At 36.1% G+C, this 72,089-nt stretch overlaps 1 long non-coding RNA gene across 1 annotated transcript; it reads right to left on the bottom strand.

The window, feature by feature from the left end:
• Nucleotides 1–52,139: 52,139 nt before the first annotated feature.
• On the bottom strand, nucleotides 52,140–59,552 carry LOC134510790 (uncharacterized). The gene is made up of 3 exons (XR_010069728.1): nucleotides 59,448–59,552; nucleotides 59,095–59,162; nucleotides 52,140–52,190 (listed from the first exon to the last, which is right to left on the bottom strand). It is a non-coding gene; the product is annotated as an uncharacterized LOC134510790 (long non-coding RNA).
• Nucleotides 59,553–72,089: the final 12,537 nt, after the last annotated feature.

Genomic DNA, 72,089 nt, shown 5'->3' with positions numbered 1-72,089 from the left:
TTTCAAGCTAATGCTATGAGAGCAGGCACTGCTATCTCAGAGACTCTACAGCAGGAATGACCCATTATCACCAGCTACTCATTCACACAGGTTTTTGGCCCATCTATTTGAATCTCTATTTTGTCTAGCAATGCTTCAAGCAGGTCTAGTTTGATATGTCATGGTAAAAAAAATGAGTCTTATCTCAAGAATGGGCAATTTGGTGGCTTTTCAGTTACAGAGAAAAATGTCAAGGAATTTCAAGTAACCTATAGCTGACAGTGTCCTAATTTAAAATCTTTCCTGTGATTAAAAACTGACTATATTGATATTTTGAACACTGTCCTCAAGGCTTTTTTTTTTTTTTTTTAAGAGTTACCGGAAGATAAGATGGAAGAAATTGAACCAATGATGATAAGAGGTAAAAAGCCATTAACACATGAACAAAATGTATGGAAAAAAATGTAATAAAGAACAAAATGTATTTGCAAATAAAGTGAATGCATTTTCATGTTTCAGAAATGTTTTGATTCACGATTTATTACTTACAAAAAATTTTAAACTCTTGTGTTGCTCTTAGAAAAAGACCTTGAGCTATTTTTAGGTCTTGGCAAACCTCTTGCTAAGAGATCAGAGCCATATCATAATGGCAATGAGAACAAACTAAATTTGCCCAGAACCAGGCAAATTAAGTTATCTGTGTAAATAGTGTTAGAGATATTTTCTCTCACTTGATTATTTTTCCTGGGAGGTAAGTTTATCTATAATGTAATTGTTAGAAACAGTTGCTTATTTATAATTAACATAGAAAAATCCTGACCTTATTTTGAGTATTTTTATATGATATGAAATCAGAAGGGATTTAATTAGACTACTATATTTATTTTTGTTTGATGAGTCAGTGATTTCTGTAAATTTAACACATGTAAACTATATTAATTTAATCATGCAGTAGGAATACAAAAATGCGTTGTTACTGATTAAATGATTACTGCAACGTCTTGCAGACTCAGCATCAGGAAAAATTATGGGAGCAATTACAGGAAAAGCACTTGATTGCAGTAAATAGGAGGAAAAAAAAGAAAAGAACTCATAAGGCAGGAGCTGGAAAAAGTTGTAAAGCAACTCTACAGGTAATTTTACAATGTTTTAGGAGAAAAAAACCACATACCTTTAAGGAACAGAATTGACTGCATTAAAAACTAACTTTTCAAAATATTGGTTGATTTTAATAATGTAACTTTCATAGACTACTCATTGTAGTACTCCTGGCATCAGTGAGTCTGAAAAGCCATCCTATTCTCTATGTATCTTTTTCAGTTGACTGTTTTGCTCAATATTTACTTTTCTACAGTTGGAAAAAATGCAACCACTGCCATTTTCATAACTTTACAGTGCATGTAATCTCACAACAAACTCTTTTTTTAGGATCTATATTGGGTTATCTCTTCTTCTGAATAATGAGTGACTCTTAGATGAACAACATAGGAAAGCACTGAAATGAGCATTCTGCATCTATTAGAATTCTTTTTTTAAAGCAATGAAAAGAGATTTTACAAGGGAATAACAAGGGAAGAGTTACTTAGTGAATAATAAAATGACTATAAGAAACATTTACTCTGAACTTAAGAAAATATAAATAGAAGTAAACTATATACAAGATGTAAGACAATGCTTCAGGAAAGGATGTGAAAAATATTTGGTAGCTATCATCTGATTTTTAAATAAGAAGAACAATTGTTATTTTGTATTAGGTTGTTGGATCTCAGTTGCAAAATCTTAATGTAAAGAAAACAATTAGAAACAAAGAGGTCAAACAATCTCTTCTTTAAGTTGCATTTTGAAAAAAAACAATGCTAAAACCCCACACTTCACATGCATTTATATTAAATTACGAATTCAGCAAATCATTTAAGCACGTAATTAGTTGTAGGCAAATGGTTAAATACTATTGACTTCAAGTTAAGCTCATGTTTAATTGCTTTGCTGAATCAGACCCTCCAAGAAGATATTAAATAAGTGCTGGATTTTTTTAGAAAATGGGATGAAATCATCATAGCCTTGTGATTCTCTTGGTTTTAGTTACATAATAGTCTTATTATGTATTTCAGTACTTGTGTCATAGTCTTTGATGTGTTCACCTGCTCAACTATCCTTTCACTTTACAGTTAGGAAATGAAGTACAGAGGAGCTATCAATATGCCTACATTGACACCTCAGGCAGATTTGAGCTAGGTGCGGTCTGGCTGATGTAGTTGGAAGGTCAGTGCAGCACACTCTACTGCTGCTGAAGAACACAGGATCCCAGGCAGGCTTGTGTAAACTTGTCCAGAAAACACATTTCGCTTTAGGGATGTAATAATTCAGAAGATAAAATTTATATACATAGGTATCTATAACTATATTGTACTTGCACATATGTACATGCATACAATGTAGATACATATATACATGTGTATATATTTATATATTCAAATATTTATATGTATATGTACTTATATACATACATATACACAGGCAACACTGAAAAGGACTAAAAAAGTCTACAACGTAATTTTTCTGAGGCCAAAGAACAGCCCAACCAATTGATTTATTAAAGACTGGAGTGCTTAAAGCACATGATAATATCACATACATATTGAAGGACCAATACAGTAACACCCTGGGGTTTTTCTTTCTATAATAGCCCTTCTTTCTATAATAAGATGAAATGTAGACAGATTTTTTTAAGTCATCATTTATTTATGAGATAGTTTAAGTCTAATGCAAAACTACTTAAGAAACCCAAATGTCTCATCTAAATTTCCAAATGAGTAGCAAGTATTATTAGAGCATTAGTCTTCCAAATGTAGACGTAACTGGGAAAAGAAAAGGAAACTGAAATCTCAGACGATCTACGTCTATCCTTTCTTTCGCTCTGAACAAGGAAACTGTCTGGTTTAAACATGCAATTTCTTTCTTTGTTTCTATATGCCTCTATTGTGAGCCATAGGAAGCCTCTGCAGAAATGAGCTCCACAGCATTAACTAATTAATCTTAACAGTTGCCATGTAAGGCAAATTGGTTTTATTATTGCCCATTTTCCAGATGAGAAATAGACAGATTTGTTCAAAGTAATGCAGTGAGGCAATGGCAAAGAAGAGGGAAGTACTCATGCTTTCTGTTCAAAGTTCAGGCAGTCTCTGCAGTAACCTGATCCATTTTAGACATCAGTGCAATTTCAGTGTCCATAGTGCCATGTGGTCTCACTCTGGGCTGAGCTATCACATCAGCAAAAGCAATGTTGCAGACAAAGGGTATGAAAACTCAGGCAGTCTACGCTCCCATCCACAAACATTTCTGTCTTCTCAAAATGTGCTTCAAGGACAAACCCTAAAGGCACCGTGCCCAATCTGATTTCAAATGACACTAGATACCAAAATTTCCCACCGTTATCCCTCTTATCTTTTCCCTTGTTCTTTATAGAACAGCCTTTATAGAGCAGTCTTAGATCTGTAGTCACTACTAGATTCACTTTGTAATTAAGTTGGCTTTTGACATCATAAAAATTTGGTGATGTTGCCTGCAGTGCCAGTATGTCTCACAGATTGCCAGGACCATCTTTATGGCATACTCCATCCTTCCAAACACACAGCTAAGCCTGAGGCACAGTCTGGGGCTAATGAATAGGAGGCACACCTCTTTCAATAGAAGGAAGAGAAATTCTAGGAGGAAGAATTGGCTCAAGAGTAAGCTTCCAGGTAGATTTTTAGAGCTAAAGCAAAAGGTCACCATTCATTCACACTGGCTCACCCAGGAGGCAGAGGAGCAGACTGCTGGCATGGAGACAGATAGTCCTGAAGAACACTCAAGGCACTATTATGAGGGGTAGTTCCCTACAGGTGAAGAATGATCAGTTTATTAAAAAAAAGGGACTTCTGAAATTCACCTTGTCCAACTGCCTGTTCAAAGCAGAGCTAACTACGAACTTAGATTATGACACCTAGAACCTTCATCCAGGTGAAGGGCTTGATTGGGGCGGGAGCTATGCCCACAGCCTGTCTCTTTTTACCCACAATCTGTGGAGGGGGACACTTCTACCAGGTTGGTGGAAGGAATGACTGAGTTTCTGGAGAGGTAGCCAGTATGTCAGGACCTACGGAAGGGCAAACTTCAGTCTTGGAAATTGTTGTAGCCAGAAGTAAGCCTGATCATGAAGGCACAGTGAGTATCTGGGTGAAGAGGTTTTTCTTGTTGAGAGAGAGAAAGAAATAATTGCTACTGCCGTATCTTTTTCTAGAATGGAGTCCTTATGAGGAAACAGCAAATGGAACTGAAGGAAAAGCTGTTGGTGGATACCTGGGATACAGTAGTTGGTATGGTTAAGCTATAATTCACCATATCATGTGTGAGTGGTAAACGTGGTATGCGGAGTCAGGATGTGCAGCACTAGCCAACCTTGTCTCCTTTGCAATGGGATGCAAAATAGGTTTGGGATACGTCAAAGAAACAGAAAGACGTGTTTCTGCTTTTAGTACTATGCTTTATTGTCTGCAAATAGTATCCCTACTGTCTTCTGTGGCAGAGAGAATGTGCAGACTGACAGGTATGATGGAATGAGAATGTATACAGAATTATGAAAAGGCTTTCAATGTATTGACTTGTGCCTGTCTTTGAGCAGGCATATGTAGACCTCTGGATAAATTACTGAGGGGCAGAATGACTCCAGCTAAAGCCAAAAGATGTAGAAGTCTTTTCCAGGAATCTCCTCCAAAATTCATGACCTTTTGAAGAGTTTAGACAACAGCCTTGCAATGACATCAGCCAGCTCCATCGGCACCCACAGATGCATCTCATCTGTTTGCACAGATTTGTGTATGCCTAATAGGCTAATCCCATCTTTGGATAATGGAGTTGGTATTTCACCCCCTTTTCTCTCTTGAAAAGGGAAAAAGATAAAGTAGACATTCAAGCATTATTAGAAAACAATGCAGCACACACTCAGATATAATGTTAATTATAGATTTTCCACTTCTTTGCCCAGTTAGGCCCAAATGCCACTGAAACAAATCTGACAACTTCTATCAGAAGATTGTGCTATTTGAAGGCTTTTGAAATTAGATACATAGCAGCTAGTAAGACTTCAACGTACATATTCTGTGAAACTCAAGGGCAATGAAGAGGTTTGTCAGTGAATGTACAGAACTCAAAAAAGATAGAGCCCTTGGTAAAAAGAGTTGACGAAGCTAGGATACTCACGTATATTGATAAAAACTACTCTGATAAACAATCATCACACTCTCAAATAAATAAGAAATACTCCTGGCTGGAATTAATGAATAAAGAAAAACAACAAAACTTAGATGGTAAATTTTTGCTTGAAAGAGTGACTACATTAAAGAAAGAATGAGGTTTGGATAAATTTGTATGTGCACAGTCAATAAACCACAGTTACAGAATCTCTTTTAAGCAAAATACATTTTACATACCTTATTTTTCTTGTTAATAACATTATATATTTTCATAACTTCAGTTCTCCACTGTCCAATTTGTACCTTAAACTTGATAGGTTCTCTTTCTTAGTTCAGCTCCTAATTTATAATCATCAGGTTTTGTTCATATTCTATGTTTGCAAGGCAAATCATGTTATCTTTGTGTAATGCTTGTACTTTAGAAATAAGAAAAAATTGATTACTACTAAATATACTGTCATTTCTCTACACAAGAATGTTTCAGCATTCACCTTAAAGATGCAACTTTGAATTTTTATTTTACAAAGACGGTATGGCTTAGTATAGGAACATGACATTAATTACAATGAGAAAATTATATAAAAGGAACAAACCATAGTATAAAAACTAAAGGTAAGATTACACACCAAACTACTGTAAAAATAACATAAACAGCAATATTAAATAATTATTATAAATGTTAATCAATCAATTCACTTTTATACCAAGTTTAGGGTAGGCTATTCAGGAATTTTATGTATTTTGGTTTCTTTTTTTCATTTTAATATAAGCAATCAGAAGTAGCCAAGTGAAGTCACATGTTAACCTTCCAAATGTTTACTATAAAAATGAAAAAATCTGGTTTTAGGAGTGTCTGTCATCTTTATAAGACAGAAATAAAGTAGTAAACAAACTGTGGGAAAATATCCAAATTATTTTAGGACATTTGGAGTTTATCAGGTACAGTTGTGATTCTGAAAATAAATGGGTCTAAATAAAATAAGAGTTATCTTACTTATAAAGCTACAGCTTTATAAATACATGCACATTTTACACACGCATACAGACACAATTTCAGAAACTGGATCGAAATTGTGGTTAAGGTAACCATTATTTGCTGCTCATAATCATGTAATAAATAAAAATGCTCAGAAAAAAACCTATGTATTTTACATAATATGTTTTGTATTTTATTTTCTGTGTAATGGTCTAGCATTTAGTTCACTAAAGCAATCAGCAATAGGATTCTGACAAAAGTACTACTGTGTTTAAATAAAAAATAAAATAAAAAAACAACAAAGCCAACATAACTCTGAAGAATCCTTTGGTAAGCACATACCCAAAATGAAGAACTTTTATACAAACATTACGAGCCTTTACTTATTTGTTTCTAGTAGGCAGAACTGTGGCAGAGCAGATGCGAAGATGTGCCCACATCACATAACTAGAAGTGATGAATTTGATATAGTCCTGTTTGCCCTTCCTTTCATTGCTTTTTCTTCTGAACCATCACAGATAATCTTTTATTCTGTCCTTAATTTTCTGATGACACTCTATAACTAGGTTTATGAATCTTTGATTCATGTAATCCTTCATCTTTCTAATGTGGCTGGGGGAACCACCATTTTTTACTGGAATCATAAGCTAACAAATCATGCCCAGAAGTCATATGGATGTTTAATTATTGTGTGATTAACACTGAAAATTAGTTGGCTCTAATAAAATCTTTTGGGCAAATACAATTCCTGAATCCTTTTAAAATATAACAAATCAATACTGTTTAGCATTTCATCAACGCTGAAACATCCCGGCAAGTGTCGTCCACCTTGGTATTGGTGTGTTGCATGTTCCACCATCTAATTGAATGGAAAGCTCAAAAGCTGTTAAACTGAACAAGGAAGCAAACATCTGGAAAATATAAGGAAGAGATAATAAAGTGTCCATTATTTGATTGGCAATGCACACTTTAATTTTTTCAGCACACTGACAAATGTCTCCATAGTAAAATAGTATTTTAGTTCACTAAAATACTATTCCTAAATTATGTATTTTAACCTTAGTAGGAAATATTTTTAATCACGTATTTTAATATGCCTTTTAGTTTATACTTCTCACATAAGTACCAACTTTTTTTTTTTTTTGGTGTGTGTATGGTTGGACGCAGTGATCTCAAAGGTCCCTTCCAACCGTGAAGATCCTATGATTCTATGATTCTATGTGTATTAGATGACTAAGCTTCATATCCATTGGAGACCTAGTCAGTAAACTGAACTGAAATGTTCTGAACATGTAGCTATTTGGACATCTAGCTATTCAGCTGACATAAGTGTCTACTTAAGAATGAGAAAAATCATTCTAATTTCCATTAAACATTTTGTCTCTTCATGGGAGCACAAGCACATTCCCCATATGTTGATAACTACAGGCAGACTCCCAAATATAGAGGTGAATTTAGAGATGAATCACACCAGTATGAATTCAAAAGATTCCATAAGTATTTAAATTATTTATGTCTTTCAGGCACCAAGGTCTTTTTCCTTCAGTTATTTATCCTGCATGCTTATCTCCTTTAGAACTCTTCCACATTCACGTTTATTCTTCAGTATCTATTTTAAATAACAAACTGCGAACTGTCAAAGTCTAAATCTTTGCCTGAAAATTGTTTCTATTTTTATAGTTGTGATGAAAAGTGCGGCAAAGAGCTTCTGCAGGTCCCTTAAGCAATCCTTGTGTACTACCAAGGATATAATTTGCCTCAACTTTGGCAATGCTTTCAACACTGCCTCCCACAATATCTGAGTTAAGTCATTATGGTCTGGATAGATGTACAGTTAGATAGATAAAAACTGGTTGAATTTTTGGGCTAATGGGGTAGTGGTTATTGGGTCATCCTTTAACTGGAGGACAGTAACCACAGTAACCACAGGAGTCTGTACTGGGACCTCTCCTCTTTAATTTCTTAATCAACAACCCAGAGAAGGCAATGGAGTGCACTCTCATCAAGTTTCTAGATGACACCAAACTGGAGGGACAAGACAACAAGAGTTGAGAGCAGGGCTGTTATTCAGTGGGATCTGAACATGCTGAAGGAATGGACAGACATGAACCTTACGATATTCTAGAAGGACAAAGGCCAAGTCCTACACCTAGGAAGGAAGAATCAACCCCTTGCACTGAGGCTGGGGATGGCTTGCTTGAGGAGCAGCTCTGCTGGAAATGACCTGCAGCTTTTGTCAAGTTGAACACAAGCCAGAACTGTGCCCAGCTAGCAAAAAAAGGCCAACAGCATTCTGGGCTGTATTAGCAGGAGCACAGGTAGAAGACTCGGAAATTATTATCCCTCTTTAGTCAGCACTCATCACATCTGTGTCTAGTTCTGCGTTCCCCAGCAGAAAAAAAAACCAAACTGGAATGAGTTCATTGGCGGGCCACTGTCAGGGACCTGGAGCTCTTGCCCTGTGAGCAGAGGCTGACAGACCCGGGCGTGTTATGGCTGGAGAAGGGATGGCTTTGGAGGTGCTTCTCAGCAGCCTGCCAGTAACTACAGGGAGGTTATTAAGATGGAGTCAGGCTCTTTGCAATAGTGCATGGTGAGAGGATGAAAGGCAACAGACATTGCTTGGAACAAGGCAGCTTTAGAATGGAGAATCTTCATGAGGAGAGTCACACACCGGAAGAGGTGGTATTAGGCTGAGTAAAGCCCTGCACAAGTTATTCTGACCTCATATCTGAGCCCGTTTTGAGAAGTAGGTTGGACCAGAGACCTCTGACATCCCTTCCAAATTGATTTTCCTATAATCCTATCATTCAACGATTCTATATCATTCAATTTTCTTAAAGACACAGTCTTCTTGTGGTTGTCATATACTAGCATAAAGAGTTCTCATTTGTCAGCACATATTGAAGTTCTTTTCTGTGCTTAAGATAACAAAACAACCATAGCACCATGTGGTTTCCATTAGAAAGTGCTGACTTTTTAATAGAGAGAAACAAAGATGACTTGTACAGTACAGCTTCCTGTCACATTTACAAGGATTCCCTGTACAGGAGACTGTTCTCAGGTACTGGCTGTTTGTAAGTGTAAAACACAGTTACTTGAGTGTCTGTTTAAATTAAGTGCATATGCTGAGATATCAGCTCCCTGACGTCCAGAATGTATGGATACCTACTGTCATTCCCAACTCTGACAGACATTCCACATGTAATGTAATTAAATTTAGATGTATCGCCTTAAATAAAGATGGTTCATGGGCTGCAACCAAGTAAAAAATGTTACAGTATTATTTAATCCACTCTCTGTGATATGAGGACCCCAAAATACCTCACATTACCTGGACTCTCTTGGTATACAGAAACTACTGTTCTGGCAATAGGTGATAGATATAATAAATATAATTTTTTATTATACTAGAACCAACATCTATATCATAAATTTTCCTGATAACTGCTTTTCTAGAATCACAAAGAGATACAAGAATGCTGACTTCATCTTATGAAAGCTTCTCTCCATAAAAACGTTCTCTTCTCATGCACAAGTTTTCAGAGAAGACATACACTTGAAGAAAAAACAAGAAACTCAACAAAAACTACCCAGCTGATTTCGTCCTTCCCCAGCTCCCTTACATGTTTAGCCAGAAAATATTATTTTACTATCAGATGAAGTTATAGCTGTTTCTAGTATCAGAAAACCCAAATTGCAATGAGGAGTCTAGAAGAACTACCAAATCCGGTTTCAAATGTAATCATATACTACAGGCAAAAAGTCCTCTGGTACAAATGGATGCATATGGCATTGGGTGGAAAGATTCATATCCTCAACAGAAGGAAGTAAATCTGATAGCCTGTATGACATGGCATAGCATTTATAAAAAAAGACTTGTCCAGCAAGCGTCAGTTACTTTTCAGGATATGTTTATTTCAGGTGGATTATGGCTTTACAAGAAATGATATCATAGAAGCATAGAATCACAGAATGGTTTTGGTTGGAAGGAACCTTAAATATCACCTAGTTCCAACTCCCCTGCCCTGGGCAGGGACACCTCCCAGTAGACCAGGCTGCTCAAAGCCCCATCCAGCCTGGTCTTGGACACTTCCAGGGATGGGGCATCCACAGATTCTCTGGGCAACCTGTTCTAGTGTCTCACCAAAAGCATTGGAGAATGTGGGCATCGATCCCTCTGCCTCTCACATGCTGAGAAAGGGCTCTATTACTTGAGCTAATTTCCCACCCATGGCCTCTGTCTAATGAAACATTTTAATTGAAATGAGTGTACCCCACAATTAGACAGCATATAACGCACAGCTATTATGATGCAGGCTACTGAGAAACCTCTTCTGATTCATGTAAGATGCCCAAAATTCCAGAGTGTAAGTGCTGCAGATTAAACATTTTCAAAGTAATATTATGAAAAGCAAGATATCCAGTGTAGCAGGCCTTCCTTTTTCTTCTTTATTTTTTTCTCAAAAAAAAAAATCAGTCTTTTCATATAACTGGTAGAAGGAATTGGTAGAAAGGAACTGATAGAAATTTTGTGAGAAAATTTTAAGAACGACTGCTACGTGTATATGTTGTCATACATGCTGTACGTAGCCTACACAAGAGCAACTTGCTTATCCTACCTCACTCAGCTAAAGCTTAAAATACAAAGATGTGAAGGAACCAGTTAACTAATGAACAGTAGTGATACATTTACTTACTTTTCGACATATTTTTGCTTACCTAGCTAAATAATAATAGGAAACTCAATATGGAATCATTCGAGTTGCATTGAAGAGACAGAAACAGCCTGAGAAGACATACTTGCAAGGATATTTTTATGACAAAAGGAAGATCTGCCGACCGAACAGCAGACACCTACTCAACAGCACAACCTCAGACACTATTAACTCCTGTTTGACTTAAGTTTGCACAGATTTTTGACAGTTGTCTCCCTAGCACCATCTGGTGTCTGCCAACTTGTAACTTGTGAGAATACACCAAACACAAAATGAATTCAGCTCATGGCCTCATGGGACAGAAAAATTTACAGCAGGCATCTCCACAAAGGCTCAGAAGAATATTAGGCTGGCTGGAAGGAGCATACATTATGTTTATGATTTTCACCAACCTATGTTGGTGAAGCACTGAGCAAACACAAATTTGCCCATGTTTCATGTATTCCCTCTGTTGGAATATGAAGAATGATAGAAACATGGATGTTCATGTTAGCTGGATTTTACATATGAACTATTTCCTTCCTCAGTCCAAATTTTACTTAGAAAATATGCTAACTACATTTCAGCTAAATGGTACTTTAACCACCTTCAGCTTACATGGCATATGAGGAAAAAAAAAATCATATAATATACACTTTTCCAATAAAAACATATTGAAAAGATATTCGGTATAGCCTTAAGAACTGGAATACTAATTTTTTTTACAATGCATAGCTGTCGACAGCAATATCAGGGCACAGCTGTGCAGAAAATGATTCAACCTCCATATGCTGCCACTGTGTATACTATACCGTAATTCATAAATATGAAGAGTGAAAGTATCATTATTCAATGTCCCTGAAGAAAATGAGAGCCTATGTTTTTTTAGTATTCATCCGTTTTGCAGAATGGTTTAATTTAATTTTAATGTATGCATTATTTTGTCTTAGGGAAAAAAACAACCTTGAAATGGTAAAATAATCAAATACTGAATCGATATGCAATAAACTGTTCTGATATCACTTTCAATTTGTTTTAGTACAATTAAAATAATATATTTTCTAAATACTTTTAGAGACGTGCACCTGTTATATCTTACTATTATTACAGAATATATCACTATTTGATAGTTTCATCAAAAAATCCTAGATGGTAGTCTATCTGAATTATGTTAAATAAAATATGGCCACTGTCTTAATTAGTCTGCAAGATTAAAATCAAATGGATCTGGGATAAAAACTGAAGTCTAAACATGGCGTATATATCATGTGTACAACAGGGCACATAGAAGTCAAAAGGTCATTATTTTTTCTGAAAATTACATATTCTCATGCAAAATCTGATAGTCTTTATTGATGGACAATGTCATAAAGCCATCACTGTGTTTATAGACATTTAATTGAAGACAGCATAAAACGATAAACTAAGAAACATGCATGGTTGACTCCTCCAATTCAAACCATAAATCATACTGATGTTCAGACAAGTCGCCCAGACACAAATTCTGATGATAGATGAACCATTTAACTTTGATTTTTGAAAGCAATGAGCTCGCTAGCAATACCTCACACTGACTAATACCACATATGGTCATATAAGAACTCATCAAAAATCCATTTTTCCCTTGTGTGGATGCTAAAATTATCTTCTAAATGATCATTATTAAAAGTGTGCAGTGTGTAACATCCTTCTAATGTGCATAGCTGGATTCAAAGTCTGCTTGCTTCAGTAAGCAATGATTTTATTGCTGTTTCTAATCTTAAATAAAGTCTCTTAAAATATAAATAAAAGAAATGAGACAATATGTAATATTAATTTATAAAAAAACATTATAGAAAAGCTAAGAAAACAAAGGAAGGGAAAGAAACTTTTTTTAAAGTTCCTTAGCATAACGCATTTTCTCTAGAAGATAAAATACACTGTGCAGCACACAGTTATGACAAAACCTGAAATGAAAGTATTCCCTTCATATATTACAGTCAGCATCCCACAGTGTATCTTTTGGGACTATCGATTATTACACACTGGTGTTACAGTAGTAGAATCCAAACCAGTAAATAAATAAATAAATAATCAGACAAACACTAGATTATATTCATGTGTTTGATACAATTCAGTCATTAGCAGATTTTCATTATAATGCTAGGATTTGCACAGATTTGTGAACTAAGATAGAAGTGACTTTATCTGTGTAACGTTACAAATGTATACGATCGCTTTTGTACCTACTGAATACACTAAATCTCTTCTTTAAACTTCAGGTATGAAATTATCGATAATCAGAGTATACCTGGGTAAATTAAAATCTGTTAACATGTTAATATAGCAGATTCATGACTTATTAATTTGTATTTCTATTACTTCATTAGAAATATTTAAGAATATTGTGCTTTAGCCCTCGAGTAAAAATTCAGAAAGGTAAAGAATCAGGCCCAACTCTGAGTTTTGAATAAGTTAATACAGATATTTTTGTATTTTCCTTTGCTTACTAAGGTACCAGTCTCCAATCACTGGCTGAGCTTTGTGCCAACACAAATACCTAATAAAATAAAATAATGATATATTTTAGTGCAATTAGAACACATCAAAAGGAAATTTTCAACAGAACTGAAAAAGGTTAAATATATTTGCTATCGATTATTTGCAATGAAGGAGGAAAAATAAAATAATTGAATTCTTATTCACTAAGTACTTTTCTAAACTTTCAGTACTCTAGAATTATTTTGATGTCTAACTATATGAATGTTTTAATGTGTTATAAATGGTATAAAATATTGAAAATTTTTTTGCCATATTACTGCTCCTAATAGTGGCATCCTGCAGCTGAGAAAAGCAGCTGAATGTTTTCAGATTATTTGAAATTAAGTTGGAACACATGATAATATCAGGGCGGGGGAGGGGGAATCAGCATTTCTCTGTTATAAGCAGACTTGCTATAAAGCTGATATTACACAGTGTTAATGAATGAACTAGATTTATCCACAGAACTCCTCTATTTCATTCCTCCTTTTACAATACCAAGATTCACACTATTAAAATGTTTGGGTTTTTTTTCATTTGAAACTTTAATTTGAAGCTTTGTATTTAAACAAAATCAGCATGAATAAATGGGGTTCACAAGTTTACATATGAAGAGCTGTATCCTGATCTTACATATATGCAAATATACAATACTGCCACTGAAATCAGTCAGTCTATACCAGCAAATGAAAAACTGGACAGCATGAATAAAATTTCCTTCTTCTATTGAAAAAAAAAAAGAAAAATAATGAAATTATAAGAGGCATTTACTAACCAGCACCACAAAGGGGACAAAACAACGAGCTGGTATTGCAGCATTCATTCAGACGATGCTTACACACATTGTCTTACCTCAGCTCTCACCAAATCAGGTTCCTGCATGACCATGACAAGATCAGCATGCACCTCCTCCAGTTCCTTTTTGGTATCATCCAACTGTAATAAATGAAAGAGCAGTGATATTTAGATGGATGAGTTGTGCGCCAGGAAGAGAAAACTACCAAACAAGGACCTAAAGCGATCCCCTGTCTTCACATGCTTGATTTCATTCCTTAATTAGAGCCATTAATCAATAGGTATGAGATATGAGGCTTTAGAAGGGCTTGGTGACACGACACCTTGCCACCTGTCAAAATTACAGCTTTCTGTTCATGCACCATCCCTCAAATAGTTATTTTCTGCAAGCCTGGCTGCATCCCACAATTCATTATTTACTGTATAGTTCTATCCCTGTGCAATGTCAGAAGATAACCCTTTGATGATAAGGAATGGTTTACATAAAATGGTTAAAACTCACAAAGTACTTCAATACTTCCTACAGTAGTTAAACCTTAAAAAAAAAAAGGCTATTGTACTATGACTTTACCAGCAATGAAACTTTATATGCAAAATGCTCTCTTTGCATTTTCATTTTTTAAAAAGCAGAGCTTTTCCAATATGAAAGAGCAGTTCAGTATTAAAAGGAGCAGATTAAAAGTTAAACAATTAGTTACTGTGAACTTCTCCTATGCTATGTTTATCCAAACATCTAGATATATTCACGCTATTGTGTGAATCTAGATATATTCACACCATTCACACTATCCAGCCACTAAGATCCATGTACACACACACGTTACTGTAAACAATAAACCTAGCATATCAATATAAGGAATTTTAAACCACATAAAATCACATCAGTGAAGAGAAAAATAGCAAGCGTGTATGTGCTGTGAATAAATTTCAGAGCAGTACACTTAGATGTAGATTCACTGTATCATACACACATAAAGAAAAGCAAAGCATTGCTTGCAGATGCTCAAGTATCTGATTCAAGGGAGTAAAAGCATAGCTGCTTCAGGGGAATGTTCCCTGTACTCTCCTGCTGACATGATTCAATCCTGGCTCACAGGGATCACCACCTATTCACCGGGAGTTAGGCTAACGCTAGCAACACATTTCACATAGGCCACCAATAACTGTCACACGGTAGCAACCCTCAGTCACAACTGACAGAGGTCAGACTGAAACTGGTCACTCAGAGGCTAAAGGTTCTGTATTGTATCACCAGTAGTAGCCATCCAGTCACTACACTATAAATATTTAATATAATTACATTTTGCTCCTCATAAACTTCATTCACTTGTGGATGCCACTAGTTTCCAATTTCTTGATGACGGAAACTGAAAGTTAGCTGAAACTGAACCTAAAAGTCTTGCTTTCTTTGTCTTTAGATTAACTCAAACTGTAATCCACTCTAGTTTGAAAATGCATATACAGAAGAGTTGCTCCTGTAAAATGGAAAAAGGTCTATTTCACATTTCGGACAACACCAAATGTCTCTCTGTTTACATTCTTCCTACAAATTCCCTGAAGTGACACATTGAATTATAGAGTAAATCTTCTGTGCTGTAAATAAGAACATGGTCCTGGCTGGAGGAGGGAGAATTAAGAAGGTATTTTCACACGTTAGTGATGACAACTTGTAATTGACTTGTTGTTCTGTTTTGTTATGCTACTCAGTGGTTACGCTGTCATCAGTGACTTACGAAATTAACTCCCTCTCTTTGCATGTATGTCCTCTTTGAATGCCTTGGGTAAAGGAAAAGTGGCTTACACCACCCCGTAAATATTTGACACATATCCTGTCATCACTTTAGAACTATGGTGAAACTAAACAACAAAAATGTGGGAAATGTGCTGGTTGTTTTGCATTATTCAGTGCAATTTTTAGAAAAACCTTCATTCTTCACAGGACTAAATCGCAGAACTAAATATGCATTTAATATTAATAATGAAGATTTTAAGTTTTCAGACTCCAGAAGTGTAACTGTTGGACCTCAGTTCACAGGAGAAGATTCTTTCGGATAAGACTTTATATCAATGTCCTTATCTACACACATATATATCTCGCTACTATTATGCAGTAATAACAGCCAAAACATAATCTAAGTTGAAGATTAGTTCCTGTTAGATATTTGAGTGTATAAATGCGAAAATCAAACACATAGGGAAAAGAGTGTGTTAGAATCAATTTAACAAAATTAAATAACTGCACAAGTTACAACAAAATAATCCTGGTAAACAAGGATAAAGGGATTAATTACCAGTAGTGGAATTCTTCAAGTGAAAGAGCATACACATATGTACACATATGTAGCAGTGACCTGCTACAGCACTGCATACACACACAAGTCTACGTGGCCAGATGGGATCCACCGAAGCGTACTGAGGGAGCTGGCGGAAGTGCTCACCGAGCCTCTTGCCATCATTTATCAGTAGTCATGGCTAACTGTGGAAGTCCCAGTTGACTGGAGGCTAGGAAATGTGACACCCATCCACAAGAAGGGCTGGAAGGAGGATCCAGGGAACTACAGGCTTGGCAGTCTGACCTTGGTGCCTGCAAAGGTTATGGAACAGATCATCTTGAGTGCCATTACAAGGCACATGTACAGGACAACCAGGCGATCAGGCCCAGCCAGCACTGGTTCATGAAAGGCAGGTCCTGCTTGACTAACCTGATCTCATTGTACGAGAAGGTGACCCACTTAGTGGATGAGGGAAAGGCTGTGGATGTGGTTTACCTAGACTTTAGTAAAGCCTTAGATACCATTTCCCACAGCATTCACCTGAAGAAACTGGCTGCTCATGGCTTGGACGGGTATACTCTTCACTGGGTAAAAAACTGGCTGGAGGACTGGGCCCAAAGAGTGGTGGTGAATGGAGTTAAATCCCATTGGTGGCTGGTCACAAGTGGTGTTCCCCAGGGCTCAGTACTGGGGCCAGTTCTGTTTAATGTCTTTATCAACGATCTGGACAAGGAGATTGAGTGCACGCTCAGTAAGTTTGCAGACGACACCAAGCTGGGCAGGAGGGTTGATCTGCTTGAGGGAAGGAAGGCTCTACAGAGGGATTTGGACAGGCTGGATCAATGGGCCGAGGCCAACATGACATTCAACAAGGCCAAGTGCCAGGTCCTGCACTTGGGTTACAACAACCCCATGCAATGCTACAGGCTTGGGGAACAGTGTCTGGAAAGCTGCCTAGTAGAAAAGGACCTGGGGGAATTGGTTGACAGCCAGCTGAATATGAGCCAGCAGTGTGCTCAGGTGGCCAAGAAGGCCAACAGCGTCCTGGCCTCTATCAGGAATAGCATGGTGAGCAGGACTAGGGAAGTGATTGTACCTCTGTACTTGGCACTGGTGAGGCCCCACCTCGAGTAGTGTGTCCAGTTTTGGACCCCTCACTGCAAGAAAGACTTTAAGGTGCTGCTGGAGTGTGTCCAGATTTAGGATGAATATTTGGAAATATTTCTTCACTGAAAGCATTGGAACAGGCTGCCCAGGGAAGTGATTGAATCATCATCCCTGGAGGTACTTAAAAGACGAGTAGACGTGGTGCTGGGGAACACGGTTTAGTGGTGGCTTTGGCAGTGTTACATTAATGGCTGGACTCAATGATCTTAAAGGTCTCTTCCAACCTAGACAATTCTATGATTCTATGATTCATAAATATGTCCTTTCACTAGAGATCTGAAAAGTTTTTTCCCATTGCAGTGCTTGCAGAAGTTAACACTCAAAGCCATGCTCTCTTGTTTAGTATGAAGAATCTTAGTATGGAATGTATTTGGCATTGTTTCAGTTTTATTTCAACCACAGAAATAAAACCCTAGAAACGCTGGAAGACTTTGAAGGAAAACTGCAGTTGGACTAAAGCTGCAATTACAGGGTGTTATGCTATGTCTGCCATAGTGAAGCAGTCAGATTCCTTTCTCATCTTAACCAGAACATCTGATCACAGTGGAAATAACAGAAACATATACACCAATATGATGATGGAATAAGGAATGTCCTCTTTTGGGAGGACATTCACAGAGAGGGATTCTGTGATCCCTCTCGGTAAATGTCCTCCTAAAAGAGCCTGTATGCTCATGCAAATAGGAGCACAAGAATTGACGCCTTCTCTTTGTGGTGGGAAGCAAGCAGATCTAAATGAGGTTGGTCATACACATCAAGATCACCAAGAACACTATGGAGCAGATCTCCCATTGTCAGTTTGCTACAGAACTCTATGCTAGCAGTGATCTTGTAAAGGGTTATTGAGTTAGCTATTATTGATTGCTTGTGACAATTTTGGATATGAAACAGGAATGCTTTGCCTGAACTGCAAAAGTGGGGCTCTAGAATACTGAAGCGCAATTTCTTTTCCTCCTGAATCCAAGGCCCACATACAACAGAGATGCTCAAACAACCTTGCCATTCCACTGCAGACACACTTGACATCATTGCTCTAGGAAGCCATGGTAGGTGGAGCATCATTTCTTGTGAACATTGGGCTGATTTCATCACCACAGCTGAGAAACCCAACAGTGTGAAAAAGTAATCTGCTACTTGGTGAGAAGTACACTGAGTGTAATCACACTTGGAGACAACCAAAGCAAAGATGAGCATGAGACTTTAGGTATATATAAACTATTAGTCCTAAAAGGATCAGGTGCTATTTTACTGGGGTGGTTAGACAAGAAATAAACTATATTCTGCCAGGAATTAGGAAAGCTCTCATCACTAAGAATCATTCTACAAATCTCCATGGTCTATGACAGTACAGATTTAATTTTTGAAAGTTCAATGACACAGAGATGTGTCAACAGAATCTCTGTTTTCCTCAGAGACTGATAATTCTATCTGAAAAGAAAGACATTATTGGGAAAAAACCTAATCATACAAAGACCATGCAGAAGCTCAAACTGTTAATGATCCCATAGAAATAACAACACTGAGGTGATCTCTCCATGTAAAATATATGCCCTCTGGAAATCTTGGAATACAGACTGGACTTTCCTGAAGAACTTCAGACAGTTGTCATCCTTAACTTGAGTATCAGATATAAAAGCTCATTTTGAAGTAGAGAACAACTGGTCAGTTCCTCTTTTTATAATGAAAAACAAAACAAAAGAACACAACAAACCTAGTACTGAGAGAAGTGTTCTACCTTATGAAAACCTGAATTCCACATTATATATCCTTCTGTTGAGCAAGAGCATGGAATTAACATATCCTTTATACATCCTCTAAAAAGGCAAAGGTTGTACAACCTCACACTATACGGCACATTTCCGCCCATACTCTGATTGCACAGGCAGAGTGTGTAAGCTCCAGTTACTGTACGTATGTGCTTTCTGTCTGCATTGATCTGTGTGTCCGGCCACTTATATATGTATATGCATTATGTGTATGTGTGCTTACTGTAAACTCAGTAAGTGCTCAGACTTTCTGCTGGCTGGGCCTGGGGACACCCGCTGCAGCATCTTCACCTCCATTGAGTGAATCAGTGTATCCAAAAGTTTCTTTGCCTACCAAAAAAATACCCAAACCCAAGGGGTTTACAAAATACATAAACTCATCAATCAGAATAAACTTCTTCAAGGGATTATTAACTGTTGAAGTACATCTGAGGAGCGCTAATTAAAATCTCTATAGATGAAAATGATCACTTTTCTAAGAATTATAACAACAGTCCAAATCAACACACAACTGAGAAAAATCAACTGCCATCTGCTGTTTAACTTTGTAAAAAAACCCAAAGATTGTGGGATGCCACAATGAGGCAATTTCCATTCTGTTCTGTTCCACCTTTTTTTCAAGGACTCTGCAATTAGTTACAAAAAGGAAAAGAAATCTAACCTTCGTGTATCCCAAATCCACAAGGAGTGTTTCCAGAATCTTGGTATCAAGGGATTACATCTGGCATTGAGGCAATTTTGTTGCTGTTCTGCTGTTAAGTAAAAGAAGTATTAAAGAAAAAATGTGAAAGAAAAAGGAAAACTTTAGAAATATAGACTCCCTGTTCACCCTAGTTACTAACTTAGCTGGCTGAAACTGAGCCAGACCTCCATCATTCTGTTATTCCTTCTAAAGTGAACTGCCCCAAAAGAGTAAATTGAAAAGTCCAGCAGCAGGCATAGTATTAGAGAGGTATGGGCATTTCTGATATCATTCTTCACATTCATCCATTTCGTCTGCAATAGATAATAGCCATAACATTTATGATGAAAGGTTTTAAATGGGTACAGGAGCAAGGATGAAAAAAAAGGGAGGAGAAAGACTATATAAAAGCTAGGAATTATAGCTGCAATCTGCTTCTTGATGAGGAGACAGAAAAGCAAAAATATTTATATTCATATCTTGACCTTGACTGATAATCTTTCAGGTCCATCACATGGAGCAAGTGCAGTTGGTAACGTGCTTTGCAGTCCTAATTCCCTCAACAATCAAAATTATTTGCTTTGTTTTCTTCTCATGGAAGAGCAAGGGTATGCAATTTTCTCCTGGTAGGGAGATGAGACACTGCTGAGAAATGCCTATGGAAGTAGACCTGTGACTATACTTGTATTAACACTGTCACATAGAGCTTGGCAATGACCTCTCAGGTCCACTGTAGAGATGTGGCCATTTTCTCCCCACAAATATGCAGGGAACATTTGTCCTGTACACAGATCCATACAGCCATTCTATCTTTGCTTCCCCATTTATAAGGGTATATAAAAGGAATTAAAAAAAATAAAGGACAGAATCAAATTTTCCTGTTTTAAGATCAGAACGGAAAAGTCTAATTTGACTGACTATATCACAAAATATTAATTCCTTTACCAGCAAATTCATATTTCATAGCCGAATTACAAAGTTCTGCAATACTAGAGGAAAACCATGAATCGGTCTTTAAGATGGAGAAAAAAAATAATCCACAAGTTATGCACCATTCAGATTCCTGTATTCTTATACATAATAATGTATCTTGAATTATGATAAATATAGGATATTACATGTATGTTTCATAAAGCGACTGAATGTACAAAACATTTGAGAGTTCTTGCATCAAATTTTGAAAGGATTCTTTTCTAGAGCTCTCCTCAGCTGCTACTACTCAGACCATAGTGAACTGACCGGAGGAAAGAACACCACTTAGTAAGTGGCAGGATATAGAAAGGAGGAACAATACATGACACTAAACTCTCCCTTAAAAGATAGACACTTGACTCCCTGGGTACCTCAACTGTATTATTTTTTTCTTTTAGCCTGATCTGTCGCTATGTCCCACTTAAGTATTTTGGGTGACCCCAATATAAAACAGACTTGCCTGACAAAAGCAAAACAGTGGGTGCTCCTCACGTACCCAAGAGGTGCTATCACTTCTTGTTAATACAGCAGCACATAGGAGGAATAAATGACTGCTATCAGTTCCAAATGAAAACATAAGCAGGGCACACTGTTGAAAGCGCTGCCATTCACAGTGGCAACTTGTACCATGGTTCAGTCAAGCCATTCAATTTCTGTACACGTGTATCAGGAGCGCGTCCAGAAGACAGGAAGTGGTTGCTCCTGATGCGTATTGTGAGTAGCTGTGGATCTGATATTGCAACACTGTAGAAATGTTCGAAGTATGTTTAAAAAAAAACCCAAACAAACTAAACCATAATTGAAATTTTTCACCAGCTTTAGAAAAGTGTAAGTTTTGAAGTGACATTTATGCCAGTTGAAAACTAAAGTTAATGAATTTACACTTTTCACAACCGTCATTCTTTACAGCGAGTGAAATTTCAGAGACATTATGATCTATGTTATACTGCATACACATTGTACGTAGACAAAACCAACCCAGGCTGAGAAACTGCCCTGAAGATGTGTGCACACTCAGGTAAACTCCTTTTCCTTGTTTCCTCGTCAAAGCAGTTACCCAGAAGCGGATAACCTGGGATAGTGCAGTCTATACATACTACGTGTACTGGAGACAATTGTCCATCAGTTTAATAATCCTAGTCTTTGTAGATTTTATTTATTAAAATTATATTTTTCCTAATTATCTAGTTTCTGTTACTTGTTACCTTGTAGGTATTGCTACCTAATTAAAAATCATCAGGTATTTTCAATACTGTTTAGAACATTTATTCCATTACCAGACTGCAACAAGTAGATATTTTAATTTTTATGAAATAAAACAAAATTACTACTTTGCAGTGAAGCCTCTATGCCTTAACCAAATGCATCAGGGGTAGCACTAGTGCATACTATTGCTCATTATTTAGACAATCTGCCATTAGCTCATTGCGAAATGTTGGAGGTCTTGGGGGGTGAGATTTTCAAAGATTGTAAACACCACTGTACAAAATTCCAATGACACATCACTAGTCCATTACTTACAGCGCAGGCATTACCAACTCATTTCACAGAGGGAAAGGAATCTATCCCAACTTTATTCTGTAAAATAATCTCAGATTGACAGTTTTAATTGTATTTTTAATTTTCTTTATTCTGGTATAAATAACTTTGTAGGTAACTTTGTAGACCTATTGTTTGGATTTAAATACAATTTGGATTTAAATAGAAAGAAACATGCCATTCTCGCACACTGCCACGTTTTCTGTGCTTCAAAAGTAAACAAAGTCTACACCCAGGTCTATTAATTTTACTCAGTATAAACATGAGCTACGCAATGGCATATCTTCCTTTATAATAATTCTAGGTGTTAGGTCATAAAAGTCATCTGATATTTTTATAGCGAACTAACCAAGAGAAAAGTGGTGGTTTTACTTAGAGGTTTTTTCCCCCACCATGTATAAATAAACTTCAGTGTAATTAATGCAGTTGCCACAGTCAAAAACAAATAAAATCAAAACTCATTTAGGCTTCATACACGGTATCATTTTCAAAATACTTCGAATGTTGCTTTTGATAGTTTTGTTATGAGATCTTTTGTCACTCCTATTTTTTGGCTGAGCTGTATTAAAGCTTTGACGTACCTTCTTTTCAAGTTCTGTGAAATCAGATTTAAGAGTGACAAAGGCATCATGCCAGCAAGCTTCTTTGGCTGTAGGCACATTCTGATTGTCCACTGAAGGCGGCCTGTGCTGCTGAACAATTGTCTTTTGGTCTTCCAGCTGTGTATTTAAATCAACAGAAAAGACAGAGATAAGAATAAGTAATGATCTAAATATGCTACAAAGAAGTTAACCTTTCTGCCATTGTACTTTATTCCTTACTACTTAATACGTACTTACTTCTACCGAGGTATCTTATTGTTCCATTAACTTACACATTACATGCAGCAGAGAAATGTTTTTGTTGTGAGCTTTTTCATAAATCTTTAACAAGCATTTCTTGATATGTTACAAAAATCTAAGTTGGTCAGGCGTATTATCTCATCATTTTGCAGTATTCCTATCTATAGCATGTCAAAAAGGCATTGCCAAAATATGTTTCTCTACGATCTACCATATTTTGATTTTCCACCACTGAAAGACAAACTTTCTAGAACATATTTTCTCATCAGGAAACAATTTGGATTTGCTTTGAGAATATTTTTCAGTTTAGGATTTCCAGCTTCTATGGCTTCATATTTATTTTTTCAAATCCCTTTCTACTGTGCAACAAAAGAAACTATTCTATGTGGCAATCTCCAGTCTGCAAAGGTCATTTATTATGAAGCTTACTGTATACGCCTAATTTTATATTGCATAATAAATCTTCAGCTACCCCTATATGTGACAACTCTGAAGGTTCAATCAGAGGTTGGATGTATCAATGTTTAATGTATCTCTTAATAAAAAATTAGCACAAGCCTTCAATGAAAATAAATGTTCCTGGTTTATGTGGTCTGCTTCACAGGACTATTAAAATGATTTTTATTACAGTGTTAGTATTCATACAGGCATAATAACAAAGTTAACTATTAGATTTAACATAGCAAAATAGGCACTGCAACATGTCTGCCCTCGCAAGGAAAACGTCCTCAGTCAAACACTGCAAGCTACAAAGTACAACAAAATTCATTACACAGAAGAAAGAAATGGCTATCTATATAAAACAATCACTTGTTGTAATACAGCTCAGAAAAAATATCATATTTTCTTCTATATTATTGTAAAAAAAATGTGGTCAGCATGTTTTAAATAAGACAGTGACCAAAAGACAAGTATATACCTCAAATGTTGTATTTGACAAAATACTAAATCTTTGCTGAACACACCAGTGTGTTTCATTTTTGTGTAACAGATTCTTTTGTAAGGGTCTCTGATTTAATAGTCAACATTATATTTTCAAAATAAATGGAATCAAGGAAAAAAAAAAGTCATTTTCCACTTCCTAGAACAATATCTTTATTTTTCTGTAGGTCAGTACACTATTCATACATTGTTTAAGGAAGGATTTAAAGCTAAACATTTTAAAAGTACTCAGCTCCTTCAATTTTGATTGAAAATACTTCTGCTCTCATTTGGATACTTACAAATGGATTTATATTACTGTAAGTATTCTAACTGAATCTACTATACACAGTGTTTACAAATGAACTTTCTTCTTTTGTACTTTAATGTAAGATAGTGTTTTGACAAAAACAGATTAATCTTACATTCAGCAACTTAAGATAATAAATTTCTCATGGTTTCACTTGTGCTCCAGTGAATTTACTGTAAATTCCACCAGTTTGACAGATTCAATCAGTCCATTTGTTGAAACGACAGGTCATATTTGCAGGACCAAATATTTCAAGAACCACCAAAGATATTAAAAGTGGCAAAGAATGCAAAGAGCAAAAAGAAGTGCATTCTGGTTGTAAAATAAAATTTCAGAGACAACCACCCAGTCCAATCCATGCATGTTGGATGTAAATGTGGTCAGATGACATTATGATTAAATTCAGTAAATGAAAAAAGCAACAAGATATTCTGAAGTTTGTCTTTTCCATCTGATTAACCAAGCTTCTATTATTTGCTGACCTTTTGTGAACTCCAGTAATTATTCCTTGATTTAGTATTAATGCAAGAAACAATTTGTTCATTATTTTTTGCCATAATTCATGTTTGCTATTTGGAATGTTAATTTTGCTCTCACTTTCAGAGAAGGAGTAGTGTCTGTGTAGGAGCTCTGAGAAGTTGTCTGGGGCAGAATATGCACTGCAGACTGGTTATAGCTACAATTGTATTTGTCTCAGGAGTCTGTCATGGGAAGATGCTGACATTCTGCGTAATCTAGCATAGCGTCTAAACACCACTTAGCTACTAACTTCAAAAGGGCAATTTATCTTCAAAAATAATTGATGCACAATCTTAAGCATTAAGCAGTATTTTTCATAATCAAGCCGTATGTAGCTAACATCCACTTGAGAACCTAGTTTTGTGCATCCAAGTTTAAGAAATGCTGATGCTTTTCAAATTAAAATCTTCTGAAAACCAGTCCTAGCAAAACATTACATTATAGTTATCATTAACAAACACACTTCTGAAACTCAATCTTTAAACAGTATTACATTTTGTGGATTAAAAGGTACATTTCTCAACTCTGTTCACATTGTTCAAATTAAATAAGAATGCAATGCTTCAATATAATTTTCCCATGAAGAGAGTTTATTCTCAATGGAGTTGTCTAACAAAGGCTAATTTTACAGTTTTGATTGTTTTTTCTCTAAGACATTAAGCACGCTAAAAACCACAACTGAGCAAAAAGGAGTTTGCGAGTACCGTGACCATTTCTAAAAGAGAATTAAAAGTATGGTAAATGGCATGTTAATTAGCAACATTTTGCAGCTGGCTTTACTGGAAAGCCTATATTAACTTGCTCTAAATAAGCATTTAAAAACCTCTGTAAAATCTAAACCACAAATACTGACTTTTGAAGTCAGTAGAAGCTCAAAGATGGCAGCAAGATCTATCTTGCTAAAAAGTTCCAATGTACATATAGTTTTAAACATAGATGAAGCATAAATATTGGCTTATTTAAATTTATAGACGTGAAAGAAAGGAAATAATAAAAAAATCACAATACTTAAATAATAAAAAGCCATTTATTGATGCCTGGGTACTGTCCCCATTACCTAAACTCAAGATCTCCAAATACAATAAAAGCAATTGAAAGAGAAAAGCTGCATTCAGCCCAAAGTTCCTTTGATTCTAATACAACTCACGAAATAGCAGTAAAATACTTTGTATTGTCCTGATATGATTATCATGCTTCTGGTTTTAAAAAAAAAAAAAAAAAAAAAAAAAGATAAACCAAAACCAAACCCCTCAGTCAGAATAATTGTATCAACTACATCAACTATTGGTTTCACAAGCAGAAAGAGTAATTAAGCCTAACTTACTATAAAGTTTCATCCTCCATTGCCTACTGCATCTCTTTAACCCTACTGAGTTGGAAAGACTACAGCAAGGTGCAGCCTGTCACTACCCTGTGCTGGTGGGTGAGCCAGCCAGGGGCATCTACACGGACCGCGTAACAGTGCAGCTAGAAGTAGATGAATCTGATGGATTTCAGAACTTCTCTTGTCACATCCCCAACAGAGATAAGGCTCCCGCAGCTCCATGTCGCTATGTCCAGCCAGCAGCGAGGTAGAGCGTGTATTCCCAATAGGTGCATTCAAACACATGCAACGCAGACAATCCATACGTGGCCAACTACACAGATTGCACAGTGAGAAGGGCCTATACCACTACCCACATCAACACAAACAGCTTTCACGTAAGTATGAACAGCTCATCTTCTCTCTCCTCTCCATCTGATCAGGACTGAAGTAAAATAGGATTGTCCTACAGTACCTGGTCTCCTCCAGTTCCTCAGCCCCCAGACCCTCAACTCTCTGACTTATGGTCCCACTCCGTACGCTGGCACTCTGACCTCTCTTTCCACCTGTCAGCTAGTCATATTTGAGTTTGATAGCTGTCTTGCATACACACACACATTACAGGCTCTCCAGCATCAGGCCTTAGACACTCAGTTTAAGCATGGTTCCCAGATCCTGGTCTCTCCACTTTTTGGCATCCAGAACCACGTGTCCCTCAGCTCACAGTATCTCTCCTCTCTGTCTCTCTAGTGGCTGGCACTCACATCTCTTATCCTTGCCATCAGCTAGTCCAGCTTGGAGTTTGCTACTATTCACTTGTACAGGCTCAGGATAGAGAGCATGACCACATAAAAGGTAGTTGGAAATAGGATTTAACACAAATGCAGAATATGCTGAGGTGATTAAGCACAGGGCTTAGTCAGAAAAGTGCACGTATGCTTCTTCAACCTCTTTTCCCTCTCCTGTCCCACACTTGTTCCTATCCAGTCTGCCTTGATCCCTTCCTTTCCCCACTGTCGTTCCTTCTCAACACATCCCATCATAAATTCTACACAATCCCAAAATTCTCATTGTTGCCCCAGCACCTCACAGTAAGTCCCACACATCTTTACTGCATGACACTGCAGGGAGAGGATCTTTGTTGAGCCATCTTGGCAGGTGTTGCATCAAGGAGAACGGGCTAATTGTTTTCCTCTGGTGGTCTAAGGAGCAGCCAGTTCAGTGTGCTCCATTAGGTTACAAAGGCTTCTCCGCCTTTTGCTTCACTCCTGTGATCCTTGCTAGGTCCCTGTGTTTAATTTGCTTAGCTTTCAGTCAGACAACTTAACACCTACCTTTCTTTCAAAGGGAGTAGTCTTTCGAGTTTCCACTACTTAGCTGCTACTTTTCACAAAACTTGTAAAATTATCTTATATTTATTTCACTTTTGAATTTGAAATCACTAGAGGAGGGATTGAAAGTACGTTAGGAAATGAGTAACGAAATATTAGTGATCTCCCTTTTCTTCTCCCTTTACTAATTCACTTTTGTCCTTACCTCTGTTTAACTAACTCATTTCTCCCATTGTCAGTAAATTTAAGGGCAATTATTTTCTATCTAGTCAAGAAATTCCTTTCAATACCATATTATTTACCTTTACCACCATCAGCCTTTGTCCTGCTGTTGGTATTTTCCATGTCTTCTCTCATTCTCTCCCAGTTTGTTACTTCAGTAGTACATATACACTACAAGCTGGACTCTTCACCTTTAATCTCATGGAACACAAATTTAGAATTGCTGTCTGAATTCTTTTTTTTCGCAGTTCCACCATAGATTTTTGTCAAGCTGAAACTGTGAAAATACACTGAAACTTGTCAAAGCATCTGCTTGCCTTTTTAGGAACAGTATTTCATCCCATCATTCTTAATTTGTTTGCTGTTCTTGCAGAACTAAGAAACAGGTTCTGTTTTTCTTCTTCCATTTTCCCCTAGTGAAAACAGATCATGGCCTGTTGCTACCTAGTGCTGGTGATATAAAAGGTAAACTACCCTTGTCAAGCCCTTTATTCTCAAATTGCTAAATGCCTAGAATACTTCTGTGGAAATATATTTCAAAACAGGTCATTCAGAAAAAGGAATTCTAAAACAAGGAGGAGTGTCTTGGATGCTGAAGAGATTTGAATCTTTTTGTGGGGCAAATAATGACCCTCCTATCCTGATTGCACAAAATAATTTAGTCATTAAATTTCAGCAAGACAAGTGAAAAAGAAAGTATGGTCTGCAAAGGTTTAAGATCCTTGAGATCTTTGTCGGACATATATCTGCATCTTGTGCAATAGATTTTCCTTGGTTAAATTGACAAGCTGCCACAGATGCTCACCTACTTGAGTTAGCTGCTTGCTTATAATCTGTACTGAAAAAATACAAACTATATTTGCGATGTCCTCAATCACTTTTAAAACAAATACTGTGCTAAAAATATAGGCAAGCAGTACTTTGATGGGTTTTAGAATATCTCATCTTAATTCCATTTTGTAACATTTTTGAACAGTGTTATATATGAGATCCAAACTCAAGCCATATGCAGATTGATTTCAATTAAATATGAAGAAATGAATATGACAAACAGCTAGCATGATTCTTCTGGAACTCAGCTAGTTAAAATAATGTAAAAATTGTGGGTTTTTTCTAACGCACCAGTCTGTATTGTCTAACGATAAACATTAGAAATGTTTGTTACAATCACTGTGTTCACAGTTACGCTGATGTCCATTATAAACTTTATAATCACATACTACGATTTTTTAAGTGTTTTGTGGTCGCTGTTGGAAACAGTTAATAAATATAGTATTATTGAGATACAATAGATATAAGTATTACTGAGATACCTTCAAATCAGAGTGGGTGTGAATAGTTCAGGAAAAAAACTTAAAATATAAAGACAGGAAAAAAGTGTGAAAAAGAATGCTGTGACATTGATCTTTTAAGTCTGAAAGAACTTTAAAAGAAATCAAAATGTCTCCACTGGGGCTTTAAAAGCCCTTCACAAACTCTACAGATTTCTCACACAGACTATCGCTGTCTTTACCAAAGTATTGAAGTATCAATTTTTACTGTTCATAAATGAGTAGAGAAGTCATCAAACTGCAGTTTAAAAAAGCACTTAGAAGATGGCAGGTCATTATGACAAATTGGAAAAAGATCTCAAAATAACTCCAAAGAAAAAGATGATGCAATCATCGCAAAAAAAAGTTACAATACTGGCATATCTTACTAAAGCCATAAAAAATTAAGGACATTTAAAATGAATACATGCTGTCATTCATTACTCAGTTTAACTCAGTAATTTTGTCATAATCACTACCTAGAATCATAGAAAAGTGTAGGTCAGGAAGGACCTTGAGCAATCTTCTGTTCAAACTTCCTGTTGAAAACAGATCCCTAGAGTAGGTTATCAAGAGCCTTGTTAAGCCAAGTCTTGAATATTTCCAATGAGGAATATTCCGTCATTTTTCTGAGCAACGTATTCCAAATTTTACTTGTTTCCAAGGCGAACAATTTTTTTGTTATATCAGTTGGCCTTTCCTTGGAAGTCATCTATGCCCTTTGCCTCTTCTCCTGTCACCATTCACTGTTACGAAGAGAGGACCTCTATCTTCTCTATACTCAACCTTTGAGGTATTGGAAAACTGTGATTAGATTGCACTGACCTTTCTTTTCTGCAGGCTGCAAAAAACCCCAAGTAAGTCAACCTTTCTTATATACCAAGTTCTCCAATGCATAATCATCTCTTTGGCCCACCCATCGAGTCTTCTCCAGTTCTTCAATTTTTGTCTGGAATTGAAGGAAACCAAAACTGAACACAATTTCCCAGGTGTAGCTGAACAAGCAGCAAGTTCAGTGAAATAATCACATCTGTTGCCTAGACAAAATTCTGCTCATGCAGCCAAGGACATGTTTGTCTTCATTGCTCCAAGGGCACGCTAGTGGTTCACGGTCACCTGCTCTCCAATGGGAAGCCTGTGTGTGATTCTTGCTTGCCCAGTCTTTCAGCCTGTTGAGGTCTCTCTGAAGGGTGGCTCTTCCTGTTGGAGTATCTACCTGTCGCCCCAGTTTGGTGTCATCTGTAAACTGCATTCAATACATTCAATACTTTGTTCCATGTATTTTTTTTTTAAGTATTGTTATATTTTAGCACTTACCGAGTACAAATATAAGGTCAATTTTGACTTAAGGAAGTACTGATAAATATTTTAAATAAAAAAATAAATGCAAACAAATAAAAATAAAAATGTACTATTCAGTGTGGGTTCCCCACTTTGCCCCCTCTATATACTGAAATTTGATTAACATATTCCTCTCCCAGACAGTCATATTTTCAGCATGATCTGAGAAGGGGGATTAGTATCATCTCAGTATATTCTTTCTGAAAATACTTCTACTTCCTTAAGTAGGATTACAGTATCTCAGGATGAAAAACACTTTCAATGCTCTTCTGTTCCATTTCTCCAATTCCTTTTCCGAAAAGACTTATGCACTGTGTTCACTTCCCAAAACAGCCGAAGCTCTCACTGACCTTTCCCCTGAGCCTTCCTTCCCATCCATTAGTTGCAAAATGCTGTTGTTCCCTTAGGTTAGGTTTGCTTAGTTTTAAGATTCTGGAGTTCCTTGTATCACTTGTGATACTATGAAGTACTTTGCTTCTCTCTCCCATCAAGCTGAATACTGTCAATTTGGGAACAATATACTGTATAAGAACTGATTTTAGAACATAATTTCTACAGAAAATAATCCAAACCAAACAAAAAGATGTATGGTATGGTATGGTATGGTATGGTATGGTATGGTATGGTACGGTACGGTACGGTACTGTACAGCATGGATAGTCTCACTCAACCCACATGATGCTAAAATCTCTTTAAAAAGATACTTTATTTTATTATTCCTTTCCTTATTTTATCTTTAAAACGTCTTAAATTTTCCCCCTTCAGGATTTTGGTAGCCCTTAATGCCCATCTGATGGATCTTGATAGTTCTCAATTCATTACAGAAAACTGGTGCAAGTCAATTTTTTCACAGATTTTTTTTATTCATAGAAAAATCCAGCTTGGACATATCTGCAGTGATCCATAAACTGAATTGAAATACAGCAATTGGTTGCAGCAACAATTGTAAAAAGGTTCCAAAATTTGATAACTATTTATTTTGTTACAACTTTTCAGGATAGATTTCAGCAAAGAACTGAAGTCTTTTATTCGGTCAGACGTGAGGGAGGGATGATACTTTCTGCTTTTTTGTTCCGTACTGGTAAAAGTGCTTGCCTGTGCAGCAAGTCTTGGATGCAAATCTTTACTTGTTTCAGGTGAGGGATTAGAAAGGTAGTGTGATGGTAGATAGCAGAACTAACATATATTTTTCTTTTCCTCTGTGTACAGAGGAATTATAACACTTAATTTCAAGTGTTATGTCAGTGCAGCATGTTAGGTGCCCTAACCATGCTGTCCTGGCTGCTCCCCACTCCAAGACATTTGGGAGAAGTGAAGAAAGAGTAAGAAGAAATGCAGAAGAGACAAAGGGATTGCTTCTTCCCTGAAAGGACCTGAACATGGTCCAGTAGGAGAACCCTGGCAATTCTAAAAGCCACTGAAAGCTTCTGGATTGAAAGCTACCCTAGATCAAAACAAAACAAAACAAAACAAAACAAAACAAAACCCTATCTGCAAAGAAACAGAGCATAGGGTTTCACACATATTTTGCATTTTCCTTGTCTAAACAATTCTCTCTCTTTAGTTAATTAGTTTGGGAGGAAAAAAAACACCTAAAGCCATAGTTCTAAATATTACAATACTTATGGTATCTTATGTGTATTTATTTTAAAGAAAAGGTGGAGCATTTCCACTTCAAGTTTCTGTTCGCGTTGAGTTACATTTCATCTCCTAGCTCCCAATAACTGCTATAACCACTACAATGGATGCACAGGAGGAAAAGATACAATCAGTTTCTTTTCTTCAATTTTGTGAAGCTAGCCCTTTTTTTCTCTGTCTTAAAAACAAATAAAGTTGTATAAGCTCATAGGAAAAGCAAGAGTTTCCTTTCCTGATGTGGTGGGTTAACCCCAGCCAGCAGCTAGACACCACACAGCCACTTGCTCGCTCACAAATACACACACCACCTGCCAGCAGGACAAGCAGAAGAATAAAAAGAGCAAAAGCTAGAAAACTTAAGACAGTTTAATAAGTGAAGAAAAGAGGAAAAAAAAAATAAAAATCATCACATCAAAGGCAATCACTCACCATCTCGCATGAGTAGACGGATGCCCAACCAATCTCCAAGTGATGGCTACCTCTCCCAAACTCTTCTTTCCTCAGTTTTTATAGATGAGCGTGATGTTGTAACAGCACGGAATATCCCTGTGGTCAACTGTGTTCAGGTCAACTGTCCTGGCTTCCCAACTTCTTGCCCACTCTCAGCCTATGCCCTGGGGAACCAGAGTGAGAAACACAGAATGCCTTGATGCTGTGCAAGCACTGTTCAGCAATAGCTAAAACATCGGTGTGTTATCAGCACTGTTTTGGTCACCAATATAAAACACAGCATCATACAGGCTGCTATGAAGATAATTAACTTCATCCCATCCAGACCCAGTACATTTCAGCAGTATCAACCATTGGTTAAGGTACGCATCTTACCTTCCACCCATCTGATGCCTGTACAGTCATTTTACCTGTATAAGGTATACGTTAGGTGTAGCTCAAGTAAATCAATGAAGAATACTAGTGAAAACCCAGGCAATACTTTTGTCTGGGAAAGACTTCATGCACAGAGCTTGGGCCTTTTTACAATATATTAATTCTCTTGTATTTATACTGTGCGGCATTCTTAGCAAGATGATATTTTGCCAGAACATGATACAATCTGACAAACTAAGTAAATATTTTGTAACTGATTCTTCTGAATATTTATGAAAAAGGAAGCCAAAAAGTTGCAACAATCTGAGCTTCGTGGCTGTATGTACACTTTTTATACAGAAACATGCAAAACATTACTACTCACTTTAAAAATTGATACATCTGTCAATAAACTATACTGATTTGTACAGCAACATATTAGTACATTGAAAAACATATATTATAGAAAGCTTAAAAATTAAAATAATTATTCTTCTCTTACATAACTTTTCACTATTATGGAAAATTGAGGGGGAGGAGAAACATATATGATGATGAAATTACGAGTAAGTTAGCCCAGAATAATCATTTGTTCAGTTATGATTATGAAAAATATTTTAATAAAAATGCATAACTGTATAACATTCCTTAACTGTAACATCAGTGCCATTACCTATGGTCCTGTAATTACAGAAGTCCCCTGGAACATTTTTTGACATAAATGTTGATAATCCATACCATATTTATAATACAAGTCTTTCATAATGATCAAAGAAATATTTTTGCCAAACTAGTCCTTCACTCATTATAACTGCAAATAAATCAATGAAAAGCACTACTTCCAATGATCATGTAGGAGAAACTAGATCTCAAAGTAAAAGAACTAAAAAACTGAAAAAATATCCTAGGTTTTTCTATAATAAAATGGAAAAAAAAAAAAAGAGCAAAGTTGAGGAACTGGGAGTATGTTTTTAAGCATTCTAAGAGAATCCATAAACTTCATCTCCCAGTAGAAGACACTGGGCAAGAATACAGGAAGAATTCTGAGGTCTGAGTTAAATAACTATTGGGTACAGAACCTGTATATTGTAGCAGAATTCTAAATAGATTTATATGAAGTTCTGGATCAGAGAGTGGTATTATTACTTACCTATTACATAATTGAAGAAAAGTTACTAGTATTTCTTCAAGAAATGTTTTTGTATAGCTTTATACCATTGGTGGTTGGATCATAAAATACTTCAGAAAACGGTTTTTTGCCAAAGTCATATTTTAGGTCACATGATATATTGTACCTTACCCAATGCTTCCTATTTTTTCTTAAGAGTAGGGGTTTTATCATTTTCTCTATCAAGTTACTTAGAGCTGCTAAATCACCTTTCAGTAATTCATTGTTGTTTACTTCTTTTGTCACTCTATTGTCTTGCAATTTTTTAATCACCTAATTGGGTTTTTCTTGTCTGATGTGTCATACTTCAGTGGTACATCCTCATAGGGCCTAAATCTGCTCTTCATTATACTTGTGGATCAGCCTGACCACTGACCACTTACTCATTGGTGACCTAGCTATGAACAGGTCTTAGTAACTGTCGCTTATGTATTCTCCCCTAAATATCAAAGATATTTGATGTTCTGGATCAATTCTATCGGAATTCAGTTTGAGTCAAGACAGTAATTTACCATTTTATCATCTTGTTCCAATGCTTGGAAGGCCAAAGTCACTTTGTATCCTTTGGACAATCATATCTTTGTTTTCTGTTTTCCATTAAGCGTTCAAAGGACTGGGCACCTCTAGGTAGATATTGTCCAGGTGAAAAGAAAACATGATGATTTGCTGTAAGAGAAATCTGCCAGGATGCTAACCATAGTAGCGGCTTCATTGAAGGCTGCCACTATTACTGAGACTGGCAGAGTGGTGACTTGGAGCTGCGCGTTCAGTTCCACCACGACAGGACATTCAAAGGATGCATTTCCTAGAGCTGTCCTATGGTTCTGCTCTTCTAAGATCTTTCAAGATCCTTTTCCAGGTAGCTTTCACTATGTAGGGCTAAGAATAATCCACCATGTGAATGTACCTGTGAAGAGGTTGCACTCAAAAGAGAATACTTTTCTGTTATTATAGGTCTTCAATTGTGTTATTTATAAATTCTCTACCCACATTTTCCTCCCCCCCCCTTTTCAAAATCTATCTCTTAGATGTTTCTGAATTGCTAAGAACAAAATTTGTGTGTTACTCATTAACTTTTATTATTTTATACAGTTTGAAAGATAGACAGAACCACTGGGTATTCCTAACACAATATGCCTGCAATGCAAATTCACAGGGTGTGAAGTATATAGATGGACAAGTATCCAAAGAATGCTACTCACATAAAATCGTGACCTAAGATAGCATTCAACAGCTAGTCAGTATAAAAAACACATCAGTGACATGCAAATTAAGAGTTCCAATGATGGTGTGAAATCTTGTTCAGCTCTTCACAAAATAGAAGTATTTCTGTCTTACTCAGCTGGTTTCCTGCTGGAGAATTTTAGGACAACATTTGCTGTACATCTGAGGGCAAACCTCACAGGCAAACTGTTCACTTCTTCTCTGAGAAGAAATCATATGTACCCATTAGGGCTAAAGTCCCTGCAGTATCTCATTTAGAAAAATGATTGGGAAATACTCTACGTTAAATAAAAAAGAAAAATGTAAAGAAAACAGCCATAGAGAAATAGAGAGTTTGCTGTGTATAAGTGCATAAACTGATGCCTTGGGCATCTCATATTAGAGATGAAGCAACTGTTCCAGAGGGAGGTTAGGAAGTAGATCATAAAGCCCTGGGTGTGCTGACAAGACATTCTTGCAGAGTCAAACTCTGAGCTGCAGAGTAGCTACCCAAAGTTATAGAGAAAGGTTTCAGAAAGAGAGAAATACAATGATAAAAGGGCAATATATATGGCAACACATCCATCTGTGGGGAGAAAGCAAGATATAAGGATAGACAACTGAAGAAGAGAGTATTAAAGAAAAAGGCATGATTAGTTTGCTTTGTCACATTTTCCAGTGAAAATGGAAATTTTCCAGAAAAATCTTTGTCATATTTCCTTATTCTCTTACGCAACTGACAGAAACATTCAGGAACAGATGACAGATGTAATGAGCTGTAACCCACAAAGTTGAGTTTCTTCACTGCACGTTTTTGGGAAAACGACAGTCCAAGAACTACAACTGAGGATGCAGGATGATAGAGCTCTAAGCATTTTGTCAGAATCAGGGAATGATGTGTTTGTCATTCGGTATCACTGCCTACACCCACCACTCCTGTGATGCTGAAATATCCTTCAAGGACAACTACAGAATTCTGATGACCTTAGCTTACTTGTCAAAACTGTGCTAGAAAAGGTTTTTAGCAGCAGTCCTCCATTTCTGACAGGCATGCAAATATCTAGGAAGAAATAATTACGTATCATTCTCTGAAAAAGATATACTACATGTTGTGCTACACAGATAGGGACTTGTTAATCATTTAAGATGACTTATGGTTAGACCTGCTCTCAGTTTATGAAAATAATATTACAAATTCCATTTCATCTTCTTTCAGCCTAAATTGTTGCAATTATCACTGGAACTACTTTTTTTTTTTTTTTTTTTTTGCAAAGGCAGCGATCAAAAGTCAATCAGGATCAAGACAGACTACATCCAAGCCAGCAAATTAAATGTGCCAGGAAGTACTCTTTGTCAGTGAGGGCAATGATCATGGATCAGCCAGGATCCATGGTGTTAAGCATGTAGACTTCCTATTGGAAATGAGCCTGTGCCTATACAAACTCCTAAACCATTCCCAATAATTATTTGGGGGAGCACAGGTGGCATGAGAATCCCTACTACCAGCAGATCCTACTACTGTTACATTTATAAATAAAGGTGCAGCCTCTTATGCTGGCCCAATAAAAAAAAAAAATCACAAAAGTAGGCATGACTCCTGACCTAATTAATCTGTAATCCAATTTGAAGTTAATTGCAAGTGAATGTGATAAATAGGAAGAAGAGAGAACTGAGCACTGTAATCAAAATATGACAACATGAATATGCAAGCTGTATAACTTGATGTTCACACACTTTGCAGAGGTCTGTATTCTTGTCAGGGAGACAAGAAGGAGAGGAAAGGGCCATTCATCAGCTTTCTTCCACTGATGCAAAATTTAGCAATCACTGACTGGTGAATTTATTTAAAGATCACCATAAGGTGGACTAACAGAAACAAGTTTAAGACAAAGATAAATCCAAGAAGAATACAGCATGCTTCAGGATTGTAATGGAAGAAAGTATAAAGACAGACAATGAAGGAGCAGACAAATAAATTGCTATTTCACTCTGACATCACTTGGAAAAAAAGGAGGAAGTTGAAATATCTGACATAGAAAGTGACATAGCAAATGACAAGTGGCAGAAATGAGAAAAACCCATGAAGGTTAAGGAAAAAGATTAATTTCATGAGACATAAAAGGAGAAGAATAAAAAGTGGCATGGTCCAAATGATGGAACAGGAAAAAGATCTTACTACTTTAGTTTGAAATGTTTACTCAGGGAGATGATGGTAATAAAGGAGAAAAGAAGAGAAATGACAGTCACAAGCATTTGGAGAGATTTCTCAGGTAACTGGGAAAAAAAGTTAAGGAAGTACACAGTGCAGATAGCTTAAGGCTTTGAGTCGGTGGGTAAGAGTTTGTGATGCCAGAGAAAAGAAACAAGATGACTAAGGTGAATGAACTGCTTCATAGTGATGAAAAGAGAAAAGGGAAAGAAGAATAGCATGGCAGAGAAGTGTCATTTCTGACCATCCTGTATATGAAGAAACCACAGATAAGACCTCCTACAGAAACAGATCTAAGTAGTAGATACGGGGCTTAAAAAATGAACCAGATAATTAGAAATGGCAGCGACAATTTGGAGAGAGAAAAATAGGCAGAGGCCTGGGCAAATGTTAACAGAGGGAGGATAAAGGGAGAGAGATGGGCTAAGAGGAGAAGATCTGACGTACAAGAAGTGAATATAAATTAACTGGATGGAGAATGCAGATAATAAGAGCCAAACAGGTATTAGGCGAGTGGTAGAACTCATAAGCCGTTTACCAACAACACAACAAATGAATCATTAAACAACAAAACAATTACAGAAATTGGCATATAGAAGAATAACACGTATTAATGCACGTGTCAGTAATGGGGACAAAAGAGACTTGGCTTGGTCAGTCGGTGATAGTGAAAGCAGCTGGACAGCAGCTGAGGACCAGATGTTGGGGCTGCCACTAGAGTCTTACTGCAGTGAAGTCAAGGACCTGTATCAATTTACCACAATGCATTTTGTGTTCCATGTATGACCAGTACATACCAAAGGCTTACCGATCACATTTGAAGAAAAAGTAAGTGCTGCATATGTAGACAATGTAGTCATCTTCCATATAGACTGGGAAAATCTCAGGAAATATTTTAATAAGGTGATCACTGAATTACAGAGGGTAGGTTTAACCATAAATCCTCAGATGAATGCTATGGCAGAAGGTAGCTGAATATCACAGGCATGCATAAAGATGAAAAACTCAAATCAAAGAATCTTTACCATTTTAAAAGATGAAAATTAATCTTAAAAAAATAAAGTGACATATTAAAATCTACGTACATACAATTTTTTAATTTTTTACAAGCTTAAAGAGAACTACACAAATAAAGACAGCAACCTCATCTCAGGGGATGATAAGACTGTACATATCCTCACATTTAGTGTATAATTTTTCAAAAAAACCCCCAGATTTTACATTAACTTTGGTCATAGAAATGCACCTTGGAAAATTGGAATCTGTAGAGCAGATACATTACCCCCAAAAATTTATACTTAAGAATGAGCTAAAGAAAACTTTGTTCAAGGACTCAAACATGAGTAGTCAGGGTCTTTTTTGCTAAGCATGTTTTATTTTCCTTGGTATGTTTATAATCAATCATCTGTAGGATGTTTTAGTATTTTCTTCATGTTTGAAATAAATCTCTTTTAAAAGAGAAACATTACAGAAGATTCATCAGCCTGATGTAACAGTTCTACTATTACATGCTAACGTATTTAAGCGTATTACTTTTCTCCAAAATTTGCAGTAGTATTACTAATTAACAGCTGTATTTTTTTCCTATCTTTGGTTTCTAACTGCATGACTTTTTCAAAGCATGTCTACAGCAGAAGTGAATTTGTAACTAAATACTAATTGACTCTGCAGTTCTGCATAATAAAAATCCCTGCATTAGACAAATTCACATTTTCTTTTAAACAAAATCTATAAATATATTACTGAGATTATTTAACACACTTAGTAAATGGCAGGTAATGTATGTAAGACTAAAAACTTCTTTTTCAAATGGCGCTTAACTAAAAGCATAGCCATGTACTATTTTTTTTGAAAGAAAATATCTAACTCAGTTTATAATAAAATTATCAGATTTTTGTGGACATTTTACTTGTATTTCTTAATATTCTTTTAAACAAATAATTTGATTAGATAATTTCTAAAATTATTATGACTCAAATTTTGAGATGACTAATATTTTGGAAATGATTAATCAATACTTATAATAAGTTACAACAACAGTTTCAAAGACAAATATTGTATAGGTGTTAATCAGCCATGAGGCAAAAATTATAGATTCAGATGAATAAACAATTTTCACCAGACCATTTTTCAATTAATTCAAGAGCATACAAACAGAAAATTTTCAAATAACTTACTAATTTAAAAACCTGCTACAAAACATAAAAGTAAACTCCTTTTCTAAGTAGTCTCAGTCAATAGTAGAACTAATTGAAAACCTATAAATTTAGTACAGTGCAGCACGTAGTCTCTATCTTGCTCTGCCTATACATCAATAGGTCATTCTCAGTTAATTAAGTGAAGGCATAATCAGCTTAATTTATGTAGTTCAGAGCAGTTAATGATATCTTAGTACAGTACCTGAACATTTGGCCTGCCCATATAACTAGCTGGATATACCCAGTTCATTCTGTAGCTCTCAACTTCGGCTCTCCATTTTTTATCTCAGATTTCATTCTACACAGCTTAGTCTGGAGCCGCTAAGTCTAATTTCTTGAGGCTAGAGCTGAAATAAAACCAGAGCAAATTAACAGGTTAACAAAGCAATGTGATCGGATTGTTGTCAGTGATAGTATTTTATGCAGAAAATCATAAAAGGAGGTGACAGTTCCAAATTAACTACTTGTATCATTTAAGTATGTAATATTTTTAAATAGTGTAATAACAACACACAAAGGAATAATAATCAACAAAGAGATAGGACTGAAAAGTGTATTATTTTTCCCATAAATTATACAGTTCAAAAATGGCCATAAAAAGCCAGAATTTTACAGAACACACAACATATAGTGTGGTACCTCAGTAAGAAGATCATCCTTTTTCTGTCAGAGAGAAAGTGTTTCCTTCTGCTGTCTCTGTAACTCATCTTCTCTTTTCTGAAGCTGCAAGTTTACACACAAAGACAAACCACAATGTCAACCAATTGGACCTCACTTAAGGAACCAAGGAGATCGATTTGTAAAGCAAAGGATGAACAGGACCCCATTTCTGAAGTACGTTGCTCAAACTGCTCTTTCATTAAAAGATGCTCTCTCTTATTGATTTTGGCTTAAGTAATGAGAAAGCTTATCCAAAAATCTTTAGCATTTGGGCTCAAGTTAAGGAAATCAATAGAGTCATTTCCCATTTGAACTGCATATGTGAGTTTTATGTACGAGAGACAAGACAAAGCCCAAATCGGATAAATCGATAACATTGTCAATAGAACATGAAGCTGACAAATGGCATTTTTAAGCAATTAAAGAGAGCTGTAAACATACAGAAGCTAATCAATTACAGTGTTCTGCTATTAACAGTTTTTAATTTATACAAACATTATTAGGAATCCCAGGGAATGGACATAACAAAACATGTTTCTTGCTACTGTTTAGGGATTATGACAGTAAAGCTTTTCTTGTCTCCATATGTAAATCTTCCATTGCTCATGGGAAGAAAAGGAGATATTTAATTAATCATTGAATTCCTATAGTATTATGTCTACATGTGTAATAAACACAGTGGTCACAGTCCCTGACTGCATTTTTTCACCCAATCTGAAGCACAAGGACAACTGAAGTTTGCAAGTGTCTAGTACTACAAGGCATAGAATCATAGAAATGTTGATTACAAGGGATGTCTAGAGGTCATCTAGTTGAACATCTCAGTCAAAGCAGGACCACAACCAGTACTAAATTGGGTCAGCCTTGTCTTTGTCTAGACAAGCTTCAAAAACCCCCTAGGATGGAGATTTCATCACCCAGCTTCATAAACTGTCCCAGTGCTGCATGACCCTCCTGGTGAAGGACTTTTTCTAATGTCCATGCTGAAGCTGAAACTTTTGTCTTTTGCCTTTTATTATACCAAATGCCACTATTAAGAAGAGTTAGCTGCATCATTCTTGTACTTTACCTTCAAATTTCACTGACTGCTATTAAAGGTTTCTTTAGCCTTTCTTTCACCAGACTAAGCCATCTCTCATTGAAGATCATGTGCTCCAGGTTTCTAACCATGTTATACTCTTGATAGCCCTCTTTTGCACCCTTTCCAGCTTTTCAACATCCTCGTTGAACTGTAAGGCTGATATGAACAAAATACTCCAGTTACAGCCCCCTCAGTTGAAGTATAAAGGAATAATAACTCCCTTTGATATACTCTCTGCATTGCTTCCTGTGTAGCCTTATTTGTGATGATAGCATTCTGTTTATACACAGCTTGCAATCTGCTATAACCTTTCCTTTCAGCAGAGTCAGTTAGTTCCCAGGTTGTAGTGATGCACTTGGTTATTCTGTCTGAAGTGCAGGAATTTGCACTTCTCCTTTAAACTTTATTAGGTTTCTGTTGGCCCAGCCCCTAAGTTTCTCAATGTTTTTCTGTCCAGCATGTTACTTAACCTTCCCTTCCCAATTTAGCCTCATGCGTAAATTTGCTGAGGGTCCATTCTATCTTGTCATCCCCATCATTGATGAAAAGAACTGAATAAGAAAGGCTGCAGTATTGACAGGTTTTCATCTGGAAGCCGGGCCATTAATTACTATCCTCTGAGTCCAAATGCCTGCTCATTTTTCAATCCATCAACCAACCCATTCATCCACCACATTCATCTCAGCTTATAAATAAAAATATGGTTGAAAAGGATGTTAAAAGTCTTGCTAAAGTTGAGCTATATTATATTACAGGCTCTCCCTGGCCCATATAACCAATCATTTCAACATAGAAGGCAATCAGATTAGTCAATCACGATGCCCGCGCTGACTGTTCAGGTGCCACAAGTGCATGTGCACAAGTCAACACATGCAACCCTTCCTTACAACAGCATTCTCAAAATTCAAAGGCACATATTATACTTGAAGACAACTTAGCCAAAAAATAATAAGCCTCATCAATAAGAATAGGGTTTAAAGAAATGAGAGCTCTTGAAGACCATATATACGCTAACATGAAGCTTGCACTTACACTTTGTTACTTGAAGACAGCCTTCTTTTCCTTTTCGTACTCACATAGGGCACATTCATATTCTACAATTGCTTATGCCCAGCATAGAGATATGTAAGGTAACAGCATTTATATTCCTGTTCATCTAAAGAAATGTACATCTAGAAACATCAAAGAGCTTTGAAAGAGAAAAGCAGCCAGAAAACTTGTACTTTTTGATCCAAAATCTCAAAGATTATCCTTTACAGGTATGTAACTTCTCTTTCTTTCATTGTTAGTCCAAATACACACTTTAGATTACATTCACACTTTAGATTACATTCACAGTTTAGATAACTCCAAGAAAATGCTTTATCAACTTCCTAGCAGAGCAGTGTTGCAGCACTTGAAGCAATCAGCAAATGTAGAAGCATATTGGCCCTCAGCAACTCAAAATAATATTGAATTTGGTGATGGTATGACATAAAATGAAGAAAAATTTTCCCAAAAATTCCAGTAATATTGCCTGACCTCTGGTCCTGATTTTATTAGGGGGATCCATTTCAGCAGTTTCATAGCAAAACTCAATTCAGGCCACTATCCATTTGGACAGCCATTGAGTAGAAATTTGGAAAATGAAAAGTATAGGCAATTTCCTGATGCCTGTGGACCTGTGAATATCAACAATCTTCATGACTTTGAACATATGAAAGGTAAATACTTACTTCAGAGGTCTCAAGTTAAGGAACAAAAACTGGAAGCTTAGACAAAAGGAGAGAAATTTTGGCTACATCATAAGAGAGATGTGAAAAACAGATGCAAGGGTCATCCTTCGTGTAGTTGAATTTGTCCTCTTAGCACCTGTAATGGCAAGAAGAAAGCGGCTTTCATAACCAGAGGAATAAACAAACAGGTACTTAGTATTTCAAAAAGAGACATTAATATACATAGTTCTAATTAAATCGCACTGGACCATAGGGTCTGTAAAGGCAGATAATTTCAAAATACTCCTCAAGAAATGTCTGAACTACAGGATGAGAGAAAAACAGAATCCTGATCAATAGAAAAGTGTATAGAAATAGAATAAAACAAACCTTGAGTTGACCTTAAAAGAGCTGAGTGAGAATGGACCCTTATCAGTTTAGGCAGATGACTCAAAATTGTGGGAACCTAAAGGGAAAAAGAAAGACAGAAGAGCACACAAAGCTGTGAACAGATCTGCAAGAAACTTGTTTCTATTATTGTTAGCATAGAAGAATATTTTCTCACGTATCGTGTGCAGGAGATGCACTTTTTTATTGTAGTTGTTGGCCAAGAGGTCAATTGAGCAACTGTACTTGGCAGAATGGAACATTTCTACAAGCAAAGAAACTCTGATGACTATTGAGTCTCCAGTCACTTCAATAAACTCTATGATCTGTAAAGAAATATAACTTTATTTTGAACATTCAACTTCACACCTAGATGCTCAAAAAGAACTTTAGCCTTCTACAGAGGTGTGAGTGTGTAGAGTGAGTATTACTCTCTTAATCTCTTTGTTAATGTTGTGTTGAAAACTAACAGCATAAAAGGAAGACTAAAATGAAGGACCTCGAAATGATTATGATACCTGCTGAGAACAACTGAATATATGAAAAAAGCTATTTTGGAGACCAAGAGCTATAAGATAGTTTTCAATATTTCATAGGGTTTTTTTCTGTATTCTTTACTTTTTTCACTTTCCTCTTTATTGCTTTGTATTATATGTATACATTTTTATTCTGTATTAGGTTTTAGTCTCAATTGAAAGAATTTTGGTTAGTTTTAACATCTGGACTGTGAACTGGAGGATACAAAGTTTTACATTTCTTATATCCGAAGTGATTTACTAACTTCCTTTTCCTCTGATATCAAAATACACTCCCTGAAGAAGACTCCTATGAGGTGTATAGATTTAAATACTACAAAGATTTAGAAATGTAGGAATCATCAGTGTCCTCCACCACTAATAGAAGTAAGATATATAACGCAATCTCCTTTCTTATAGAAACCAGAAAGATGTCTACAGTGGCATGACATCCTGAATACACTATCAATGGGTAATGCAGAAATTAAAATACTTCTGCAATCGTTAGTGATGTGTTGGAAATTTAACACCAACAGCTAAAGTTACAACAGAAACAACTGCAAATGAAAAAAGAATTTTGGCTGATCCTGAATTTTCTTGCCCTAAGAATAGAGCAGACCCTCTGCCACCCTGCATATGAAAACACCATGGTCTTAGCTGAGTATGAAAATATTTTATTGGCTAGGTTTCAAAGTTACTCTCTCTTCACACACATTTCTCTAGCCTAAAATGAGCTTAAGATGCCTGTATCATGCTGGTCTCTCTAAGTTGGAAAAATATCAAGCACTGAACTGATGTTATATCACATACAATCAACAAGGAAATAGCATAGCCTGGGGTATGCCCACTTACTGAAGGTACATCATCTTCTTGCATATGACAGCAAATAAAACAGGTGCAAAACTAAGCCCTGAAGAGCAGTACATAAAATACAATGTCTGTTTGTTCATCGTTATATTCTGGGATTCCTCGAAAAAAAAGAAAAATCTGAAACAATTTGGCTTAGCTTTTTTCCCCATCAGAACCTAAAAATGCAATTCACCAGTACATGATAACCCATGGATGACACTGATTTTTTCTGTTTTTCTAACTGCTCTAAGATATGACAAACTTAAAGACGATCAGCCATCCATGCAATTCCCACTGCATTCATGACACAACCAAATTGAAAGACTGACTGAAAAGTTATGAGGTATTTGTGAAAGAATCTTTCTCAATACACTTTCATAAGGGAGATACTGTACAAGACCAGACAATGGTAAGTAAAATTACTAATGTCAAGAAATATTGATATTTTTAAAATTAATGACTGTCATCAGCTTCCAGTTTTTCAGGGAGGCTGTTTTCTTGATCCAGTGAATGTCTTCTTTTAATCTGTCTTTACCTGCTTACCAGCTATTTTCTACTATCTCAAAACAGAGAGTACCACTCCAATCTCTGACTGGTGTAGTTAACCACTTCAGTTAGCAGAGTTAAGTTCCTTGAGTTTTCTCAGGACAGAGAATGAGAACAAAATGGAGTTTAAAGAAGACAGAACAAAATGAGACATTTACATTGGTAAACACATAGGTACACCTCATTGCAAATCCAGCCACCTCCAGGAGGAAACACTGGTCCTCTTAAGGCAGAGAAGCAGAATTCACTTCTGTCACAGAGCCTGGATTTCTTGATCACATAATTAATCCTTTTATGCCTTTCTTCCTTATCAATAAATTCCTGACAAGACTTTCCTAGATGAGAGGGCTCTTGTGTAACAGTACCCATGAACAACTGGAAAGCACTCAGATACAATAAGAAACGTATAGTTCGCTTTTTTGAAAATTTAGTGCACAGTATATCAGATCTGAGTCCTCACATTAAGATTTCTGTAATGGTAGAATTTACAGAAATCCTCATCGATATCGACTTTTCTGTTCCTTTTTTTTCTGTTCCTTTTTGTTCTATTCTATGGTCTACAGAATTTGAAAGACTAAGTATGATTAAGATCGTTAGAAAAATTCTTGAAGACAAACAAATAAAGACAGGAATTCCTGCTCCATTTGAAATTACCAAAAGTCTCAGAGAAACCCTGAATTTATTTTTTTATTCTTATCTCAGAAGCTGACAAAAGACCTTTTCTGATTTCTTTAGGTTTCCTGGTTGACTTGTTTAAAATAGAAAAAAAAAACCCTGTAATATTGTATATTTCACAATATAAGTTAATTGGCTTAGAAAAACTGCATTCTCCAAAACACCTTGCCAGTTTAAGTCTGACGCTATAACTGCAAAGGGAGAACTCCAGGGATTGGGAGTTGAATACTTATATGCTGCTGTTAAATGAAGCAGTTGTGCTTGAGAAGCCTCTGTCTGAATGCAATTCATTTTACAACATCATCTAGGGACAAAGTATAGTTTAAGATGTAAACTGAAATGGCATCTTCTGGTAATGCAGAAATATCCCTGAGCTGACTTGAAGAAAGAAATGAAGCTGAAAACTGGACCAGTATAAAACAATTGATCATTTTGGTTTCGGTAGGAGTAGTCTTACAAATGCTTCTTAGGCTGAAAGTCATTCTGTGTACGGGAATGCAGTAAGCGTGTCACCGGGGGTAATCATATCTGAACTGCTTAAGGACACAGTGCCAGCAATGTAATTCAAACTAACATTTTCTAAAAAAGGAACACAGATGCAAAAGATGACCGGTAAATCCAGGTGCAGATGTCTATACATTCTTGAATGTACAGATAAGCAGATTGAAACAAATATCAGAGAAAAATAACACTGCTCAAGTATATGAGATGAATCATAGTTCAGCCTCTACTGTTCAGTAATACATTTTTATTTTCTGCATTTTTCTACTAATATAGGAGTGAATCCCAAAATACAAACCAGCTTAACTAACATGAGATGAAATAGGATTAGTTTTAATATTTGTAACTGGACCTGTCCACTACATAGATCCTGATCCATTACTGATTAACTCTAAACTTAAAAAAAAACAGGAAAAAAAAAAAAAGCCAGGAAAAGATGTGAAATGAATCAATAAGTTATCAATATCAACAGGATAAAACCTAATGATAAATGAGCAGAAGTTAAAAGAATAAGACAAAAACATGAGGACTTCTGTACTTTTGTATAAAAGTAAAAATTAATATTTTTTTTTTTATCAGGCAAGGGGCAAAGTCCACAAAGACAGAAAAAGTCCACAATGAAATTGACTAAATAAATAAATATGTCAAAAAATAAAACCTTTAAAAGTTCAATTCTACTACATCTAGGGACTTTGAACTTTGCTTTTGATGAACTTTTCACCGACTGTTTTTCCTCATTTTTATGAACGAATACAAGGGGAGTTGTGAATGTGAATATAAAGGTGAGCACTAAGGGCAACCAAAGCATTTGGTGTAGAAATAATGTGATGAAAAGCAAGGTCACCCGGGGTGCAAAATAAGTACTAATAAAACAAGAGATGGAAGACAAGGCTAGAAAAAGAACTGGCACTCACAGACTCAAAGACAGATATGTAAACACAGAGATTCGGGGGGGAATCTAAAAGGTTAAAGACACGCCTAAGGAAAACTGACATTCAGGGTGAGAGGGTGTGGAAAAGTTGGACAAAGAAGGGATACAAGGTAGATAGAAAGTGACAGCGGAAAAGGTACTTGAGTGGGGATATAATATATTGCAGCCATTCAAGGGTCTATGTAGAACTCCATTTTCTTTAGGTTACAGTTTGCTTCCTTTCTCCTTCTATTCTAAACTCATCTCTGCTTTACATCCACACTTGACAGACATACCCCTTCCCTACTGTTATTTTACAAGCTACTTCTCTTTCTAAATTTATGGCTTCAAACTGCTACCATTCTGAAGTTTGCTTTTCTCTAAATTTTATAACGCAAATTATGCTTTTGCCTTGAAGAGAGAAACTACCTACCTAAGCAAAGTCAACTACACAGAGTTCTCCAAGCTACTTGTATGTAGCTTATTCACTACCTGACTCAGCTCCTGTAGCCGGGAACTTAAGCAGAGGGACCCTTTGCATCATATTACTCTTATTATGTCATATGACCAGATTGTGCTAACAGAGGAGAGCTGGAAAGATACGCTCCTTCCTTTACCCGCTGAATCTGTGCCAGCAAAACAATCCGTTCCTACTTTATGCATACATAGCACAGTCATCTTTGGAAATGCAAAAGCTGCATTTAAATAGACCTTGAGTTTATATTTGGATTTAAATACTTTTCTAGAATTTTGTCTTCTCAAATTAAGCAACCCTCCTCCTCCAAAGTATGCAACTAATTTATGTATTTAAATAATTTATTGCACAGATTACTCTTATTTTAGTTATAGTCAAGCTTTTTCTGTTAAAAATATTTCACAGGCTTAATCTTTTAGGCAATTTTAAATTGCATCAAGTTAATACTTCACATATAGGTCATCAGTGTATATGAATAAACTATTAATTCATTAACACCTAAAATAAGTTTTTCTGTTTATAGACTAGAAAAAAAACTGAATCAGTGCTGCTCGATTATTTTCTTTATAGCCTTAGGAACTACAAAACACATGCTATTTCTAAAATTAGCTTTTGTGGAATTCAATGTTCATGTCTTTCTGCATTTTTAAATACAATCCTTTCAAAAACTTGCTTAGCTGCACCACTTAAGCACAAGTTTGGCAGCAGTGTTGGTGTCACAGAGATTATATGCTTGGACTTCAAGGGGGTCAATGAGATGACTGCAGAGCTCACTGTACAATAGCCTTCACTAGCTAATCCATAATGCAGCACTGTCAAATTATGAACGTGCACCTGCAGTTTTCCAAGGAAGAGAATTAAAAATGAGAAACTCCATCTGGACTATTCTTTTTTTTTTTTTTTTTTAAAAAAAATGTGCCTTCCTCATAGTGAAAATAACAGTGACATTCACAATTAAAGACCCTTATGGTAAGTATTAGATGTTATAGAATGCAACATCTATCCACTAAATATATTTTATGAAATGCATCACATTTATCTGAAAATACTTATTCAGAAGTCTTTGCCAAATCTTTCGAAGCTGTATGAAGCATTACTGTTACATGAACTAGCAGTGCCAATTCAGCAGATCTGTAGTAAAAAAACCTGCAATCGGAGAAAAACACATAGATCACAAAAAGACAGAAGGACTATGAGAGAGAAAATGCCTTTAGAAAATTAACACTAACAAAAGTTTTACTTAATAGCTTATGGAAACATTTTGAATATTTGAGGTTAGTATATTCAAGTTTCATCTTCCCCTAAATATATATGTAATGACATCTTACTTCAAATATATTACTATTAAATGGCTGCAACCACCTTCTTCCCACGTTCAATGTTGTATATATAACTCAAGAGACTCCAGAGATCTGCCATACCTGTAGCACTTGTAATAGGTTGCAAGTGATCCTCAGTGTACAGAGATTCTTTTTTCTCTTCCCTTTGTCGCTCCATCTCCACATGAATATGAATTCTAGTTATATAGCTGTAAGGTGAAGAAGTAAGGCTTTATCTCCAGTTTAAAATGCTATTTTTGTTCGCTTATGTTTTTACATTTGTTGCTTGCTTTGATTTGTGCTTATACTGTCTCCTGCTGAACAAAGGTTACTGCCTGTTGCTGTGTTTTGTTTCTTTTCCACCGGCACATACAGTTTGTATGCACTTAAGTATTAAATGTAATTACATTTTCAAAAAGAGTCTTACTGAGAAAAAAACCACTCCATATTTAGTTAGTAATTTATATGGTGCATATACCCCTCCTACCTAGATGCTATTTACAGTTTCAAAGTATTAATTGGACAAAAGCAATCCACAAAGACATTTTGTCAGCTAAAAAAATCACAGCTCCCACCAGTAAATACATTGACAGTCAAACTGCGAAATAAACAATAAGAAACCCTAAAAACTAAACTAAAGTCACATTATTTTCATACTCTTTAAAGGAAAGCCAAATCCTAGAAATGGTAGAAAAGGAAGATAAATTCCAAAAAAGGCAGTCCTTCCAGATAAATGTGGCCTGAATTCCCTTATAGAACAGGAGATGAATGTATATTTTAATAGCCTCACAAATGTACAATGGTTGAGAATCTCTTTTATAAAAACAGATACAGTTTTGAATATTATCAGTTGTATTTTGGATTGTAATGAAATGAAAAAAGAGAATCTATAGGTAATAATCTGTAATGCATCACACTGCTGCCAATCATTTTTGGTGAGAAGTGAATATCCCTTTCCAATACATAAGTCTTCACCTTCATATATTCTTCTAAATGATTCAGTGGCCAAAAAAAAATCACTTGGATATTATCTAGTGTCACCATCTTTTCTTACTTAGACAACTGCCGTAAAAAGAGGAAAACAAGAGTCCTCAGTGACTTTGATGTTCTTTTAGCATTATAGTTCAGCTGACCTCTAATACTCCTGTATAATTTAAAGTGAGGGAGAGTGGAATCAAAATTTAAAATCTCACTAAAAAGTATACTAAAATTTTATTGTTAATTTAATACATATAAATATATTTTGCCATACTCAGTTCTTCAGTTGGAAGCCTGACATCTGAATCAAATTCAGCACGAATTCAAATAATGTTTTACTGCTCTGGTCCACAATGATTAGAAACCCATTTTTTTCTTAATCTTGTGTCAATTAGATGGACTATTTAAATATCTTGGGAAGGTACAGTTCAAAAAAACAAAGACAGGAGAAAAGCCCTGTTGTATATTGAAAGAAGAAATAAGAATATCTACAGATTTCCAGGACCGACTTAGATACCCAAAGTACCAGTGTAAATGTCTAATACCTTAATTAAGCAAAAGAGCCTGAAAACTGAGACAAAAATAAAAAATCTTGGTGTTCTAGAACATTAAAACATGGGTTCTTTCTGAAGGTTCTCTATACTTGCTTTATTGTGCTCATTTTCTCTGGCGAACTTTTAATTTTCTCTTTAAAAACCTATTATAAATTTCTCTTTAATTCAATCTTGGGTAAACAACAGATGTAACCTATGCATTTATGACTACCAGACAGATTTCCACATTTTACACATTCATTCCCATTGTGGTTGTGACATAATACTAATGCTATCTAGCCTATGTTTTTCTGATCATGAAATATAACTCCACTTATTTTGTCAGTTGCCAATGGCCACAAGATAGATCAAAACTTTGGCCTTTCTTAGTCTGTGTATTTTTAGTTTCAGGTTTTTAAGTCCCTATGCACCATTCAAAACCTAATATAGTCTGTCAGTCATTTGGTAATCGGACAACAGTCCCAGTAATATCATGATCTGGCTGTCATACAACTGGCAGTCTAACTGGCTCTCCTTTATAAAGCACAGGAACTTTGTGTGATGTGTCCTGCAAGTGAACGGAAGAGTTTTCACCAGTGAGTACGTGCCCCACGGTTTTCAATGTTTGCTCCCACAACATTCCAGGGGAGCCGGAAAATGCACTTCAGGATCATTTGCCGTTTCTCTGTGCACAGCGACAAGGCCTTCTTTGATTTCTGCCACTTTACAAAGCTAAGTGGTGGCTCTCACAGCCTGCCACTAACAATCAACTGAATAGAAGTGCTCTGACATGATGCTCAGTTGGGACCACCATTCACAGCAGCATACTCAGCTTCAGCTAAGCCTGGTACCTTAAAGTACTTATTTAGTTACTTTTAATAAAGAACAGAAGATAAGAAGTCTTTTATTTCCTGCCAAGAGGCTTGCTGGGTCTAGCGATGAAGGGTGGAAGCAGGTGAGGTTCAAGAATTTCACCTTCCTTGCGTGCTGTGTCTTATCAAGATGTCCACAGGTTCTCCACGATTTGGCTCACTAACTCAATTAGTAGCCCTTAGACAAATGTTTTCGGCTCTGAATAATTTCCTTAGCATGAGGTAGGTCTTGTCTTGAATCTTTTTCCACGCACATATTCACTTCTGTCTTTTGTTGTTCTGGTAAGATCAGAAAAATAATGTCTTAAGAAAGTCTGCACGTACTAATTATTAAGAAGAGAAAAAAGAAGAGAGAAAAAAAAAAAGAAAATCCAATGAGATCTGACATTCTGGAATTAAAAGCAGGCAATAACAAGCTTCCAAACTTTTTTTTACTTTTTTTTTTTCCAATGGGAAAGTAGACACAAGGTTAGGTGATAAGTTGTATCCTTGATTAGAGATCCCTCATAATCATAGACACTTCAGAGATTTGTTAAGAACACAGCTCTAAAATTTTCTCAGGTTGGTATATATTTCAGGTATAAATTAAGAAGACTGAAACCATATTGAAATTTTGGTATATTACCACCCAATACGCTTGAATGCATTGAAAAAACCCACTCTGTTGCACCACTGTTTTAACAGGGAGTTGTGTTCATTATATCAAAAGCTACAGTTAAAAGTATCTTCCTCTTTTATTCTTCGCGTTTTGAAAGGTACTTTTTCTGCAGATTCAACAATAGCAGCCTGTATCAAATTAATATTGTTTATATGCTGTATGTGAGAGTTCAAGCACTGCTTTAAATGCATAGAGTTCTCCACAAAAACGAGATTAGCAGTTTCAGCACTGCAATGTAACAGTATTATGAAATTATTATAGAAATCAATAACGCTTTCATTTTCAGAACTAATCTGTTGGTAAGATCTTGTTTATAAAGATATTAAACAAATGCATTATTCACATTTTGTAACGATTTTCAAGAAAAAGGACATTTTTTTAATTATCACATGGAAGTGGTGTAATAAATGAGTGTAATTTTTATTAACAGGAGTTAATTTACATAAAACAAATGCTCATTGAATTATTGAGTATGATAATATCTACATGCCTAGTCCTGTTTGTCATATTTTGTGCCTTTTGGCGACATCAGAATTATAACAACCTGATTTATGCACTAAATTTAATGCATAATATGACAACATACCGATAGGTATGCCTTATAATGTATAATTTAAACATGATTGCTATATATTTCACCCATATTTTCTTGGCTTTACAAAGATTTCTCATGCATCTAGAAATCTCGATTGTAATGCAGGTTGCCAGATATGAATGTCTGTTTGAATTAATGAACATTTTTATAAAAATACTCTGACTATGAATGTTTTAAAAACCTTGTCATAACATTCACCAAACTTACACATGACAGCTAGCATGTGTTACTGCATTTTCATCTTAAATATTTGATGACTGCCTCTTTAAATCCAAGATTCATAACCCAAAGGGTTTCATTTTCTTACAGCATATGTAATTCAAGAGACATTTATTAGTATAGTTCTCATTTTATGCACCAACAAAATATTTTTCAGAGAACCATTAGATGAACTCCCTGCTTTTCAGACTTTTTTCTGAACATTTTAATTATAATTGTATGTTTTCTTTGACAATATTTGTACACAGACTATTTGCAATGCTCCCTGCTTCCCTATCTCCAGCCCCATTGGAACCAAAAGAAGAATTCTGCAATATACAATAATGCAGAGTCAGAAAATATGAAAAGCATCAACTAGAATCTCATACACACTAGATTAAATATCTGAAAACCCTTGGTAAGCTTTTTTTAACCTCTGAACATACCCAAAGAAACATTACTGTATACAATTACAATTCATAAAAATTTGCTAAACGCAGATGTTCATCTAATGCTGTTAAAGTACTATTACTGAAGCATAAAATGAAGATTTCTGTATTCATTATTGCCCACACGTAAAAAATTCAGCAATGAAAAAATATCAAATATTAAAATGTTTATAATTATTTAAGAAGCGGATCAACAAACCATTGTTGGTGCAATATATTACTATGTTAGCACTGAAGGTTGTCCACTGACGGGTCACTCTCACTTGACCTTGTATGCACAGAAAGGTAGTTCACCATGGTAACCTTGGTCTTGTGGCTTTCCATACAGTAAATCATTTCAGCCCTCTTCATGTAATTCTTTTATTGGCTGTGCAATTGAAATGTCATGCTTCACGAACAGAGAAGCTAGTAATTTCTTATGGGTGATTAAACTACCTCTGTAATGTACGAGCATGGATGGAACTGTATGCAACAGACTTAAGCATACACTTAATTTTTTAAAATTCTTGGTATTTTTCAGATGCTTACAAGGAAGTTTGTTGTGAGAATAAAAAACAACTCTTTTTCATAAATGCATCCTAAATGAACACAAAACAGCATCCCTTTTAGACTACCTTCAGGAGCAAAAGGAAAACAGCAGCCCAGAAAAAATAAATATTTAACATTGTTTTTAAAATTAATACCTAATATTTAATCGCACTGACAAATTTCAAAAGTCAAGCTAGTTTATAAAGGCCAAGTTAGGCCCAAAGCAGGAGCTGACATTCTTATTTTAATTATATTAATATATAAAGGTGAGATATTGTAGAAAATAATCAGAGAAAAACAACTGGTGGTGGGCAGACTCCTTCAGCTATTATTTCATTTTAGTATTTACTTTCATTTTAATCTTGATATAAAATTGAACAAATAAGCCTGATGCTTTCTTTGGAGAATTACTCCTTTGAATTCAAACTATAATCTAACAGCAGAAAACAAATGGGCTTTTAAAATGATAAAGATGTGTTCAGAGGAACTTCATATCTTCTAAGTTTTCTTTTATAAAATGGCATGCTTCCTTATATAATTGTAATATAAACACTTGCTGTAACTCTATTTGCAAGAAGTTCATACTAGGGGTTTTTTGTCTTTTTCTGCTTTTGCATCTGTCAGGTTGATACGAGTCTGAATGACACACAAGTACGTGTGTATGCAGTACACAAACTGATATGCCTTCCAAAAACTTTAGCAAAAAGACTTTGATACCACTGTTTTTACATTATTTTCTATATTAAAAAAGCACCATGCCTTTTATACAGCAAAAATAATATCTTATGGCTTTCATAATTTAATTAACAATAAATTATGATAACTTTTGCGTTATGACTTTTGTTTTAGTTTCCCAGCTGTACCCATTCACACAATGAAAAAGTAACATTAATCCGTGATGTATAAAAGTTAAAGTAAATAACTGGCAACCAGAAACGCAGTGATAAATTGAGAAACCATTTGACTGTGGAGTTCTGGAATAAATCTAATAATTTAACCACCTCTAATCATTGCATCAAATAAAGAATGCGGAATAATCTTATCAAGGAGAGAGTGGAAGGATCTAAGAGATGCTAGAAAATTCTTCTTTAGTGTTTTTATAAGATCACAGAAACCAGTTTCTGTGGGGCTTAAGAACCCAGATCTGCTATCAGGGGATCTATTTGTAAAGGTATAAAAGTGGTAATATAGTAGACTGACACCCCATTCAGCTGGATTAATGACCTCATGATGAGAATGGCAGCTGCTAGTCAGAAACATGAAAACAGTCCCCATTCAAATTGTGAATTTTCTATCTTGACTATTTTCTACAGGATATTTAATGTCTTATTTATGGCAAAGATATCAATGCTGAAAGGTAGTTGCATGCAGACTTAAGGAAAGAGTTTCACCTAAGCAGTAGCATTATTATTAACCAGTGGGACACCTCAGAAATATAAAAGAGCACATACAAAACGTACAAAATGCTTCTAATGCCTCTTTGCCTTTCAGTTACCAGTGGTACAAAATCAAGGTTATGATTTCCCTTGTAAAATGTAGTGATGGAAGAAATCTGATCTCCTGTCTTTTTATACAGGGCTGGTATCTCATACAATGGCTGAGCATTGGCCCAAGTCCCATTTCACTTCAGAAAAAAAATCTCAGATAAACTTATTTTTGAGGTGGGGAGAAAGCAAACACCTTCTCAAATGAACACATGAAAAGGGCTACCTCAACCTCGGTTTGACTCAGCCAAAAAAAAGAGAATGGATTTCATTTGGAGTCATTTTATCTTATTTCTCTTCTGCTCCATTGTGGAACATTGCTGGAATTCCCTTATGTCTGAGAAAAGTTCCAGTGTTAACTACAAATCTTTAGCATGAAATTGCAAGCTACATCAAAATGGGGACAATGAAAAATCACAATGAAAAATCACTGCGATTCCTCATTCTTCTGCTGGTCACTTTCTATATTTTCCTTTGACTATCCAGTAAGTCAGACTACATTTTTCATAGCTCTTAAACAGAAAAAGGATTTCTATTAGACCATGTTCTTCTAGGTAACTTTTGAGAAAATCTATATATTCTCATTGGTCCGACAGATTTCCTCTGAATTTAAAAATAACAGTTAAAAGAGTAATAATATAGCAATAACTCTGTGAAATGGCATGGTGTCATTTAAACAAAAAAAAAAAAAAAGAAAAGCAAAAAAAAAGAAAAAGTTTCTTTACAGCCATAGTTATCAAAGAGAAAACCTAAAGGAAATACTTGCAGCATCACAACTAGTGTGGTCACAAGAGAAGAAAAGAGGTGTGTTTACCTCCCTAGTGGGAAATAAACAAATCAAATATTTTAGATATAAACCATTGAGGAAAAAAAAAAAAGAAAAAAAGAATAAGAATTCTATAATGACTAGAAGTACAGATATTAGGGCTGTAGGTGCTTGCTAGATTAAAGAATTCTTTATTTAAAAAAAAAAACCCAAACATAAATCTAAACTCTCTGCTATGGTTGAAAAACAGGGCTAGACATGAATTTTTTTGACATTTGTACCGGGGTCTCTGTACTACATCTAAGCTCTACTGACCATACAACTTAGGCCCTGCATTCACAAAGAGCTGTGCATGGTCTTAACGTCAAGTAGGAAACACCTGTCCATTTTACTGGTACATTAACTGAGAATTCTAGTCTATTGTCTTTTTATTTTCCTGTAAGAAACTCCTTCACTACCCCACATTGTGACAGACTCTCAAGACACCCATGGAGCCTGTCTGTTAACTAACACTGACCTAGAGTCAGATGCAAACTGCCATCAGGAATTGCATTTTGCTTCTGAAGAGAATTATTATTTCTTTCACATCATAGCAAGGAAACACAAAGAGCCAGGGAATTTTCAAGATTATACTTTTAGCGCCCACTTCTCTGAGGTTACAGTCTCTTGATCTTTAAGCAAATGCCTTGGTTTTTCCCTTGTGGAAATGCTGTCTAATGTCAGGTAGTTTGGACTGACTTTCCAGGGAAGCATGATTTCTGTATGAATGAGAGAAGGTGGACCATTAACTTGGAAAGAGTAGGGATCTAACTACAAGAAGTTATTAGTTAACATTGAAGCTCAAAGGACAGCCTGGACAATTGTATCCAACATTGCTTGTTCACAACAGAAGCAAGACATACCCAGGAGAACTCACACTTCTTTCCCCCCTTTACCTGCCGCCCTCCCTCAAGTAGTTAGTATTTGTAAAGCAGTATAAAAACAGCTTCTAGTGATACGGTTAGCTTAAAAGTTAACTACAAAAAAAACATTTTTGCATTTGTGCACTAGGTTGGTTCAGTTGCAGCAAATCTAAATTTTGGCTGAAAATTTTCTCCTAAGTAGCATCATAATGTACCAGTTGTGACAATATGCTTTAGGTGTCCTTGTAAGAACAAAAGATTTAGATATTGTATTTGCCAAGCTAGTGTTTTCCAGGTACCTTTTACCTTACTACCTCTTTACAATAACTTTAACTGATAAAACATTACATTTTCTTGCCTTCAAATTTAATTTATTATCATCTAATAATCTATAAATGCTTTAACAAAACACTCTACCACTCTAAACTACTCCTGTTTCCAAATGCTACCCCACTACAAGAAAGTAAACACCACGACCCTTTTCTGCACCGCACAGCACCTTAATTTTTTCAGCTATTCCAAACCTGCCTTCCTGCTATTGAAATCTATCCTTGAATTCACTCAGCATATGAGTTCAACTTTATCAAATAGTTTTCCTCTGTTTCTTGGTCAATGTATTTTGGTCCTTCCTTCTCAACACAAGATTTTTCCATTCCCAGTAACCCCTCTGTGTATTCGTCTGTTTCCACTTAGAGGATTTAGAGGACAGTTAAAGGGAATAGCCATGTTTCAGTGAACTGCTCCATTTTTCTTGGACTACTCTCCTATACTTAATCCTTTACACATTATTTAATCTTCCTTCAAACAATTATATCGAATCATTTTCTAATATTTTTCTGGAACTCCTTTCACCAACTGTTCTGAAATAATCTGCTGTTTATTTGTACATGAATATGTTGGCATCTGAGAGACAGAATACATAGCATGTAACTGAGAAAACATTTGTGAAAATGCCAAAATGTCCTATGTGCTAATACTGTGCCATATACGTAGAGAAGTCAGTGAACATTATTGGAGGAGGAAACAATATTATTTTACTTAACATTGCAAGGCACTTGAAAGCTATAAAAATACACAGAGAAAGTCTGAGCCTTAAATCACATTTATATACTTGTATTCCTGAGATTCCTTATCCTCATCTGTGTTACCTGAATTCAAAGTTTCTGGTATTTCTCCACTTCAGACTGCTTAATGTTAGTTAAGGTATCAGGTTATATATTAAAAAAAAAACCTTAAATTTTCTTTAAAAACGCATTCAATTCATTTTTATGTTACTTCTCTTTTTCTGCACTCTCTCCTAGACATACCAATTTGTGAGGCACCTTTTAGATACAGATTCTGTCGTAGGGCTTTGAGTTTCCTGAAAAAATTTGAGAGATTCCTTGACTTTGAATTTATCCTACATCAGAAAACATAAGTAGTGTTATAGTCAGCAGAGCCTCATTAGCCCTAGAAATCACAATAGCTGAGGTTTCAGTCAACTGAGAGTCTTCAGTTTGAGAAAGATCTATTATATGCTGTGAGTAACTGCCAAAATACAGGCTGCTCTCATTGTGAATTGAAGGGTTAAAGAATGCAACATTTGGACTGCAGGCTGCCGTACCTTCAAGAGATGTCCTCCTGCAATTACTTGTCTTATAGAACACTTGATAATTGGAGAATTAGTTGGCACTGCAAAGAATAAAGGTCCGAGGGGAAAAAAAGTTAGCACTGCGAGATTGGATGATATGGTAATGAGCCTGCACCCTGGAGTTCTCCTTTTAGAGACACTGCTGGGACCTATGGGAACCTTGCTCTGTAAGGGTTTATTGAGAATTGGTGCCTCTTCTTCATAGCCAGAGCTATGAAAGATGATTGCAGAGGCCCAATCATGCTTGCTAGTCCAGCCATTATATAGACCTGATGCTTCTTGGAAAAGAAGTTGGACAGGTGTCTAGTAATAAACTCAGAACTTACAGGGCCTTCAGGTGTCATATCACATGGAGACCTCCTGCTGATTGAGACCGTAAGTAACACAAAAGTATTCGCCTTCTCAATCCATTTTCTTTGCTGTAAAAGTGGGATTCCTGCAGTGCTCACAAGGATAGGAGAAATGTAAAGACAGCAGACGTGCAAGGTATTCTACTTTTCCTATCAATATCATATGGTAGTGTTTCCCAACATCTTTTCTTGCTGCTCTTGAATGTAAGGCATGCAGCTCTGCAAATGTAGAAAATGCAAATTATTTGGGGATTATTTTGTTTGCTTACAGAACATGCTATCAATTCTAAGTAGAGAAAAGGAAAGGATATATGCATCTTATTAACAACTTTTTGGCTTTAGCGGAGGGAGATGATATAGCCTTACCTGTTTTCCATGATATATAATAGCATGCCGGTTTTTAAATGTCAAGATCAAAACAAAGAAATTCAACTGCAGGCTATTTGACTTTTATTTTTACTTCCTTCTCAATACTAATAAAAATAAATAATTCAGTTCTTTCAAATAACAGCAAGATAACTACAACAGAAAGCCAAGACACAAAATCCCTGGAATCATTTTCTGTCTTTCAATAATTACCCTTCTATAAATAGCTCACTGTACAAGTACAGGGTGAAGTTAGCTATGTCATATGTAACATGGTAATATAAAAATACTGGGATGTTGTTACTATTAGCAATTCCTAAAATTAAATCTTCCAAAAAATGCTTCATCTTCGTACATTGACCATAACACTTGCAAAGTCCAAAGTGTTGGCTACAGCAGTAGCTACTTCTCTATAGGGAGGAAGAACTTCTCTTCTTGATCTACCTAAAATTAAAATTAAGCCCTGTCTAGCGAGTTTCATAGGCTCTCAAGATATGCAGAACTTCTGCATATCCTCATCAAAAGATCAATGTTGATTCAGATTCCTTTCCTTTGATCTAATAATATCTCAAGATTAATTTCAATTGCAAAGGCAAAAGACTTATCTACAATTTAAGGTTAATTTTATCACTTAATCATTTGCATATTTATTCTTGCAGATGTTCTGGGCGTCATCTCAAGGCATGTGGAGGAAAAGAAAGCTATCAGAAGACTTCAACATGGATTCACCAAGGGGAAATCATGTCTGACTAATATGATAGCCTTCTATGATGGCACAACTGGATGGATAGATGAGGGGAGGGCAGTAGATGTGGTCTACCTTGACTCCAGCAAGGCATTCGACAGAGTCTCCCACAGCATCCTCATAGGGAAGCTTAGGAAGAGTGGGCTTGATGAATGGTCAGTAAGGTGGATAGGTAACTGGTTGAAAGACAGAGCTCAGAGGGTAGTGATTAGGGGCACAGAGTGTAGTTGGAGGTCAGTGACGAGTGGTGTTCCCCAGGGGTCAGTACTGGGTCCAGTCCTCTTCAATATATTCATCAATGACCTGGATGAGGGGATAGAGTGCACCCTCAGCAAGTTCGATGATGACACAAAGCTGGGGGGGTGGCTGACACACCAGAAGGCTGTGCCACCATCCAGAGAGACCTGGACAGGCTGGAGAGTTGGGCAAAGAGGAACCTTATGAAATTCAATAAGGGAAAGTGTAGGGTGCTGCACCTGGGGAGAAACAACTCCATGCACCAGTACAGGTTGGGGGCTGACCTGCTGGAGAGCAGCTCAGCTGAAAGGGACCTGGGAGTCCTGGTGGACAACAGGATGACTATGAGCCAGCGATGTGCCCTTGTGGCCAAAAAGGCCAATGGCATCCTGGGGTGCATCAAGAAGAGTGTGGCCAGCAGGTCGAGGGAGGTCATCCTCCCCCTCTACTCTGCCTTGGTGAGGCCGCACCTGGAGTACTGTGTCCAGTTCTGGGCTCCCCGGTTCAAGAAGGACAGGGAACTGCTGGAGAGGGTGCAGCAGAGAGCTACCAAGATGATTAGGGGATTGGAACACCTCTCTTATGAGGAAAGACTGAGGGATTTGGGTCTCTTCAGTGTGGAAAAAAGACGACTGAGGGGTGACCTTATCAACGCTTATACATACTTAAAGGGTGGGTGTCAGGAGGATGGGGCCAGGCTCTTTTCAGCGGTGCCCGGGGACAGGACAAGAGGTAATGGGCACAAACTTGAGCATAGGAAGTTCCACCTAAACATGAGGAGGAACTTCTTTACTTTGAGGGTGGCAGAGCACTGGAACAGGCTGCCCAGAGAGGTGGTGGAGTCTCCTCCTCTGGAGATATTCGAAACCCACCTGGACGCGTTCCTGTGTAACCTGCTCTAGGTGACCCTGCTCTGGCAGGGGGGTTGGACTAGATGATCTCCAGAGGTCCCTTCCAACCCTATGATTCTATGATCCTATGATTCTTGTTTATAATTAAGTGTGAGCACTGTTTATTCAATTTGCTCCTCTCTCTGCTTGGCCTATTGTAGTGAAAACCAATGGTGCAAAAAAAAGGCACAGAAAGAAAAACAAAACTAGAACAGGATCATAAAATTTGCCAAATCACATGCTATCAAATGCCTATTCTATCTAAAAAAAACCCTAATACACTTTAATCTTCATTATCATTATTCTTCTTTACAAGTACAGTACTAGATGTAAGAAGCACATACGAAGTACTTTGACCACTTCTACTCCATGCATCAATGGAGTATTTAAATTTAATATGTCCCTCTGAATGACAACTTGCTTCTCCTTAGTACTCAGTTACTTTCTCTGAAATTAAACAATTAATAAGCCAGGAGCTATATGAGCTATAAATTATTCATCCAAATGAACATTAATCAATTATAAAGAGATATAGGAATAAAATAAAAAAAAGAAGACAGCTATATCCTTTTAATATTAAATCTACTGTAGACAAAATGTCTTTAAACAGATGTAATTTGCATAATGGCAATACAAGCAAAGCTATATTATGGCTATTTATGTTAAAGTATAAATATATTTGTCAAACAAAATAACAAATCCATGACCAGATGGCAAGAAATATGTTACAGTTTTGTGCTGTGTGTGTGAATAAAAACGTGTATTAAAATTCCCCTAAATTATTAGTTTTACCAATATTTAAGAATCTTACCTCTTGTGTTCATACAGAAGTTAAAATACAGTCTTAAACTTTCCCAAGTCCGGTGGAAAATACTCAGTGTTCACAGAAACACGTCAAATAATTTTCTTGACACTTACTAGAAGAAGGCAAGACAATGGGCACAGTCAAATTTTGGCTAAGCCACGACATGCAGAGATATGCGAGAAGCACAGAATGATTCTTATTTCTTGATTTAAGTTAGATTTATTCCAGATGTGGGCATTTGTAGCCAGAAGGAAGCAAGAACTCTTCTTTTACAAAAGTTGTTCCTTGTGAATAATGTGTGCAGTCATTTACAGGAGCTTTGGAAAAGCCATGTATCTAAATTTTTCTGGAATTGAAATGCCAGGATGCTACCACTGTAGCAGATGGAACAATAAAGTCAAAACAGGCAGGAAGAGATATCCTCTATCTAGCAGTGCAGGAATACCTACACCCTAATTATAGACCCAGTATGTCACAGATGAGCCATCATTCTTTAATTTTCTCATTCTCCATACTTTATCTGTGTTATTTATGTAAGTTTTAATCTCTTAAATATAAAACTGTCACCTACTTAACACTGGTACAGTGCAAAACCTTCAGTCTTCTGGGACTCACAAAAAAGTAAAGTAAAATATTATTTGTAGTTCTCTGAAAAAAAGAAAGAATTTTTAATAGGATCAAAATGTATAAGGAAAAATCAAAATGGGAATGTATGGCTGTGTTCCCTGTTAAAAATTTTCACTAAAACATAGATTCCAGTTGTCTGCATAGAGAGACACTTCTTTTAACATCATTCCAGCATTGACCTCTGACAAAGACATTTTATTTCAAAGTTTTTCACAATGTCCCGAGTAGAATCATAGAATCATAGAATCATAGAATCATAGGGTTGGAAGGGACCTCTGGAGATCATCTAGTCCAACCCCCCTGCCAGAGCAGGGTCACCTAGAGCAGGTTACACAGGAACACGTCCAGGTGGGTTTTGAATGTCTCCAGAGATGGAGACTCCACCACCTCTCTGGGCAGCCTGTTCCAGTGCTCTGCCACCCTCAGGGTAAAGAAGTTCCTCCTCATGTTTAGGTGGAACTTCCTATGTTCCAGTTTGTGCCCATTGCCTCTTGTCCTGTCCCCGGGCACAACTGAAAAGAGCCTGGCCCCATCCTCCTGACACCCACCCTTTAAGTATTTATAAGCGTTGATAAGGTCACCCCTCAGTCGTCTTTTTTCCAGACTGAAGAGACCCAAATCCCTCAGCCTTTCCTCATAAGAGAGGTGTTCCAGTCCCCTAATCATCCTCGTAGCCCTCCGCTGCACCCTTTCCAGCAGTTCCCTGTCCCTCTTGAACCGGGGAGCCCAGAACTGGACACAGTACTCCAGGTGCGGTCTCACCAAGGCAGAGTAGAGGGGGAGGATGACCTCCCTTGACCTGCTGGCCACGCCCCTCTTGATGCACCCCAGGATGCCATTGGCCTTCTTGGCCACAAGGGCACATTGCCACTACCCGGTCCCTGACATCGTCAGGGAGAAGGCTCAGGGGGATCCTATCAATATGTATAAATATCTGATAGAGGGGGGGAACACGGAAAATTAAGAAAACTAAGCCAGTCCCTCCTCAGTCATGCCCATTGACAAGGCAGCTCAAATACTCTGTAATTCCATGATATTACAATCTGAAAAACCCTGCAAGTTTTAGGATTTAAATTTACAGTTTAGTATCATGTTCCTTGCAGTATGAACACTTACTATGAATGTTAACAAAAATACATAGTTGGCATCTAGCTAATAATAAATATTCTTGCAATTTATAGTAAAATCCACAGTTGTCTAGAATGGGAAATATGAATTCAAAATATACCTTCCAACTATAACATATATAATTATTGATATTGAATGACAAAAATTGTGTTCAGATCAACTAAATATACGGAATAGAAGTAGCCAAAATCAATATAACTCTGTTTCAGTAAACTTCAGCCAAACCAAATTTTTACTATTTCTTGAGGCTTGTTTTTATTCTTCCTTGTTTTTAAAAAAAATCTGAAACAATTCTAGATGGTAATTAAAGATAAATATGCCAAGCACTCGCATCCATCAAAATTGTATCAACCTCACCCACAAAGTAAAGGATTTTTCCATACTGCAGTATTGTTGATGTGGCAGCGTGAAACAATTTATCTGTACTTCTTGCATGAGGAAAAATTTAAGATAGAAAAATTATCGGTAATGGTATTTGTTGTGTTCCCCCTCCATCACCATGCACAACAGAATCTCTTAGAGACGGTTTTATTTTCACACCCACCACTAATCAGAACAGCAAAAATTCCTCAAACCAAAAGGTCTTGTCAATCAAGACAAGTATAAAGACAACAACTTGTTCACTTCTTTCATAGGCCAAAAGTTTCCAAAGTAAATTAGTATGCAGAAATAAGCATAGAAATATCTAGAAATCATCATAGCAGGAAATATATTTTTTAAAAGGTAGTATGTAGGAGAAAGAAGAAGAAAAAGAAAAAAGACAGGAAAGATAAGGATACGTAAATGAAAACTATATGTAAATGTTTCCCTGATTTGTATTTCTTCTGTCTGCTGCTTGCTCACCAGAATTCCTTACATATAAATGAACTGTGTATGAATAGGAGTGTATATGAACATACACTGCAAAGCAGGGTGGAAGAAATTTCGAATGGAAGCGGTATAGAAACCAAGATTCAGCTAGTAATAGCTACTAATTCTAAATACTGGCTACCCAGATTTCACAGTCCCGTTGATGTAAGATTCCATTGAACATACTCTTCTTTCCATCATTCAGACAAACTTAGAACAGTATGTATAAATCTACAAAAAAAATCTTAAGAGTATAAGGCATCAAATATTTTCTGTAACTGTGAAGTGATAATATTAACAAAAAGAAAATTTATTTTATGAAAATGTCTAAATGCTCCCTAGCAAAAAAAGTGACATGACTTACATTCTGACATGGACTTTCTTTAAGAGGGAAAATAGTATATGATAGAAAATAGTATTATGATAGAAGCCTGATTAAATGACAAAAAGACATTAACTTCTACGTTGAGAAAAGCAAAGGAACCTACTGAAAGGAATAAAAAAGGAAAAATTGCTCCAACAAGAACCTGTTCAGAAAGGATGGAGCATATGGATTACCTCTGAATTTAAAACTGCAGTATATTATGAGATATTGAGAAAAAGAAGTAATAGTAATAGTATTGGCTAGAAATATTTGTTTTGTAGGGAAACTGATGACAAAAAATTCCTAGGATTATGAGATTTGGAATTTGATACAGGAAGTGTATAACAGAGAGCTCACCTACCTGTAGGAAGGAACAAGGAAGAATCAAATACATCCAGACTACAAATCAAGAGTAACCTCAGTGTAGAAGAATCTTCATTGGTAAGTCCTGAAAGAGGAAGATTAAACATGATCTTAATGGCATTTTGTTAATTTAACTTTTCAGTCTTGTAAAGTCCTGGCAGATTTTCTACTTTGTTTTACACCAGGAGGTCAGGAAGGCACCAGATTAGATATATACTGAGAGTACAAATGGCAAAGAACTGAAGCTCAGCTGTTACAGTTAAGAAAAAAAAAAAGAAAAAAAAAGAAAAAATAAGAAAAAAAGACAGGGAAATGAGTGGACAAGACCTCATAATGGCCTTCACTGACATGCCTTTTTGCAACATGGTAAGTGGATTTTTTACTGCTTTTCTTCCATGAGGAATTCTTTGAAGGACAGAGAAGGCAGGAATAGAGGATTTTCACTTACAACAATAATTAAATTAAACCAAATCAAACCATTTTATTATTTTCTGCTGAAGGCCAATATATTTAGCATCCTCTTCCATGCATAATAAATTACATTAGCTCTAGGCATTTTCAGAATGTTGATTTGTTAAAGATGTTCATATATATTCAGTGGCATTCTTTGTAATATCCAGGTAAATATAACCAGTTGAGTCTTTTTTGTTTTGAAAGGAAATAAAGCATTAAGTTCATTTGGTTCATTTAAAACATTAAAATTATAAATCTATCCAGTGAGATTTCTTTTTCACACGAGACTTTGTTAAGGTCATTCCTACTGTAGCAGTCACATTGTCCTTTGATGCAATTGTAACATCAGAGGCTTAACACCAGTCTTCATGTTTTCACCTGATTTCTTTATAAATCAAAATCTCCTCACAAAAGAAAAAAAAAAAATAAAGTAGTTTGGCAGTAAGGTTCCACATCTAAAGTAAAAAAAAAAAATGACATTCTAAAACCATAGTTTTAGAATGTAACCATATTGCATGCACTTGAATTATGCAGTGATCTTCTAGAATATCATATTGCACAGATTGCAGTATTTATATGCCTTGCATAAAACATGTCATTACTAGTCATAAAAATAAATAAATCAATATTACTGAAATAATTTCATTATATGTTGGAAATATTTTGCATATAAACAAAGTAAATGGAGTACAAACATTTCTAATGACTACACACAAAACTAAGAACAAACTACCCACAGTACAATGTTCCTCTGTGAAGAAAGCATTACATTTGAATAAACAGATTTATACATCAGTCAACAATTACCAAATGATACAAAGAAGTTTTGAATCTCAAGTTTCACCTGGCATATTAAACATTTCCTTTCATTTTACAACAATGAAGCACACAAACAACTGAAACTCCACCTTGGTTTCTTCTAACTCCATCTGTTGTGTCCAAGTTTTGACAATCTCATCTCCTGTTTCTGAGATTAACCAGTACGCTAATGAACTAAGGGCACTTCCCTCTTAGAAAAGTTTACCATCAGTTTACCATGCAATTTAGGCCTGATACATGTTCAAGTCATTTACATTCCAAAATGACTTAAGAGCTATTGAAAATCTTATTTCTGGCCTTCCTTCAAGAGTTTTAGATCATGTCTGGTATTGCTATCAACTTTTTCAGTATTTTTAAAAGTTAAGATAGTTAATTTCAAAATTTTCAGAGACCGCTAATATTTTAATGTATGTGATCTATGCTAAGGTTTTCTAGAGTATTAGTCATGTTCATGGAATGGTGTGAAAGAAGGGAATAAGAAATGAGATTCTATAAATTTAGAAGAGTAAGTCATTAATAACTTAGAGTGAAACTGAGGTACAATTTTCCTGAAGAGACAGGTCTATTTTTGTACTGTTGCATAAATATATATGACAAGAATGCATTCAGTTTGATGTTTTGAGATATTTACATCTACATGCTGAATTGTAGCTCAGCCTAAATCGAACTTATCAGTATTTTTGGATTTAGAATCTATAAACCTGGTATGGTATTACTTGACAACTTTTTAAACCAACCGGCAACCCCAACACTCTAGAAATAGGGGTCTTAATGTGAATGTAAAAACATTAGCTAAATCAGTATGTAGCGACACGAATAATAGAAATTTCTCATCAACATCTCGTTTATGTTATATTAACATCTGAAAAAGCTATTTAAACATTAAAATTAATACATCATAAAACAATAGATATACTTCATACGAAATAGTTTTATTTGAATCACAACTACTCACAATAGCTATGAATATCCCCATTCAAATTGCTACCATGAATACTGTATAAAATGAGAATAAACTAAAAGTAAGATTAGAATACTCCTTTATAAATTACTATATGTCAAGCTAACAAATGGTAGACTTGTCATATTGAACAACTAACTGTCTAAATGATCATTCAGCACTCATAGTGTAGGGAAAAAACACTAGCTTTGTTGGCTATAAAGCAGTTGCTCGATTTTTCATACTGTCATTCTGCTCTATTAGCAAAGCCTAACACAATTAGGTATGAATATGCAGTAATAACATGCAAATTGTTCCTTCTCAATTGCCCCAAGGCAGCAGTCTCAGCCTTTCAAAGCTTGATTTCTTCTACATCATTACAGGCTTGGCATAATTCATCAGAATAAAAAAATACCTCAGCCTTATTGCATGTGGCCAGCTAGTAAAATCATCAGTAGTTGTTAACCATTCTCCCTCAATAGGTTTGTTAGCAACGCTGTCCCCAGCTCCCTGCCACTCCTGCACTTGTACATGTTTCCCTTGGGTAATGTTAGACACTACATTTGAGCCTGCCAGAACAATTAACCCTACTGTTAATTAGAATGAAATGTCAGGCGCACAGATGGTACAAGCTGGCACCCTGCCATCCCGCCAACTGCTGCTGAAAGCAGCTACCCCACTGCTGACAGCTGTTCAGCTATGTCCCAAACCAGCAGATGTCAAAACTTTCCAGCTGAGGAAAGCGAAAAAAAAGCAATGATGGGGGTTTCTAGTCCCAGCAGTAATGATCACTGGTTTACTGTTATTGTATCTATTACCTGTTGTCATACTCTACCTATCAAGTGGAGTCATCAAGCAGCAAGATGCAAATTAAAAATTATACTAAAAGTGAATAAATGTAAAATTGCTTTCCAAGCTAATTCTGTACAACTGTAAAAAAAGAATGGAAGAAAAACATATCTATATGATTTCTTTAGAATCTATAGTTTTTTTTCAATTCAGGGTTTATTTTAAATAAAGTTATATGATGACACATTGTATTGGAAAGTGCTACTCTCAGTATTTGTACACCGGAGTAGGAAAGCCTTTCTTGAAGAAAAATGTAAATTCTTAGTAGCATGAGCAATTTTCACACTTTATTTTTCCTACATGTCAATTTGATTTATTTTTTTTACCATTATGAGAAACGAAGCAACCAAGATAAAGTCCCAGAAGTCAGAATGTATCTGAATTCTCTCAGTGTCTAGGCACACAATATTTTGAACGACCAATTTAAACCTAAATATGTGAATGAAAGATCCCAGCACATTTTCTGGTGTGAATCAGGATTCTAATTTTGGTAACTATGCTTTGGTTACTTGAATCCCTCTTTGATTTTAGAAAATATGCTTTGGCTTTCAATTTTTTAAAAATTATATTTTTAAAAAATATAGTGGGAAGGCGTGGACATTGCTGTACTGTGAGAAATTCTCTCCTGTGTTCTTCATAGCTGCATAAAGATGGATGAGTACTTTCTTCAGGATTCCTCTAAAAGATTCTATCATGTAACTTTTGGCAATAGAAATACAAATACAATACTATTTCATACATAGTAAAAATGGAACGTATTTTGTTCTTATATACTTTCTTATTCAAACTAACTGTTCAGCAAAAAGATAAGAATATGCTCTTACATAAAAAACAGGATCAAGGGGGCTGAATACAAAAGAAAATATCACATACTATGACAAATGCAATTAGAATATATTTAGCTTACAATTTATTAATAAGATTATAATAATATCTGTAAAAAAGGATTCACAAATTAGAAAGCTTGCACAAATAACTTTGGTTTCCCGAAAAGTTTTTGGGGAAGAAATTCTTGCAAAGAAGATATAGAAGTTTAGAATTAATTGAAAACATATGTAAAACTAATAAATAACAATAATCAGGTAAATCTAGTGAGATGTGTCCCTTTATGTCATTTATTTTACCTGAATACATACTTCATATGTTCCTATGGGCCAAGGGCAATGGTATCGGGTTCAACAAGGCCAAGTGCCGGGTCCTGCACTGGGTCACAACAACCCCATGCAGCGCTACAGGCTTGGGGAACAGTGCCTAGAGAGCTGCCTGGCAGAAAAGGACCTGGGGGTGTTGGTCCACTGACAGCTGAATATGAGCCAGCAGCGTGCCCAAGTGGCCAAGAAGGCCAAGAGAATCCTGGCCTGTATCAGGAGTAGTGTGGTGAGTAGGACTAGGGAAGTGATCACCCCCCTGTACTCCGCACTGGTGAGGCCCCTCCTTGACTACTGAGTTCAGTTTTGGGCCCCTCACTGCAAGAAAGACATTGAGGTGCTGGAGCGGGTCCAGAGAAGGGCAACAAAGCTGGTGAGGGGTCTGGAGAACAAGTCTTGTGAGGTGCAGCTGAGGGAGCTGGGGCTGTTTATCCTGGAGAAAAGGAGGCTGAGGGGAGACCTTATCACTCTCTACAGCTACCTGAAAGGAGGTTGTAGCGAGGTGGGGGTCGGTCTCTTCTCCCAAGTAACAGGCGATAGGACAAGAGGAAATGGCCTCAAGTTGTGCCAGGGGAGGTTTAGATTGGATATTAAGAAAAAAATTTACACTGAAAGGGTTATTAAGCGTTGGAACAGGCTGCCCAGAGGAGCAGCTGAGTCACCATCCCTGGAGGTATTTAAAAGATGGGTAGATGTGGTGCTTAGCGATATAGTTTAGTGATGGTTTTTGTCAGTGTTATGCTGATGGTTGGCTTAGATGATCTGAAAGGTCCCTTCCAACCTAGGCGATTCTATGATTCTATGACTCTAGGTCATCTATCCATAAGACAGGTATACGGTAACATTTGTGAAATTTATATTTAGCATATGCAGTTCCTGTTAAATAAATATCTTTGATTTCAATTTGTTCGGATTCATATATAGTCTTGGTTTATGTGGTAAGTAATTGCTTGCATATTTTAATACTAGTTTGGTTCTGGTTTAGATTAGAGTTTTTTCCTACGTGTAGGTAGCTAATATACTAAATTTAGGAGGGACTTATCTTAAGAAATAAATGTTACTAATACTTACATCATCAGACTGCTAATGGTCCATTGCACTTCTCCTGGAGTCAGAAGCTTCATATCAGCTTCAAGTGCACTAAAAAGAATATTTTTTCACTAGAAATATTCAGTGGAAAAGCATACTATAGTTATTTAGTAGGGAAAAAAAATATTATCAGATTTCATTCTGCTAACTCCAGCAAAATCACAGTTTACCAGACACTACTCAAGCCTTTTCTTGGCTGGTGAAAACACATATACAATAAAACTTCAGAGGATGTGAGGTACTTCATGTTGTGGTAGGTAGTCTTTGGTATGAACACTTACGTCAGAACCTTGACAGATATGGGAGATCCAGGTTTGTAAACAATTAATAAGTGTCAGGGATAAACTACCCCAAAGTACTTCACAAAACACAACAGACTTCAATGACCATAGTAACATTTAAATTTGAGGATAGGTATCAGTCCAAAGCACCTCAGTCTTGCCAAAAAATGCAACTGGATACAAGACTCCTGATTCACTTCCCTTTTTCAGGTCAGAGAGTTTTAGTAAGTTATTGCCTGTGCTTGATATAGTGAGGAAAGATGTTTGTTTGAGGCCTCAAGTATTATTGAGGGCTATATTGTACCTTCTGAGAATGTCAGAAGAGAACTTAGGTTAGGTGTTCTTTTTTCTGCTTTGTCTTGATGTGAGAAGAATTTAGTAGGAGACCTTGTTGATATGATATATGTGGTGCTTGCAGGTAGCTGCCACTCTGGCCACAAAGGCACATATGGTATTTGTTGAGCTACAATTGACCTGGACGTACAGGTGGCACTGTACAATCATATATAGAAATATATATACACACACATACATATCTTTTCATGTATTACTTCTGATGCAAACAACAGGTCTGCTAGACACAAGAATAGCCAGGCATGCTGCAAAAAAAACAGAATGAAGTTTGGCAGCTTCCCAACACAGATTTTGCTAGTACAGCAGCAGCA

The sequence above is a fragment of the Chroicocephalus ridibundus genome, chromosome 2 (assembly GCF_963924245.1).
Source record: "Chroicocephalus ridibundus chromosome 2, bChrRid1.1, whole genome shotgun sequence".
NCBI lineage: Eukaryota > Metazoa > Chordata > Aves > Charadriiformes > Laridae > Chroicocephalus > Chroicocephalus ridibundus.
The sequence above is the reverse complement of the archived record's forward strand: the minus strand, read 5'-3'. Positions and strand labels throughout refer to the sequence as shown.